Source organism: Crocuta crocuta, unplaced genomic scaffold (genome assembly GCF_008692635.1).
Source record: "Crocuta crocuta isolate KB4526 unplaced genomic scaffold, BGI_CrCroc_1.0 scaffold128, whole genome shotgun sequence".
NCBI lineage: Eukaryota > Metazoa > Chordata > Mammalia > Carnivora > Hyaenidae > Crocuta > Crocuta crocuta.
This window is the reverse complement of record NW_027532232.1, coordinates 4,704,726-4,776,152: the sequence shown is the minus strand read 5'-3', so window position 1 is coordinate 4,776,152 and position 71,427 is coordinate 4,704,726. Positions and strand designations below refer to the sequence as shown.

Here is a 71,427-nt window from a genome sequence, read left to right as displayed (position 1 = left end):
GAGGGGTGGCCTCCAGCCCTGTCTGGCTCCCTGGTTTACCTGAGAGCTTGGCCAGGCTCTGGTGTAATCGGTAGTCATGGGCGTGGTTTCTCGAGGTAGGACTCGAAGCCCAGTAAGGGCCTCCCTCCCTTCACCTCTGTAAAATGCCCCCAGTGGGGCTACAGTGCGGGTCGGATGATGGGAAGATAGATCGTTCTGCTCTGTTCAGCCGTGGGAACAGCCATTTCCCTGTAGCAGTTTCTTTTCCTTCCCTTTAAATTTTTTTAATGAGTTTATTTTGAGAGAGAGCAGGAGTTGGGGAGGGGCAGAGAGAGAGAGGGAGAGAGAGAATTCCAAGCAGGCTCTGTGCTATCAGCTATTAGCAGGGCTCAAACCGTCAAATTGTGAGATCATGACCTGAACCGAAGTCGAATGCTGAACCCACTGAGCCAGCCAGGCGCCCCCTGCGGCGGCTTCTAATTAACACTGACAGGGAGCCCAGACCCAGAGGAAAGCGCACATGGTGTCTGCTGTAGCTAGAGAAGCTGTCTTAGGGGTCACTGGAGGAAAGGGGTCCTGAAAGACAACAGGGTGTTACTGGGTGTGCTCCCCCAGCAGCTCCCCCTCACGCGGCTCCACTCCCGGGCTCATCCAGAAGGTGGGTGAGATGAGCCCCGCCTCCCTGAGGCTGTTCCTCACCTGCCCCTCCCTCCCCTTTCTGCAGAGCTCCACGGAGGGGTCGGCCATCAAGGACCACGTCTTGAAGCACACCTTGCCCCTGGTGGGTCATCGCAAGACCTCCAATGACGCCAAGCGGTACACACGACGCCCCCTGGTGGTCGTCTACTACAGCGTGGACTTCAGCTTTGATTACAGGGCCGGTGAGACCACAGGGCTGGTCCAGCTGGGGGGTGGGAGGGCTCTTGGCTCTCACATTTAGGAATCCTGCCCCCAGGACCTTGGGGGTTCACGAGGGTGAATTTTTTATTTATTTATGGTTCCAAGGTAATTTTCCTTCCTTGCTGCATAGAGCTACCCTTCCTTTCTTTTTTAGCACGGGGTGAGCTTAGTGCAGAGTCCGGAGGCCTCTTGGAGACGAGGCCGCAGAACTGGGACTAGACCAGCCCTTGACCCTCAGGCAGGCAGGGGCTTATGTCACCGGGCACAGGCCACTTGGGCTCATTGGGATTTGAACAAGGTTCACCTGCCCACGGAGGGGATTTTTCAGAAACGCTCAAAGCCTCACTCTCCAAGTGAGGTTTGCGCCTGGTCAGAGCGTCTGAGCCACAGAATCTTAAACTTGATCTCTGCGGCTCAGCTCACAGTGCTCATTCCCATTTCAGCCACTCAGTTTTGGCGGAACAAGGTCCTGGAGGTGGCCAAGGACTTTCCCGAGTACACCTTTGCCGTGGCTGACGAGGATGACTTTGCCACGGAGGTGAAGGACCTGGGGCTCAGTGAGAGCGGCGAGGACGTCAACGCGGCCATTCTGGACGAGGGCGGGCGGAAGTTCGCCATGGAGCCCGACGACTTTGACTCTGACACCCTCCGTGAGTTCGTCAGAGCTTTCAAAAAAGGTGAGCCTTGGCCACACGCTTCCCCACAGGGAGCGCCAACCCGGCATTCCCCCCCATATTTGGTGAGCCTGGCCCTGGGCGTGCCCTCCTGTGCCGGGGGGGTGGGGTGGGAGAATGGGCACGGAGGCCCCCATTCCTTTTCTTTTTTGTAATAAAAGGCTGGTATCTTGGAAATTTTGAGAAGCCGATTTTAAAAGTGTTAGAGGTGTAAGACAGGCTTTTGGATCTAGAAATAAGTTTTGTATCCATGGAAAACTTGGTCTGAGGCATTAGATTAGAGTCTCTCTGTAGACAGGGGCCCAGTTTTCTGGCCCGGGGTGGAGTCTTCTGCAGACCTCGCTCCACCACGTGCCGGTGAGCATGTGCCGGTGCCCACAGGCCTTCCCGGCCCCGGCTGCCGGCTCCTTCAGGAGCCCCTCCGCGCCGGGTGGTACCCCTCCTGTGGCAGCCTCCCTGGATGGGGCCCAGCGTCCCGTCAGGCCTGGGGGGCGACCATCAGCAGGCTCTCTGGCCTTTACAGGAACTGGGAGAGTAGAGGGGGTGAGGAGGCCAGAGAGCTAAGGGGCCCACTCGGGGCGGCGGGCCCTACCCGGCCTGCACTCGCCGCCTGGTGTTGGCGGCCCGCCGGAGCCCGGGGCGTTTGCGGCACTCACGTGGCTCCCCTGCTTGCCTCCCTCGGCAGGAAAACTGAAGCCGGTTGTCAAGTCCCAGCCGGTGCCCAAGAACAACAAGGGGCCGGTCAAGGTCGTGGTGGGGAAGACGTTCGACTCCATCGTGATGGACCCCAAGAAGGACGTCCTCATCGAGTTCTATGCGCCCTGGTGCGGGCACTGCAAGCAGCTGGAGCCCGAGTACACCGCCCTGGGCAAGAAGTACAAAGGCCACAAGGGTCTGGTCATCGCCAAGATGGACGCCACCGCCAACGATATCCCCAGCGACCGCTACAAAGTCGAGGGGTTCCCGACCATCTACTTTGCCCCCAGTGGGGACAAAAAGAACCCAATTAAGTTTGAGGACGGAAACCGAGATCTGGAACATTTGAGCAAGTTTGTAGAAGAACACGCCACAAAACTGAGCAGGACCAGGGAGGAGCTCTGAAGGCCTCGAGGGCGGCCTGTGGCGGGCGGGAGGGACCAGACACTGTCGCCACCAGCGGCCGGTGGCCAGCGGCCCCGTGAGCTGTGCGGCCGGCGGCCTAGCGCAAGGGCAGTATCTCTTTTTTGGTTTTTAATTTTTTTATACTCCGGTGTTCCACCTCATGCTCTGAATACTAAATAGATATGAATGACTCAGTAGATTAGCCCAGATTTTTACAGAGGATACATCTATTTTTACCATTATTTGGGGTTTGATTTTTTTTTTTAAACCTTCCATTTTCTTTAATATATTTCTTCAAAGCAGATACGTTGACTCTCTTATGTGTGAATGCTTTTTTCTTTTAATTTAAAATTTAAGAAAACAGTCGCCAAATCATGTTGATTTTTTTCTTTTTTTTTTCTTTTTTTTTTTGCCTTTTATTTTACCATTGTTTGAGGAATTACTGGTTGAAGAAGATCTGACAGTCCGTGTGCTTTCATTTTCATTTCTTCCCGTACGGCACCAAGAACGGTCACCGAGCCCCCTGCCGAGGATGACATGTCAGCCGTCCCCGTCTCTGTGCGGGACTGGGTGTCATCGTGCCTTCTGCTCTCACGCCCAGGACTGCGGGGCGAGGAGCATCTCCCGGGTCCCTCAGACCCTGGGTGCCGGCTTCCAGGGCTCAGCCTCAGGGTGGGGGGCAGGGGGACGGAGGCCAGCTCCTCCTGTTGGGCACCTGTACTCCCAGAGGAGAGGTGACCTAGGGCATGGGTGATGGAAAAGTTAGGGTAGGCTCTCAATGGAATAAAACAATTACTGAAAATCACCCGTAACTGTGTCAGAGAACATCCGCTCCATCCTGGAGCCTGGGTTGAGTTGAGGATGGGGAGGGCGGGCCATCCTACAGGTGCCCATTGCCGCAGACCCCCCCCCCAGCATTTGGGGAGTGGGGTGTCCTGATGGAGGTGGGGGGCATCGGCGGTCTGTGCTCCTGGTTGTGTGGAGGACAGGGCTGGAGGCTGAGGAGACTGTCCCCAGCACTGGGGGGGCCTGGGTGGGGGGGACGGGGCAGGCGCTGGCGCAGCCCCGACATGGAGGTCTGGGGGATGTGTGCGTGAGGGGAGCCTCATTCCTCCACTCGCCTGCTCCTGACGTGACTAACACAGAAGTGAGGAGGTCGACAGTTCTGGAGTGACACGTGATTGCGGGGCAGGGGTGGGGTGCCGGGAGGGCGCCAGGAAGCGGGTCTTGGGCAGGGGTGGGCCTTGACCGCTTTCCAGCCCAGTGGCCCTGGCGGTGGGAGCCGTGGGAGGGCGGTGGTGCTCTGGTAAGTTCTGAGTGGCCAGTGCAGCAGCAGGTGCACTGCACCCACCTCTGTGTCCTCTTCCACTAGGAGAAGGAGCGGGCCTCCCCGCTCAGGGACCTGATACCAGAACATTCCGGTTCAGAGGTGGTGGGTGTGGGGCTTGAAGAAGCAAACCCCTCCGGCTAAAGAACCAAGTGCTGCTTTTCCGGGGGCTTCCGGTCTAGTGGGTGCACACAGGGCCGTGTGGATTTGCTCATCACCCACCTAAAACAAGTCACCAGGCTTTTGCCGTATCTTCTTTATCCTTCCGTCCCCCTTCCTTTCTGTTTCACCGCTGCAGACCTGAGAATGCCCTTCGCACAGAACCACCCTGCACCTCAGCACAGCCACCAAAGCCCATGATCCCATCCAGTACCCAGCACACAATCACAGGTGCCCGAGCGTCTCAAAAATGGCTCTTTACAGCCGGTCTGCTGTAGACTCAGCGTCTGCTCCGGGCATGTCTCCTGTGCCCGTCACCTGTTGGCTTTTCCCTGCAGCTCTCACTTGGCAGAAACAGGGACGGGATCGGTTGAACCTGTTGTTTGTGTGGTGTGCACAACTTTGAGGAACGTTCAGTACCTCAGTCTCTCCCAGAGGCACATAAAACCTGGGGAGAGCGGAGCAGAGAACCCAGCACCGAGCCCGGAGGGCCGAAGACGCGGGCCGTTGACCGCGGGGCTGCCAGGCGTCCAGGGCCTGGCACGTGCTGTTACCAAAGCCTTAATGCAAGCGGACTCGGCCCCGCAGCCGTGTGAGTCTGGGCGAGTGCCCTAACTCCGTGGCTACTATGACTGCCGGGGACCCCGGGCAGTGGTGTGGCCATTGCGGGTGGGGCGGGCGCTGCAAGGCCCAAGCTTGGAGTTCTCATTGGCAAAGGCGCACCCCTGTCGTCGGTGACTGTCTCTCACCCAGCCGTGTGCGAACTGAAGGATGCGATTCCCAGTACGTAAGAGGACAGACCGTGGGACACCAGACCAAAGCTCTGCTGGGCTCTGAAATGCTAAGCTCGACGCCTTCTCCACGTACATGGGAAGAGCTTATGCTTTTGCCTCTCACACCTGTTGTGATGGGCCAGGATGGGGCCCCTGACCCTGCCTTGTGCGGATGAGATAGACCCCAAATGTAGGGTTTGGGTCTGTATAAAATGCAGATTTTTGGTGGACCCCCGTGCTGGCGTACTGAATCAGATCCAGCCGGAGTGGGGCCTAGTATCAGTTTTCAGAAGTCCCCAAATAACAATCACATTTCACCCCTGAAATGAAGACAGGGCAGATATTATGACCTGTATCACGTAATGAAGAATATGGAGGCCAGAGAGATTAAATAATTGGCCCAGGTACGCTGGGGTGGTTCAAGTCAGTTAAGCATCCGACTCTTGATTTCAACTCTGGTCACGATCTGCTTCGTGGGCTAGAGCCCCACGTCAGGCTCTGTGCTGATAGGCTGGTGCCTGCTTTGGATTCTCCGTCTCCCTCTCTCTGCCCCTCCCCCCACTCATGTGCTCACTTGCTCGTGTGCACGCGCACTCTCTCTCAAAAATAAACGTTAAAAAAAATTAAATTTGCCCAAAGGCATAGGGCCATAAAATTGGCAAGTTGAAACAAACTCAGAACTAGTGTTCTAAGGCCCCAGCATTTCCCAAGATGTGTTCAAAGAATATTTCTAAAGATTAATAAATGCTCCATTAAAGTTGAATTCTGTTACGGGCACCTTGGTGGCTCGGTCGGTTAAGCGTCTGACTTCAGCTCAGGTCATGATCTCACCGTTTCATGAGTTTGAGCCCCGTGTTGGGCTCTGTGCTGACAGCTCAGAGCCTGGAGCCTGCTCCGGATTCTGTGTCTCCCTCCCTCTCTGCCCCTCCCCCACTCAGGTTCTGTCTCTCAAAAATAAATGTTAAAAAATTTTTAACAAAATATAGTTGAATTCTGTTGATAATTTGACTTGGGAAATACTAGAACTTAAAAAAAAAAAAATTAAATGGGGATCTTGTTAAAGAAGCTCACAGAACGTTCCAGGGACTCCACGGGAGAAGAATGGGCTTCACCTGGCTTCTTTAGCACAAACCACGCGGGTCCCCGGAGCTGCGCGGTGACCTCTCCCCATGCCTGTGTCCCAGTGTCCTGGCCCTGAGGAAGCACAGATGCCTTCCCCTCCCCCTCCCTCTTCTTTTGATGTGGATGGGCCCTGGGGTGAAGGGTATGGGCCTCAACCAGCCCGCCCCTGAGCCCATCACAGCACAAAATGTCAGCAACTAGTTACAAGTGTTCTCACAGGTGTTCCCAAGATCCTATCCACTGGGGCGAAGGGATTTATCCCTGAGAGCTCACATTACTGTAGCTCCTTGATTCCTAGGAGTGTGAATCCTGAGGTATTTATTTATTTTTTTTCCTAATCTTTATTTTTGAGAGAAAGACAGACAGACAGAAGGTGAGTAGGGAGGAGGGGCAGAGAGAGAGGGAGACACAGAATCCAAAGCAGGCTCCGGGCTCCAGGCTCCGAGCCGACAGCACAGAACCTGATGCGGGGTTTGAACTCAAACTGTGAGATCATGACCTGAAGTCGGACGCTCAACTGACTGAGCCACCCAGGCGCCCCGAATCCCAGGTATTTAAAATGCATCCTGTGGCACCTTGACGAAGGTAAGGCGGCTCTCCTTTAAATCCATGTAGTTTCCACATGACGGTTGGCTGGCTGTGCCTGGCCCGGGGCTTGGGAATGCTAACGTGAGCTGGGGGGGGAGGGGTGGGGGAGGCCAGGGCCAAGCACACAGTGACAAGTTAGAATGAATTACTGAAGAACCAGATCCCTGGGTCGACCAGGCTCCGCCGTCCCCTCCTCCCCACTGGCTTCCTTCGCTCACCTTGCACTTGAGACTTCCTAGTTCCGTGTGTTCCCACCTTAGATTACGGGGATCCTGTGGCCGAGAGGAGGACAAAGGACCACTTGTTAGTAAACTGGAGAAGGGGGCCTTTCTGGAAATTGCCTGCAGAAGGAATCTTCTGGGAAAGGAGCGCTCTGTATTCTTTCTGGCTTTTCTTCTATATAAAAAGGAAGTGTGAGCTCAGCCCAGGTTGGATCAAAAACTGAAGCCTCGGTCACGAGTGTATAGGAACCCTGAATCCTCCCTCTCCCTGGCTGTTACGAGGGCATCCTACCTGGAAATCGCAGGTTGGCTGGAGACTTGAAGGACCTTCAAGGTCAGAGGTTGCAAACAGGTGTTCAAGGGGCTGGTGGGCACTAGGGAGCGGTGGGGACCGGGGCACACTTGAGATTGTGTCCCGCTTGGACGGGCACTTGTGGCCTGGAGGGATCCGGACCTGCTGCTGCTGTTCGGTATTTTAAGAAAAGCCAGAATTTTAATGTGAACTCGCCCGGTTTTAAAATGTTGGATCTGATTCAGACTGTGGTAACCATCCTCCGTGGGCCAAAGACCAGGCTCCCGAGGGCTGGCTTCAGTTAGAACCGCAGACCTCAGTAAAACCCCTCTTTGTTCTTCCCGACTTTCACAATCACAGAGGATGCCCTGAGTAAAAAGCCCAAAGAATCGAGTTCCTTCGGGGTAGCTGGGGACTGCAGTCTGGTGGCGGGATGGGGGCTGCTGGGTACGTGGAACGGCCTGTGCTTCAACCACATTTGAGCGCCGGTGACCGCCTGGCCGGGCAGACGCGCTCCATTTCAAGGGTGGGCTGGGTGCAGACTGGTCAGCCTTCCTGTTACTTCTCTGACCCCAGGGGAGCACCCCCAACAGGGACACCTACTAAGCCACGTTTCTAATCACTGCCCTTCACTCACCCCTACACTAGTGGGGCCCTTGGAAGCAACAGTTCCCTGGGGCGGGGCTAGCTGGGCTCCAAGCCCCCCCCAATCTGCTGTTCTTGCCAAAGCCTTGATGGTTTTTTTTTTTTTTCCTAGGAGAAAGAGAGACAGCGCGAGCAGGGGAGGGTCAGAGAGAGAGGGAGATACAGACTGAAACAGGCTCCAGGCTCTGAGCTGGCAGTCAGCACAGAGCCCGACGCGGGGCTCGAACCCACGAACCGCGAGATCATGACCTAAGCGAAAGTCGGACGCTTAACCGACTAAGCCACCCAGGCGCCCCGAAAGCCTTGATGTTTTTAAAGAGCTTTTACAGGGCTCTTTAGTGAGCCAGGCTGAACCAACTCTCTGCATGGCTTCACATTTAATCCCCTCAACCTGCTACAAAAACGGATACTCGGGTTATGCCCATTTTACCTGAGAAACTGAGGCTCAAGCACTGTAAGCAACTTGTCTCCAAAGATACATAGTAGACAGTGAAATCGAGGACCCGGGTGAGGCGAGATGAGCCCATGCTGTAAATCTCTAGCGCCTTCCTGATTCTCACAACGTATTACCTCGCATGTCATCCGTCTAGGGCCATCGTCATTCATGTGGTTGATGACAACAGGTTAGACAGGGGCTGGCCAAGGAACAACGCCATGGCACGGCACCAGCGCCTGGGTGGCATCGGTCCCCAACGGCAGGCTCTGAACCTGGTTGTTGAATCCCTTCCAGCCCACTGGACCCAACCCACACACAGGCAGAAGAAGAGCTGTAATCAACGGAGTCAAACACCAGTGCAATTGAACAAAACAGAAATTAACTATTTCGGTGTTTGATTTTTTCCCCCCCTGTTAATTTTAAGTTGGCTCCCACTGTCTTCTAGAATTTCACTAGAGACAGTAATTTAGAGGTGGTAATTTATGAAACTCTTACTCTCATTTTTCCCCTCTTGAAAATTGAGACATTTCCCTATGTCTAGTTTTCTGGAATTGTTCATTCTCCTTAATCTCATGTGTTTATTCACTCAACATGTTTACTGAGCACCTGCTACGGCCAGGCATTGTGCTAGGCACCAAAAAGAATCAGCGATTCTCCTTTCACGTCAGCTTGGGGTACCCTGGGGCACATTTTCTCTGGTCAAGGTGGGAGGAGGGAGGGGCGGCTTCCGGCCTTCCTGTCTCTCCTGCTCCCCCTCTTCCCCCCTGCAGTCTTATAGTTGGGTCTGCTCTTCCTGTGGAGCTGCGAGCTCTGCTGGTCTCTACGTCCTGCTCCAGAATATTCCCATCCTTGTTTCTCCAGATTCATCCCTACTGTCCTCTCGCTGATCTTTGCCCCGAGGGCGAACTCTAGGTCTTCCTGAGGTTTGCCTCTCTGACACTTTAAAGAAATCTGTTCCACTTGCCTTCACCTAGGCATCTTGGCTTCCGAGGTCCTAAGCAGCATCCAAGGTTTTGGGGGGGGGTCTCAGGTGCCCCTCCTCCTCCTGTTACTGTAGTGGTTTCTGTTTTCTATCAGTTGGGGTTTAGGGAGGAGGACGGGATCTGGGGCAGTCGGAGGAGGCATCTCTGCCCCTCCGAAGGGGGCGGACCCCGCCCAGAGGGAGGGCGGCCTCCTCCAGGGTGTGGCGCTCCGCTGGGGTTGCGGATGCTGGGAAGCAGGGCTTCGCGCCGCCTCGGTTTTCTCCCGACCTCCCAGGGCTGCGCACGGGTCACACGCCGTAAACAAAGGAGGTCGGCGCTGATTGGGCAGCTCGCCCCGACCCTGCGCCTGGGGACCCACTCCAGACAAGCAGGACACGAAAAGAACCGCCCTAGGGACGAGATGCTAATTTTGCATTCTCTTTCCCAGGATGCTCAGCGGCGCGCCTGAGTCTGGTCGTTAAATACGTTTACGCTATCTGCTGATAAACGGATGCGCTGAGGGGTTCTTGGAGGATGCGTGCAATTGTGTCCTGTGAACAGGTTCTTTATAAACAATGACTGAAATCTCACTACAACCTAAAAGTGAAGATATATATGAACTTTAAATAGCCGAAATAGGAGCTGGGTTTCTTGGCTGGTCCGAAGGTAGTGAGTTATCTCAATTGATTGTTCACAGTCAGTTACAGATCGAACTCCTTGTTCTACTCTTTCCCCCCTTCTCACTACTGCACTTGACTAGTCTTTTGCAGAACAGCCCCCCTCTACATATGAGGTACGTTGTCCTTATTTTTATTTTAAAGTCAACACTACCAAGTACTGCTGCTGTGCCTGTATCATTGAGAAAAGAAGAGCTGGGAATACAAAAAAAAATGTTTTTTAATATAATACATTACCTTCAACCTTCAGGAGCTAATGATGAATTTGGGGAAGCCAACACAGACCACCTCTCTGCTCCCCAAATCATATAGAGATGATAAAGATAGTCCATATTCTGACTGGTCTTTTGTAGAGCAGTCCCTCCCCCCATATTAAAGACATCGTCCTTGTTTCTACTTAAAAAGTTTTAAAGTCAACACTACCAAGTAGCGCTACTATGTTGGTATCATTGAAATAAAAGCTGGGAACACAAAACAAAACAAAACAAAAAATTTTAAACTACAAAAGACAAAAACCCACCAACACATTTTAAAATCTAATCCATTGCCTTCAAACTTCAGGAGCTAATGAGGATTTAGGGAAGGCAACACAGACGACCTCCTTGACCCANGGTGGGGGAGGGGAGAGGGGGAGAGAGAATCCCAAGCAGGCTCTGTGCTGTCAGTGCAGAGTGGAATATGGGGCTCAATCCCAGGAACCGTGAGATCATGACCTGAGCCCATGACCTGAGCCAAAATCAAGAGTCTGAGGCTTAACCCACTGAGGCACCCAGACAGCCCTTCCCCACTTTTTAATAGAGTGGAGTTTTATTTAATTTATATAATTTCTTTTTTTTTTCTTTAAGTTTATGTATTTATTTTGAAAGAGAGAGAACAGGGGAGGAGGAAAGAGAGGGACAGAGCATCTGAAGCTGCCTCTGTGCTTAGTAAACCAATGTGGGGCTTGAACTCATGAACCATGGTATCACGACTTGACTTAAAGTCAGACACTTAACCAACTGAGCCACCCAGGTGTTCCTTACTTATTTAATTTCTATATTCTTTTATGTCATTTGCAAAACAAAACAAAAGGAAATGTCTTCGAAGATATGTAAGGATTTTACATGTTTTGAATATCAACAGAACGGGAGACTAATCTTTGATGACATAACACTTCGTAGACAACATTGGAGAATTGGAGACATTTCAAAGTTGACAATCCTGTTAAGTTTTGAAGACAGAGATGTGAACATTCTCAAGGAGAAAACATTTGGGAAGAAGGAAAACCAAGTCCAAGAGTCTGAAAACAGAAGAAGGTGGAGGAGCGCAGAGTACACTGTGGGACATCCAGGTGGGGCCTCAGAGCCACTTCCTCATCCTCCTTCTGCCCCTTCGTTCTTGTGCGACCTTGAGAAAGCCATTCAGCTGCCTCCTCACCTGACAGTAGGGGTCAGGTAGAGGCGATCCAAGGTAGTGTGCTCTCGGTACCTTGAGAGCACACCGGATTCCCATAGTACTTCCGTGAGTACCATCTTGTTTAGTCTCAAGGTGGCTCCATGGGGAGGTAAAGCCGTGTTAAGAGCCGCACCCTAGGACTTAGACCAAGGGCTCCCTGTGGGTGTTCTCAATCTAGATCTCACGCCCTTTCCTGCACACCTCATTGCTTTCTCGGTAACAGATATACACTTAGGAGGCGAACCGCCTTAGTTACAGTGGATGCTTCAAGCCAATTGATGATGCTATGATCATACATCAGCAGTGAACACAGGATTATCGTATCTGAAGAATAGTGATAATAAGTGATACTGTAAGAGAACAACAGTCTGTTGGCCACCGCCAATGATCTGTATTGGCTAAAGAAAGCCCCTGTGTTTGCACTGTATTTTATAAGGTGCAAATATTTTTCATATTGTTTATTTCACAATATTCTCTACAACCCAGTTAGGTTAGTATGGGAGACATTACCATTTCACAAATGAAGCAACTGAGGTTCTGAGAGAAAACCGTGAGTAGCTCAAGGCCAACCATAGAGTTCATTACTTGCAGGGGCCAGAATTACCCTTCTTTTTCAAGAAATCTCTCTGCTACCCCACAATGAAAAACTGACAAAGAAACAAGGACAACAAAAGCCATGAAACCAATTGCTGTGGTGTCCCAATCAATGGAAACATTGCATTCAAATGCAAAGATAGGTGGATAATGAGACAGACTTCAGGGGAAGAAAGCAATTGGTGGTGGAAAAAGTGTGAAAATGGAAACTAAGAAACTAGAGAACAGAGTCAATTACTCTGACCCTAGGAAAATCTCATTCCACAGGTTAGGGGACTGCACAATTGCATCAGTCTTTTTTTTTTTTTTTTTTAAGTTTATTTTTGAGACAGAGAGTTTGAGCAGGGGAGGGGCAGAGAGAGAGAGGGAGACAGAATCCCATGCAGGTTCCTCACTGTCATCGCATAGCCCCATGTGGGGCTGGAACTCATAAACTGTGAGATCGTGAAGGTGAGATCATGAGCAGAAACCAAGAGTCAGAGTCTTGACTGACTGAGTCACCCAGGCGCCCTCCATCAGTCTTGATGATATATATATCTCATCTCCAGAGGATTCCTAACCAGATAGTAATACTTGCAAAGCAATAATGAATGGCCAATGCAGCAACGAATAATATAATAACCCAGAATAATATAATAACTCTAGAAAGAAAAGGGTTTGGGGTTACTTCTTTCCTAAGACTCGGGTGACTAAGATAGGGTTGCCAGATAAAATACAAGATGCTTAGATAACAAGTCATTGTTTAGTATAAGTATATCCCAAATATTGCAAGGTATATCCTGCTACTATTGCATACACTGTAGTTTGAAGCCCAAATCATCTTTTTGGATGGCATTTGAAAAGAGAAAGGGGATTTATTTTCAATACCAAAATCTCTCCCTTTTACTAGAAAAGCAAAACTTGGTGGGCCCAAGGCTTAGAGCTAATACCGTGAACCACAGAGACTGAGGAATGCATAAGGGTGCCTGGACAGTTTACCGAGGACTCAGAACAGAGTAAAGCCTCATTTCTGCCATGGCATAAGAGCCTTGAGATTTCCTTTGTCCTCCTTTCTGTGAACACAGACAAACTCACACACAAATATGACCTTTGTTTTGCTTTATAGAGTGAAATGGAAGCATTCTATGCAAATTATTTTGCAACTTGTGTTCTTTCCAGGGCACATGCTGCACACCTCTCTCCTGCACAACTGACACTGGGGATAAGGAGGTGCAAGAGGCATAGTTTATTCCCCGGGTCACCTAAACCTTTGGTTCTCCCTGTTCTTAAGAAACACTCGGGAGACAAGATGACTTTCCTTTTCAGCATGATCCATGCAGACCGATAAACCCTCAAATATGCTGCCGTCCAGTAGTCATCTTCACCAGCAGGTCTTCGTCGTGCACAATGCGTTTTCTGGTGTGTTTAAGAAACCGTCTGGCCCATGGGGCCCCTGGGTGGCTTAGTCAGATAAGCGTCTGACTTTCGCTTAGGTCATGATCTCACGGTTCGTGGGTTCGAGCCCTGCCTCGGGCTCTGTGCTGACTGCCAGCTCAGACCCTGGAGCCTGTTTCAGATTCTGTATCTCCCTCTCTCTCTGACCCTCCCCTGCTCGCGCTGTCTCTCTTTCTCCTAGAAATAAATAAAACATTTAAAAAAAAATTAAAAAAAAGAAAGAAACCGTCTGGCCCTGTAGGGGGAAAATTGTTTTTCCTTTTCTCCCCGCCCCTGCAGCAAAAGGCTAGTCAAGTGAAGCAGTGGGAGTGGAGAAGGAACAAAGAAATCTGTAACTGGCTGTGATCAATTAATTGTAAACACCACTGCACTCGGACCAGCCAAGACACGGTGTTGCACTGCCACTTATATAAGTCTCCAAAGTTCCATCTTCTCTACAGTTACGGTGATTGCAGTAAGGTTTATTTTTAAATGTTTTAACTATACACTTCAAATATAAACCATACATTTTAAAGGCAAGATCAGTAAACAACTTTGTCATGAAAAAAAGCCTTTTCCTTTTCAATGGAATCGAAGGAGCTCCAGGCAACGCTGCTCAGAGCATTGTGGGTGATGTGCATGCAAACGAGCGGCAGCCACATCCACCAGAATCCAAAAGGTGCGTCCTGGCGGTTCTGTTCAGTGCGCTGAAATCGCCCGATTTGTCTTAAATCTGAATCCGTCTCATCAGGGAGTCTTCCGAGGCAGGACGCATGTTGAGACGTTGAGACGGCACCTGAACGCGGGTCGCTTCCGCCTTTTGGGACGGTCCCTGCCAGGACACAGGTGTATGGATGCTCGGCGGCCGGGCGCCCCCAGCCAGGGTCCCGACCACCGGGACCTGATCTCCTCCACTGGTCCTGGGGGCCTTGCTTGAGCTCTACCCGCCGGTCTCCGTGGCAGTGCTCTCAAGAGGTTTTGTTTCTAGAAGAACTGGGTGCTGTCAGCTCTCTGGGGGTCCCCTGTGCAAACAGAAGGGGACGCCCACGGAGGCTGAGACAACGTATCATCAGAAGTCAGTTCTAGGAAGCTACGATGCAGAAAGGAAGCGCGCAGTAGCCGCAGGCAGAAGTCGGGGACAGGCACCTTCCCTGGTTTCCCGCAGCACCTGCCTCAGCGTCCTGCCCTTCCCGGCCCGGGATGCGCTGTTCTCTCCTGGGACGCGCCCCGGATCTCGGAGCCTGCTGGGGCCACGGCACCATTTGCCCCACCTGGGCGCAAAGCCAGAGGTGGGCACCACGCTGCTCGGCGGCAGTTTCCGTCCTCAGGTGGAGCCGTGGAGACCACTGCCTGACCCTGGAGGGGACAACTTGGAACTTTGCTCTGTACCACAGTTATTTTCAGTCATACTCCTTGCAATCATCAGGAGTAATTGCTGTTTCCTTCATTCGTTTCAAAACAAGCCACCAACAATTTGAAAAGGAAGAAATGTACAGTTTAAAGATTTTCTTTACATTCAGTGAATTATTTCGTATATGAATGAAAATTTGCTTTTACTAAAAAAAAAAAAGAAAAATCACACCTTGCAGTTCCCTCTGTACTTCCTTGTTGAAAATAGTGTGTTTTAAACTTTAAATTAAAAAAATTAATTTTAATTTATGACCTATTTAAATAAACTTATTTTAAAGTTAAACTTTAAAATTCCTCTAAATTAATGTCATTTTAAATTAAACTTTAACAAATAAAATTCCAAGTGGTGACAGACAGTGATAGAAATTAAGTAACTCAATTTCTGTTTCTTGTCTGAACAATCGCTGTCCTACAATTCTTTTGGTGTTGTCGTTGGTAATAGTGTTCATTTTTAGGGCAGTTTTAGGATTACAACAAAATCCAGTAGATTATACAGAGACTTCCCATGTACTCCCTGCTCTAACACACCCACAGCCTCCCACACTATCTGTGTTCTGAACTAGCTAGGTTTGCTTATTATAATGGACAAATTGATATATCCTTATCACCCAAAGTGCACAATTTACAATGGGTTCACTCTTAGTGTTGTGTGCTAAGTGCACATGGATATCTACCATTACACTATCATACAGAGTAGATTTACAAAATCCTCTGTGCTCTGCCTTTTCATCCCTCTCTTGCCCCAGCTCTTGGCAACCACCTATCCCTTTACTGTCTCCATAGTTTTTAATTTTCCAGAATGTCATACAGTTGGAATCATATAATATGTAGCTTTTCAGGTTGATTTTTTTCACTTTGTAATACACCTTTAAGTTTTCTCCATGGCTTACCCAGACTGTCCATTTCTTCGTGTATGAGTTTTAGCAGATATATGTGTCTTTGAAGGAATTGGTCTGTTTCATCTAGGTTATCAAAGTTGTGGGAATAGAGTTGTTCACAATATTTGCTTCTTATCCTTTGAATGTCTATAGGATCTGTAGTGATGTCCCTCTTTTATTTCTGGTATTAATAACTTAGATATTCTTTTTTCTTAGCCTGGCTAAAGTTTAGTGACTTTAATGATCTTTTCAAAGAATCAGCTTTTGTTCTTGTTTTTGTTATTTTCCTGTATTGATTTCTTGTTTACAGTTTCATTGATTTCTGCTCTGATTTTTATTATTTATTTTCTTCTGCAGACGTTGAATTTAATTTGCTCTTCTTTTTTAGTTTCTTTAGATGGAAGCTTAGATGATTGATTTTATATCTTTCTTCTTTGCAATATATATGCATTCAATGCTATAAATATCTCTCTACTTCTTTCACTGCATCTCACAAATTTTGACAAATTTTATTTTCAACCTCATTTAGTTCAAATATTTTAAAATTTTTCTTGAGCTTTCTTCTTTGGCTCATGGATTATTTACAAGTGTGCTGTCTGATTACTAAGCATTTTGGGATTTCCCAGCTGTTTTTCTGTTTCTGGTTTGTAGTTTAATTCTATTGTGGTCTGGAGCAGACAGTTTATGATTTCTAGTTTGTTAAATTGGTTAGAGTGTATTTTATGACCCAGAATGTGGTCTATCTTGGTGAGTGTCCCATGTGAGTTTGAGAAAAATGTGAATCCTGCTGTTGAATGAAGTGGTCTATAGATGTCAACTGGTGATTTACTTTTAATAATTTGGGGAGCCAGAGAAACTCCTTCCTCAAACAAATGCTTGAGCTGAGTCCACATGTGTTGGTTGACTCTATGCCTGAGAATTCTCCAAATTAACTCCCATGTGGAATGTGTATATATACATATACATATATATTTTTTTTTTTTGAGAGAAAGAGGGAGAGCGGGCACAGATGAGCAAAAGGCAGAGAGAGAAAGAGAAGTGGGGCTCACCCAAAGCAGGCTCATGTTTGTATTTTTACCCAAAGACTCTTGCTCACCAGAAGAGGCCTCAAGCTCACCCAAAGTGGAGTTTGAACTTATAAACTGTGAGATCATGACTTGAGCCGAAGTCAGATGCTTAATCCACTGAGCCACCCAGGTGCCCTGGAATATGATGTGTATTAAAGGAAACATTTAAAAGATGCTAATTCCAGGGGTGCCTGTGTAGCTCAATCAGCTAAGCTTCTGACTTCAGCTCAGGTCATTATCTCCCGGTGAGTTTGAGCCCTACGTGGGGCTCTGGGGTGACAGCTCAGAGTCTAGAGCCTGCTTCACATTCTGTGTCTCCCTCATTCTCTCTGCCCCTTCCCCACTTGTGCTCTCTCTCTCTCTCTCTTTCTGTCTCATAAATAAATAAAAACATTTTTAAAATGTATTAATTTAATATATATTAAGTCCAAAAGTAACTGCAGCAATATTTTAGAACTTGGATGAGCAATAGATTTTGGGTAAGGAGCACTTTGTCTCTGGCATTGTTTAAAATTACCAGCACACGGTGATAATAAAAGCAGACCAGGGTGACTCAGTTGGTTAAGCATCCAACTCTTGATTTCCACCCAGGTCAGGATCTTGTGGTTCGTGGAATTGAGCCCTACATCTGGCTGTCATGCTGACAGCTTGGAGCCTGCTTGGGATTCTCTCTTTCCCTCTTTCTCTGCCTCTCCCCACCCCTCTCTTTCTCTCTCTCAAAATAAATAAACTTAAAAAAAAAAAAGCAGGCCACCTTCTGGTTGGCTTTATGATTGTTTCTTGGTCCCCTTGGACCTGTGGTGTGCCCCCCATCCTGGCACACCCCCCTCCTGGTGCATGCTCTCCTTAGATCCCCAGTCCCAAGGACAAGTTATTTCTTCTATTGTTTTTCAATCTGGGCATTGGGTCTAAAGGATTCTGTTCACAGCCACCTGGGTCCTGACAGGCTGATTCCCTTCTGTAGGCAGCTGGTCATGGGGTACTTTATCTTGTGCCCTTTCTGCCATCAGGTCCCAGCATTTCCCTAAAAGCCCAAAGCTCTTCGCAATTCTATGCCATCCCAGGCTGCTGATCCCCTGACTTTCCTCCAAATATCCCAGAGAGAAAACCATCCTCACTCCTCACTTTGGGGGACTTAGTTCCTTCCTCTGGCCTGTCTGCATGGAGTTGGCTCCTGAATTGGCCCAGAGTTTGTGTGCATGTGGGGAGGGGCAGTAGGGGATCTTGGACATTTCTTCCCACCTTCATCATCAATAACCTATGTTTTATGTCCCCTCCTCATCCTATCCAAGAGTGAGGGTGGATTTGCCAATAGCAAGGCTAGTGATAACCTTTACGTCTAAGTGGTAAAAGGTGAACTTTAATTAATGTCATGTATATGCCAATAATAACACCAGCAAAAAATATAAAATCATTCCATGTAGGTGCCTGGGTGGCTGGGTGCATTGGGTGTTGGACTCTTGACTTCAGCTCAGATCATGATCTCGGGTTTCTTGGGACTGAACCCTGCCTCGGGCTCTGTGCTGATGGCATGGAGCCTGCTTGGGATTCTCTTTCACCTTCTCTCTCTGCCCCTCCCCTGCTTGCTCTCTCTCTCTCTCTCTCTCAAAATAAATAAATTAATTAATTTAAGAAACTAATTTAAAAAATCATTCCATGCTATGTATTAACCGTATATAAATGTCAAAATATTGGGATGCCTAGGTGGCTCAGTCGGTTAAGCATCTGACTTTGCTCAGGTCATGATTTCCCAGTTTATGAGTTTGAGCCCTGCATCAGACTCCGTGCTGACAGGTCAGAGCCTGGAGCCCGTTTCAGGTTCTATGTTTTCCTCTCTGTATGCCCCTCCCCCATTCATGCTCTGTCTCTCTCTCTTTCTCTATAAAATAAATAAACATGAAAAAATGTCACAATATTAAACCAAACTAATAGAAATATGAATTTGAAATCACTGTAAAAACTGAAAGTCACCAAGATACAATAATTTGCTACACAGGAGTCTTACATACAGACCCTGCTTTTGTAAAAAGGAAATGACAGTTTTTATGCTTACTTGTATTACGTTAGAGCACTGAGTTTTTGTACTGATGAAATTCTCTCAACAACAAATAAATGATTTTGATAACAGTAAACCAGTGCGAAGTAATTTCTAATTTCTGCCAAGTAATGTTTGACTTTTGGATAATGGAAATAAATGTATACATGTTATTACATAATGAAAGTACTACATATTATTTGGGAATACAGCAATACAGGTCTGACATGGTAAAGAAAGAGCTAAAGACAGGAACCACAATGCAAAGTGTCAAATTAGACATGTACTAGCTAGTGCCAAGAGAGGATGTGTTTAATTTGAAAATAATCACCAATCAGTGCAGAAAAAGAGCTCCTTGTTTGGAAACATAGACTACTCAGATACATATCAATAAGATTTTTCTCTTGTCAAACTTTTTCCTTTGTAATTCCATGTGGGATGATCGATTTCAATCCTGTTAGAATAACTTCTTCCATCTTTCAGGAAATGTGATACACTAATTTTGTAAAAAAAAAACAACCCTTTATTATAAAAAATAAATATATATATCATCCATCATTGGAGTCAATAAAATTATTATAAAAATTTTAATATTTTGGGGTGCCTGGGCGGCTCAGTCAGTTAAGCATCTGACTCTTCATTTTGACTCAGGTCACGTGATCAGAGCCCTGAGTCGGGCTCTATGCTGGGTGTGGAGCCTGCTTAAGACTCTCTCTCTGCCCCCTTCCCTGATCATGCTCTCTCTCTTAAAAAAAATTAATATTTTGCAAAACAATGAAGATATCTGCAGTTGGAGTGGTATCCATGTATATGTGGTACCTTTGAGCAGGGTACACCCTGAACAACTGTACACGGAACCCAGGCTTTGGAGCACTGGTAATCTCTCAGGCTCCCTCCTTGTAGGTACGTACACACATTCCAACAGGGGCAGCCCTTCCAGTGAGGTGAGTGAAATGTGCATAAGTAACTAAATCTGTGTCTGGAGACCAAGCTAAGCTGCCACTTCCATAGTGGAACTTATATTGGTATTATAATGTGGGATATTTTATTCTCCTTAGAAAACAGGTAACCTTCTCATTGGATGTTGAAATGAATATATTGTTTCAACTTTTCTCTGGTATGCACAGGTGTTTCACAACTCTCACCGTTATAACTCAGAGCCAAGCCTATGATATGAATAGTGTTCTTCTTTTTTTAATGTTTATTTATTTTTGAGAGAGAGAGAGAGAGACAGAATCCAAAGCAGGCTCCAGGCTCTGAGCTGTCAGCACAGAGCCCGACACAGGGCTCAAACCCATGAACTGTAAGATCATGACCTGAGCCGAAGTCGGAAGTCTAACCCACTGAGCCACCGAGGCACCCGTCCCTTGTCTTTCTAATTGCTGCTGGTCCCATAGGCCTAGCAATTGTAACCTCTTGCACGGTTGGATCTTTGCTTTTCAAAACATTTCCCGCGGGCATATGCAACCTCACCATTTGCTCCCCACCTTCACCTTGTTTTCTACTGCAGGAAAATATGTGCGACATAACATTCACCATTTAACCTTTTTTTTTTTTTTTTTTTTCTAGGAAAGAGAGAGAGAGACAGCGTGAGCAGGGGAGGGTCAGAGAGAGAGGGAGTCACAGACTGAAACAGGCTCCAGGCTCTGAGCTGGCAGTCAGCACAGAGCCCGACGCGGGGCTCGAACCCACGAACCGCGAGATCATGACCTAAGCGAAAGTCGGACGCTTAACCGACTAAGCCACCCAGGCGCCCCACCATTTAACCATTTTTAAGCGTGCAGCTCAGTAGCATTAAGTACATGCACAGTGTTGTGTGATCATGACCACCATTTATCTGCAGACCTGTTTTCATCTTATAAAACTGCAGCGCTATATCTACGGAACAGCTCCCCAGTTCCCCTCCCCTAGCAACTCTACTCTCTATTTCTGTGAACCTGACTATTGTAAGGGTCTCATATAAGTAGAATCATATAATGCTTGTCTTTCTGTGCCTGGCTTAGCTTACATCCTCCACGTCTATCCGGCTTGATGGCGTGTGTCAGAATTTCCTTTTTTTTTTTTTTTAACATTTATTTTTCTTTAAGTTTATTTATTTATTTTCTTTTTTTTAAATGTTTTTATTTATTTCTAGGAGAGAGAGAGAGAGACAGCGTGAGCAGGGGAGGGTCAGAGAGAGAGGGAGTCACAGACTGAAACAGGCTCCAGGCTCTGAGCTGGCAGTCAGCACAGAGCCCGACGCGGGGCTCGAACCCACGAACCGCGAGATCATGACCTAAGCGAAAGTCAGACGCTTAACCGACTAAGCCACCCAGGCGCCCCTATTTATTTATTTTCAGAGAGAGCGAGAGAGAGAGCACGTGCACACACGCGGGAGGGGCAGAGAGAGGAGAGAGAGAATTCCAAGTAGGCTCTGCACTGTCAGCACCGGGCCTGATGAAGGGCTCAAACTCACAGACCTCGAGATCATGACCTGAGCCGAAACCAAGAGTCGGTTGCTCAACCAGTTGACTGAACCACCCAGGTGCCTCTTCTTTCTTTTTCAAGCTGAATATTACTCCATTGTACCCATACACCACATTTTGTTTATCCAGTCATCTGTTGGTGGCCACTCGGCGACTTCCACTTTTGGCTGTTGTGAATAATGCTACTCTGAACATAGATATTCGAATACCTGTTGGTGTCCCTGTTTTCATTTCTTTTGGGTGTGTACCCAGAAGTGAAATTGCCAGATCATCTGGTAATTCGAGCTGCAATTATTTGAGGAACGGCCCTGTTTCCTCAGCGGCTGCATCACCTGGCATTCCCACCGGCAGTGCACAGGGTTCCAATTTCTCTGCATTGATCAATTACTTTTCATCATCTCTTCCGTTCTCCTCTTAGCCACACCCCATTTCTAAGCGTTTCTTACCTTTCAATACTTGCCTTGCTTTTGCAAGTCAGACACGATGGGATAGGCAGCCTTCCTAAAATACTTCGAAACAAGCACAATGGCAGCAGAGGTAGCCTAGAATGAGATGGAATGACCATCGGACCTTCCGTGCCATCTGTTGGAAGTGGACAGAACAACAAGCTGTGGCTCTAAAATAAGCCTGCAGGAGCCAATTCAGCCCACACAAACTCTGGGCTGGGCTGGTTTTGCCAATATCTTCCTTTCCCAGAGGCTTTGGGAAAGTCCTAGGAGAGGGGCCGGATACCTGGAGGCTTTAGATGGAGGACTGAAGAGAGTTCCACACGCCTGATGTCCAGGGACATAGTGTCAGGGTAAGGTGGAAGGTGGTGGACAGAGGCAGGGGTGTGTTTATTTGGGGCATTTCCAAAGAAATAGGGATGCAAGATATTTACTAGAGATCAGTACCCGTGAAAGGAAAAGGGGAGAATAGGATTGGCCAGAGGAAGAAGTTGAACTACCATACAGATCCAACCACCAGCAATCCAGCAGTGGGCCCTGGAGCAAACTGCGCTCATCAGAGTCACACTAGCTTTCAGTGTTTATTTTTATTTTTTTAAATGTTTATTTCTGAGAGAGAGAGAGAGAGCCAGCATGAGCAGGGGAGGGTCAGAGAGAGAGGGAGACACAGAATCCAAAGCAGGCTCCAGGCTCCAGATGTCAGCACAGAGCCCGATNTTTATTTCTGAGAGAGAGAGAGAGAGAGCCAGCATGAGCAGGGGAGGGTCAGAGAGAGAGGGAGACACAGAATCCAAAGCAGGCTCCAGGCTCCAGATGTCAGCACAGAGCCCGGCGCGGGACTCGAACCCACAACCGTGAAATCATGACCTGAGCTGAAGTTGGACGGTTAACCGACTGAGCCCCCCAGGCACCCCAAGCTTTCAGTGTTTAGATGTAAAGAAATACTCAAACAGATATCTGCACACCATGTTCAGAGAGACATTAATCCCAACAGCTAGGGCGGAAACCCCCATGTGTCTGTCAACAGATGGATAGGTCAACAAAATGGAGCACATCTATACAATGGAATCTTCTTCAGCCTTAAAAAGGAAGGGCATTCAGACACCTGTTACAATGCTGATGAACTCTGAGGACAGTACACTGAGTGAAATAAGCCACTCGCAAAAGGACAAATACTGCATGATCCCACTAATGTGACTTGTCAGACAGACGGAAAGACAGACCGTAGAATGTTGACTACAAAGGGCTGAGGGAGGGAAGCAGGAAGGTGCTGTGTGACTGGGCGCAGAGCTTCCGTTTTGTCAGATGAAGAATTCCAAACATGGATAACACAGCTGGGTGAGTGTGCTTGAGGCTACCCAACTGTACACTTAAAAACGGTTAACATGGTCAATTTTAAGTTACGTATATTATATCATGATTTAAAAAAATACAACAGGGGGTGCCTGGGTGGCTCAGTCGATTGAACATCCAAATTTGGCTCAGGTCCCGATCTCACAGTTTGTGGGTGAGAGCTCTGCATTCGGCTCACTGCTGTCAGTGGGGAGCCTGCTTCACATCCTCTGACTCCCCCCTCTCTGCCCCTCCTCCATTTGTGCTCTGTCAAAAATAAACATTAAGGGGCGCCTGGGTGGCTTAGTCGGTTAAGCAGCCGACTTCAGCTCAGGTCATGATCTCATGGTTCGTGGGTTCAAGCCCCGCATCGGGCTCTGTGCTGACAGCTCAGAGCCTGGAGGCTGCTTCGGATTCTGTGTCTCCCTGTCTCTCTGACTCTCCCCTGCTCACGCTGTCTCTCTGTCTCTCAGAAATAAAAAAATTTATATAAATAATAAACATTTAAAAAAATCTTTAAAAAGACAACAGAAGAAGTAAAGAAATGTAGGATGCCCATGACAGGAGGTCCAGAGTACATATGAGGTGCCAGGTCTGGTCCCCGCAGGGCTCTGGCTCAGTTTCCCTGGAATTCCTAGTTCTGCTTCTCGCGTCCGTCCCTCTTGTCCTCACAGGGGCTTCCCTCTTCAGTGGGGACAACAGGCTCACTTGTTCACAGCCAGCGGGAGAGAGGCAACTCCCCCAGCCGTGGAACAAAGTCTTTTCTGTCCCTAGGATGGGATCACGTGCCGAGCTCACAATCAATACTGGACGCAGGTCAAGGTCATGCACTGATGGGTGAGATTCTGCCAGGGAGTTGGAATTACCATACGGGGTGGCCTCAACAAGGCCGTCCCTAAAGTAGGGTGAGGGGTCCTGTCCGGGGTGGGGGGTCAGCCAGTGAGAACCAGAAGTCCTGACGGCGACATGCCCCCTCCGGCTCCTGGACCCTTCCTCTAGCCTTTCGCTTACTGCGTATTTGAAGTCAGTATAAGTAATCGAACTTATACTTGACCCACAGCAGGTGCCCAATACAGACTCCTTGATTATTTGACTCAAATCCCACGCCCTTGAGGGGATAACATTTAGAATTTATCCAGTCTGGTTGTTGATGTGTTTGCAATAGAGAAGGGCCAAACCTCCACTTCAGAAAAATGCAGTTTTAGTCTTTTTAAAAACTGTTTAATAAATCAGCGCAGTCAACACTGACAAAGTATAAGCCTAAATCTACAGCTTTACAGCCAGGCACATTCTCTGTCAGTCTCAGGTCGGTCAAATGGCAAATCAAGATAGTGGCTGCAGGCGACAGGCCAAAGCTATCGCAGGAGGACCTGCCCAGCAGAGTTTTATTAAAATCCACTCACTGTTCTCCATACAAGTGGCCCCACAATGGTTGCCTAACAGCTTTGTCATAGTAAATTCCATTCGTTTTTATTAATTTTTTAAGTTAACTTATTTACTTTTTGGAAAGAGAGAGACGGAGATTGGGGGAGAGGCAGAGAGAGAGAGAGAGAGAGAATTCCAAGCAGGCTCCACGCTGGCAGCACAGAGCCCCACAGAGGGCTCGAACTGACAAACCATGAGATCATGGCCTGAGCTGAGACCAAGAGTTGGTGGCTTAACGGAATGAGCTACCCCGGTGCCCGTAAGTTTTAATTCTGAGGAGACAGGGCTTTGCATTCGTCCCCGATCAGGACTAACGGTGGCGCATGCGCGCGGCTGCTCTGTCCGCTCCAGCTGCCCTGAGGAAGCCTCCAAGTTTTATCTGACCAGTGGCAAGTGTTCTGCCCTGAGGTGTTGATCTGCTCCTTCTTTCTACTCTCAAGATCCTGGATGAAAGGAGTTTTAGAACTGGGGAGGCCTTCGGGAATGTCGCCTCCAAGGTTAACAAAGGCAGTGCCATTTTTTCTGGAATAGAATCCTCTCAATGAGTCTCCCTTCCCAGTGTGCTCAGTGCTCTCTGCTCCCAGCAGCAGGAGAGAAATCACCAAAGGTATAGGTCCTGGGCTTGGGAGTGGTGTTTGGTCAAGATGGTCTTGGGCCAGACCTCCGGGGGTGGTGGGGAGACTGGAGGGTCAGTGTAGGGGATTCTGAGCTATTGTTCCTTTGGTGACAGCAGAAGGGGAAGGTGACAGAGTGGAGGAGACGCCCGGCTTCACCCTTGTCTCTGGAATTCTTTCTTGTGTCCTCAGTTCTCTTCTTCAGTCTCTCCTTTTTCTGAAATTTTGTCCTTACTGGCCTAGGAGTGGGATAAAAGTATTCTTCATTTTACAAAAAAAAAAAAAAAATAGGGTTTTTTAATTTTTTTTGAGAGAAAGAGAGTGAGCAGGGGAGGGGCAGAGAGAGCATGCATGGGAGAGGCAGGGGGAGAGAGAGAAGGAATCCCAAGAAGGCTCTGTACCTGGGGCTTGAACTCATGGATCGTGAGATAATGAACCATGAGATCATGACCTGAGATGAAGTTGGACGTGTAACTGACTGAGCCAACCAGGCGCCCCTGAAAGTATCCTTAAACTGTTCATTGTATAAATTAATTCATTACAGTTCTGTGCTTCTGATTGTTTATTCTTTTTAAAGGAGCTGAAGGTATTGCATTCCTCTCTAACCGGGGAGATGGGCTCACCGGAGAGAAGATCAGAAGGGAGCAGGTATAAGTACCACCCCCCCACCCCACATACATCAACAACCTCTACCTGTGATTTGTACCTCCGCAAAAATACCTTCCTCCTCACAGTTGAATCATACTGGTGCAATTAACAGACTATTGTGACTACGGACAATCAAACAACTGCTTAGAGGGTGTAAAAGGAGGAATGTGTCTAAAGATTGCTGAAATACATCTCTAAAGCTCTGTGATTCTGATAGGATTTTAAAAACTTTTTATAGCTTTATTGACATGTATGCCATAAAATCCATCCTTTTAAAGTGTATAATTCAGTGGTTTTAGTATATTCACACCATCACTACTATCTAATTTTAGAACATTTTCATTACCCCGAAAAGAAACCCTGTATCCACTTCCCAATCTCCTACCCCGATCCCTGGCAGCTACCGCTCTACTGTCCCTGTAGACTTGCCTGTACTGAACATTTGTATACACGGAATGATACAACAAGTGGCTATTGTGTCTGTCTTCTTTCACATAGCGTAATGTGTTCAAGGTTCTGCCATGTGGTAGCAGGTGTCAGTAATCTGTTCATTTAATGGCAGGATCATGTTTTACTATACGGATATACCACATTTTGTTTGTGCATTGAGCATCTGATGGACATGTGAGTCAGGACATTATGACTAACGCCGCCAAGAACATCTAGTACAAGTTTCCTATGCGATTTTAAGTAGTTCTTATTTTAGCAGGTTTTGGTATGCTTTTTACCACTGGGGGGCATGGGATTGCAAGGAAAAAGAAAAGACACTCCATGCCTGCCCTTCAAATTAAGAGAAGGAAAGTCAACTGGGAGGCATAGACTAAAATACTGATACCTATTTGTTGAGTGATTGAAAACCAAGACATAGTGCAAAAGAATCAAATGATGATAAGTGGTCAGACTCCCCTGCCCAGGTGTTGATGATAGAGCCAAATGGATTACATACAAGATGAGCAAATCATTAAGTAGTAGTATCCAAAAGCACTATGGATAGTGCTTTCTCTTTTTTAAAAAGAGAAAGAGAAGTGTGGCAAGTATTCAGAAAACCTCTCTGCCACATACATAATTTACTGGAGATTCAGAGTCACAGGGAAGACCCCCAGGAGCCTCTCAGGGTGGCCATACTACAGACCCTGAATGAATGGTGCCCTCTGGAGTTGTGCAGTGTACAGCCTGCCCGGACAGACACAGTGGCAGTGAGCAAGGCACCTTTGGGTAGGGGCTGAAGGCTTACATTCTCACTTGGCTCACATCCTCATTAGCCAGGGCTAGTGTGTCCTCGAGCAGGAGCCTAAAAAAAATCATAAGGTCAATAGTGAGGAGTATATTTTCTGTTTTTTATTTAATGTTGATTTATTTATTTTTGAGAGAGAGAAAGAGAAAGAGAGAGGGGGACAGAGAATTCCAAGCAGGCTCTATGCTGTCAGCGTGAAGCCAGACATGGGGCTTGAACTAACAAACTGTGAGAGCATGACCTGAGCCAAAGTCAAGAGTTGGATGCTTAACTGACTGAGCCACACAGCTACCCCTATTTTCTATTTTAATTAAAACATAACTTCCCTGTATCCCAATTTCTTTCATACTCTATGTGCCTTTGCTACTTGGCATGGTGTAATTAACCTTGCTCTGAAATGGCATCTTGCCATTCCCCACTTTCAAATTTTTAACCATGATATTTTATAAACATGTATATATATATCCTAATAAGAATATAGAGGGTGCCTGGCTGGCTTAGTCAGTAGGGCATGTGACTCTTGATCATGGGGTCATGAGTTTGAGCCCCACGTTGGGTGAATAGCTCACTAAAAACAGCAACAGTGACAGCAGAATATAGAATATAATAATAGATTATATATAATATAACATACAATAGAATGTAGAATATATATGATATAACAGAATATTACATTCCTTNGTCGGACGCTTAACCGACTAAGCCACCCAGGCGCCCCTAGAATCTAATATACTTTAATAAGAAGTGAAATGTAATTACTTTGATGAATCATACACATAAGCCCACCTTAGTGCTACAAGGAAAAAATGATCATTTACTTCAAAAATACATTCTAAAAAAAATACATTGTGCATTTTTCTGTCCAAGGAGAAAATCACTAATTACAGTATGAAATTAATCTTTCTATGAGTTCATTTTAAAAAATTCAAATATTGTAATTAGGACATTGCCCAGGGATCCAATTTAAACTTAATGATACTTCCTAGCAGGCACTGATGTTTTAACGGAGACGATAATTACGCGGCAGATGAGTGATGTGGTGATTAGCTGACAAATGAGTGAGAGCTGACAGCGTTAAACAAACAAACAAGGCTTCTCTGCAACTAACAGCCTCATCACTGCAGGCCACAGGAGCTGTCTCCTTGCTCTAGCGACACCCGTTTGCCAAGTTCTTGCTTCATGAGAATATTTATTCAAAGTACAGTTCAGCCCAAAACCAGCAGAAGAAGGGAAATAATAAAGATTAGAGCAGAAATCAATGATATTGAAATTTTAAAAAACCCGGTAGAACAGATCAGTGAAACCAGGAGCTGGTTCTTTGAAAGAATTAACAAAATTGATAAACCCCTGGCCAGAATGATCAAAAAGAAAAAAGAAAGAACCCAAATAAATAAAGCCAAGAATGAGATCACAACCAACATTGCAGAAATACACAATAATAAGAGAATATTATGAGCAACTGTAGGCCAACAAATTAGACAATCTGGAAGAAATGGACAAATTCCTAGAAACATATAAACTACCAAAACTGAAATAAGAAGAAATAGAAAATTTGAACAGACCCATAACCAGTAAAGAAATTGGATCAGTAATCAAACAAGAGTCCAGGGCCAGAGGGCTCTCCAGGGGAATTCTACCAAACTTTTAAAGAAGAGGTAACACTTACTCTTTTGAAGCTGTTCCAAAAAGTAGAAATGGAAGGAACACTTTCAAACTCATTCTACAAGCCTAGCATTACCTTGATTCCAAAACCAGACAAAGACCCACTATAAAGAACTACAGACCAATTTTCCTAATGAACATGAATGCAGAAATTCTCCATAAGATACTAGCCAACCAATCCAACAATACATTAAAAGAATTATTCACCACAATCCAGTGGGACTTATACCTGGACTGCAGGGCTGGTTCAATATCTGCAAATCAATCAACATGACACATCACATTAATAGTAGAAAGGATAAGAATTATATGATCCTCTCAATAGATGCAGAAAAAAAAAACATTTGACAAATTACAGCATCCTTTCTTGATAAAAACCCTCAAAACAGTAGGGATATAAAGATCATATCTCAAGATCATAAAGGCCATATATGAAAGACCCACTGCTAATATCATCCTCAATGAAGAAAAACTGAGAGCTTCCCCCCTAAGGTCAGGAACACGACAAGAATGTCCACTCATACTACTGTTATTTAACATAGTGTTGGAAGTCTTAGCCTCAGCAATCAGAAAACACAAGGAAATAAAAGGCATCCAAATTGACAACAAGGAAGTCAAACTTCCGCTCTTTGCATAAGACATGATACTGTGGGGAAACCCAAAAGACTCCACCAAAAGACTGCTAGAACTGATACATGAGTTCAGCGAAGTTGCAGGATTTCTATACAGTGATAATGAAGCAACAGAAAGATAAATCAAAAGCTTGTTCTTTTTAATTGCACCAAAACCTACAAAATACCTAGGAAGAAACCTAACCAAAGAGGTGAAAAAATCTATGCACTGAAAAGTATAGAAAGCTTATGAAAGAAATTGAAGAAGACATAAGAAAATGGAAAAACATTCCATGCTCATGGACTGGAAGAACAAGTATTGTTAAAATGTCGATACTACGCAAAGCAGTCTACACATTCAATGCAATCCCTATAGAAATAACACCAGCATTATTCACAGAGCTAGACCAAATAATCCTAAAATTTGTATGGAACCAGAAAAGACCCCGAATAGACAAAACAGTCTTGAAAAAGAAAGTCAAAGCTGGAGGTATTACAATTCTGGACTGTAAGCTGTATTACAAAGCTGTATCATCAAGATAGTATGGTACTGGCACAAAAACAGACACATAGGTCAATGGAACAGAATAGAGAGCTGAGAAATGGACCTACAAATGTATGGCCAACTAATCTTTGACAAAGCAGGAAAGAATATCCAACGGAATAAAGACAGTCTCTTCAGCAAATGGTGTTGGGAAAATTTGACAGCGACACACAGAAAAATGAACCTGGACCACTTTCTTACACCATACACAAAAATAAACTCAAAATTGATGGACCTAAACATAAGACAGGAAGCCATCAAAACCCTAGAGGAGAAAACAGACAGCAATGTCTTTGACCTCGGCCACAGCAACTTCTTACTTGACATGTTTCCAGAGGCAAGGGAAACAAAAGCAAAAATGAACAATTGGAACCTCTTCTAGAGAAAAAGCTTCCGCTCAGCAAGGGAAACAATTAGCAAAGCTAAAAGGAAACTGACAGAATGGGAGAAGATATTTGCAAATGACATATCAGAAAAGGATTAGTATCCAAAATCTATAAAGAACTTATCAAGCTCAACACCGAAAACCCAAATAATCCAGTGAAGAAGTGGGCTAAAGACATGAACAGACACTTCTCTAAAGAAGACATCCAGATGGCCAACAGACACATGAAAATATGTTCAACATCACCCATCATCAGGGAAACACAAGTCAAACCACAATGAGATACCACCTCACTGACCTCACACCCGTCAGAATGGCTAACATGAACAACTCAGGCAACAACAGATGTTGGTGAGGATGCAGAGAAATAGGATCTTTCTTGCATGGCTGGTGGGGATGCAAACTGGTGCAACCACTCTGGAAAACAGTATGGAGGTTCCGCAAAAGATTAAAAATAGAACTACCGTACCTCCCAGCAATTGCACTACTGGGTATTAATGCAAAGGATACAAAAATACTGATTCAAAGGGGCACATGAACCCCAATGTTCTATCAACAGCTCTATCAGCAATAGCCAAAGTATGGAAAGAACTAAAATGTCTATCGACTGATGAATGGATAAAAGAGATGTGTATACACACACACACACACACACACACACTGGAATATTAATGATCAAAAAGAATGAAATCTTGCCATTTGCAACAATGTGGGTGGAACTAAAGTATATTATGCTAAGCAAAATAAGTCAGTCAGAGAAAGACAAATATATGATTTCACTCCTATGTGGAATTTAAGAAAATAGATTAAAGGAAGGGAAGGGAAGGAAAAATAAGATGGAAAGAGAGGGAGACAAACCATAAGAGACTCTTAAGTACAGAGAACAAACAGAGTTGCTGGAAGGGTGTTAGGTGGGGGGATGGGCTGAATGGGTGATGAGCATTAAGGAGGGCACTTTTTGGGATGAGCACTGGGTGTTATATGTAAGTGATGAATCACTAAATTCCATTCCTGACATCATTATTAAACTATATGTCAACTAACTTAGATTTAAATTTAAAAGAGTTTAAAAACAAACAAACAAAAACCCTACAAAGTACAGTTCAGATTCACTGGCAAGTCTCAAAAATAAACTATGCACAAGGAAGGGAAAGAACTGTCTGGAAAAGGTGTCTGTGGCAGCTAAGAAATGTGTGTATGTGTGTGTGTGTGTGTGTGTGTGTGTGTGTGTGTGTGTGTATGCACAGACGTGGATGTCATTATGATCAAGGGAAGTCAGGCCACCAGATGAATGTGAAGATGTAATGTTGATAGCATTGAAACCTGGCCCACTCAACTTTCCACCAAAGAGGATAGTATGGAAAGAGAGAGAAAAAAAGAGTAACTTTCCAATGGAGAAAACTTGCAAACCCTCAACCAGTGATCAAGGTTAAATCAACAGTGATAAGTCATAGTGATAGTAGGTAACCTTGATACAAAATGATGACAATGGTACTTCATCTCTGAGGTCTTCCTCCCTAAAACCCATAACCTTGATCTAATCATGAGGGAAAACATCAGAGGAATCCCAACTAAGGGGCATTCTATGAAGTACCTGATCAGCGATCCCACAGCTGTTAAAGCCATCAAAAACATGAAAACCCAGAGAAACTGTTACAGCCAAGAGAAGTCTAAGGAGACCTTATGACTAAATGTAATATGGTATCCTGGGTGGGTTCCTGGGACAGAGAATGGATGTTAGGGGAAAGCAGGAAGTGTGAATCAAGTATGCACCTTACTTAATAATAAAGTGCCAAAAGAATAATAAAGTACCAACATTGATTTACTAATTGTAACCAATGTATCCTACTAATGTTAAGATGCTCATGATAGAGGAAACTGGGTGCAGGGTATATAGAAACTCTCTGTATTATCTTCTCAATAATTCTGTAAATCTAAAGCAAAAAGCTCATCTTTTTATGAAAAACAAACAGGGGCACCTGGGTGACTCAGTTGATCAAGCATCTGACTTCGGCTCAGGTCATGATTTCATGATTCATGAGTTCAAGCCCTACTTCAGGCTCTGCTGTCATCTTGAAGCCCACCTGGGAACCTCTATCTCCCTCTTTTGGCCCCTCCCCCTGCTCTCTCTCTCTCAAAAATAAATAAACATTAAAAATTTTAAAAAATTAAACAGAGGCCCATTCAAAAAAATTTTTTTTTATGTTTTATTTATTTCTAGGAGAGAGAGAGACAGCATGAGCAGGGGAGGGTCAGAGAGAGAGGGAGTCACAGACTCTGAAACAGGCTCCAGGCTCTGAGCTGGCAGTCAGCACAGAGCCCGACGCGGGGCTCGAACCCACGAACCGCGAGATCATGACCTAAGCGAAAGTCGGGCGCTTAACTGACTAAGCCACCCAGGCGCCCCTAAACAGGCCCATTCAAAGTTGACCCACATTTAGCTATTTCCTTGTAAAGTGATTTATCCCTTGCAATTGAGAAACTGAGGCACCTCAAAGAAGGAATTGACTCAGAGTTTCAACCAGAGGCAAAGAATGTAAAGCACGCTCTCTGTGGGATCCTGGCTGGGAAACAGGTAACCTCATAAAGCCAGCAATTCACCATGCTCGTGACATTGATGCTAACATCTTCCATCTTTCACCTTGAATTCTTGAATTAAGGATGTCAGAGATACATAAGGGTAACAGTGAGGCATCTTCTAAACTCTTGGAAGGAGGGCAATACGAATAAAGTTCTTCACTTTGGAATTAATTCCTCAATTAACATAAACTATGGAACTGTCTTATAGTTTGATAGAAAAATTTGAGGGACAACTTAGGACAGTGGAAATAGGTTGTGGTTATAATGAACTGTGTGGAATCTTATGCCTCTGTCCTCTGCCTTGTTTGGGGAAAACATACGCTTTTATTTACAATAACCAAGACAGGGAAATTTTCTTGACTAATTGCTCTAACTAGGACTTCTAGTTAGTGTTAAATAGCAGTAGTGAATACGGACGTCCTTGTCTTGTTCCTGATCTTAAGAGAAAAGCTTTCTGTTTTTCACCAACGATCAGGATGTTAGTTGCGGAATTTTCATAAATGTCCTTTTATCATGTTAAGGAAGTTCCTCTCCAGTCCGTTTGCTGAGTGTTTTTATCATGAAAGTGTTGCATTTTGTCAAATGCTTTTCTTTTTTGCATCTTGAGATGATCATGTGGATTTTTTCCTTTGTTCTATGAATGTAGTTTATTGCATTGACTGATTTTCTTGTGTTGAACCATCCTTGCATTCCTAACACAAATGCTTCTTGGCCATGGATGTAATCCTTTTGACATGCCGTTGGATTTAGTTAGCCATTATTTAGTTGAGGATTTGGGGTTATATATCCATAATTGATATTAGTAGTTTTATTTCCTTGTGGTATCTTTGTTTGGCTATGGTATCAGGGTAATGCTGGCCTCATTGAATGACTTAGATAGTGTCCCCTCTTACTCTATTTTTTGGAAGAGTTTGAGTAGGATTGATATTAATTCTTCTTTAAATGTTTGGTGAAATTCACCAATAAAGTCATCTGGTCCTGGATTTTCTTTGTTAGGAATCTTTTAAACTACTAATTCAGGAGCACCTGGGTGGCTCAGTTGGTTAAGCATCTGACTCTTGGTTTTGGCTCAGGTCATGATCTCACAGTTTCCTGAGTTTGAGCCCCATGTTGGGCTCTGTGCTGATAGCTGACAGAGATTCTCTGTCTCCACCTCTCTCTGCCCCTCCCTCAATCTCTCAAAATGAATAAATAAACAAACATTTAAAAAGTACTGATTCAATTTCTTTACTTGTTATAGGCATGTTGCAATTTATTTATTATTAGGTATAATTGAGATAACATGTTAGTCTCAGGTGTACAACATAATTATTCAATATTTGTATGTATTTCAAAATGGTCACCACAATAAGTCCAGGAAACATCTGTCATTATATGTAGTTACAGAAAATTTGTTTCTTGTGATGAGAACTTTCAAGATCCAGTTTTCTAGCTAGTTTCCAATCTGCAGTACAGTATTATTAACTACAGTCACCATGCTGTACATTACATCCTCATGACTTACTCATTTTATAACCCCAAATTTGTACCTTTTGACCATATTCACACATTTTCTGCAACACCCCCCTGCCCCACCCCTTGCTCCAAGNTCCCTTTCCCCCACCATTTCCGCCCTTCTTCTCCCCCTTGTTCCTCCGTCAAGTTCCTCCTAATTGTGATTTTTTAGACTCCTAATGTAAGTGAGATAACACAGTGTTTATCTTTTTCCGTCTGACTTATTTCACTTAGTATAATGCCTTCTGGCTTCATTCATGTTGTTGCAAATGGCAAGATTTCATTTTTAATGGTTGAATACCCAGAAGTGGAATTGGTGAGTCATATGGTAGCTCTATTTTAAATTTTTTGAGGGTCCTTCATACTGTTTTCCATAGCTGCTGCACCAGTCTACATTCCCACCTATAGTGCACACCCAGGTGCTCCTCATACTTCAGACTCATGATTTCTTTTAGCTCTTTGTCCATGGCTTTGTCCTTTGTCCTTTGTCCTTTGGTTCTTGGGGCACATTTAACACAGTTCATTTAAAGTATTTGTCTCATGGAGTGCTCGCTTCGGCAGCACATATACTAAAGTATTTGTCTCATGGAGCACCTGGGTGGCTCAGTTGGCTAAGCGTCTGATTTCAGCCCAGGTCATGATTTTGTGGTTTATGAGTTTGAGCTTCACTTTAGGCTCTGTGCTGACAGCTCAGAGCCTGAAGCCTACTTCAGATTCTGCATCTCCCCCTCTCTCTGCCCCTCCTCAGCTCATGCTCTCTCTCTAACAAAAATAAAAAATAAAAACTTAAAAAAAATTTTTAATTAAGTATTTGTCTCATAAGTCTAATGTCTAGGCTTCCTCAGGGATGGTTTCTGATAATTTCTTTCTTTCCTGTGAATAAGCCATCCTGTTTCTTTGTATGCTTCATAAAGTTTGGTTGAAAACTGGACAGTTTGGATATTGTTTGGGTATTTGGTAACTCTGGAAATCAGATTTTTCTCCCTCTCTGGGGACTGATGCTGGTGCTTGGTAAGGCCTGTAGTCATCTGTTTGTTTAGGGACTTTTCCAAACCGCTTTTGCTAAGACTCTATTCTTTGTTATGTGTGGTCGTGGAAGTCTCTGTTCCATCATCTCCACAGTCTGTGATCTGAATGCCTGACTCCAATAAGAAAAGAAAGGAAGAAAAGATGTTCTATCTCTTTAGACTCTTTTGACAGAAGTTGCTTCGGCCCGAGCCATTGAAACACGGCTAGATCTGTGCTGGTCTTTCCATGATTCACCAGACACACTGAAACACAACCCTGATTTTTGGAGGACAGTCTTTCTTGCCCACCCCAGCACCATCACACCACACCAGGAATGTGGGCCGCCTTCTCTGAGGCTCCCTGCTGGGGGCTGGGGGCCAGGGGCTAGTAGCTGCTCTATGAACAAAATCGAATGTTCTTCAAGCTACTGTCTCAGGATCTATTTTACAACAGTAGGGACAGCAATGACTAAGGAGCTGGGGGTGTCCTCTGGCCCCCGGGGCTGCTAAGTGTGCCACATGAGGCGGCAGTGCTCAGAAACCCACCCAGACGTTCTTCGGAATCATCCGTCACCAGCAGCAAGGAGATACTGCCACCAAGGAGGTGGGCTGCCACCCAAGAATCCAGCTTCCTGTAGCCGATTTTGTCCCTTCCCACTACAAGCTCTCTTGTTAGTTACCTCCTTGGTGCATTAGGAAGCTCCCACCTCCATTCAGTGCAGACGGAAGCAAGGAAGGAGAAAGAATTGTTTCTGAAACAGTGCTGATGAGAGCTTCACTGAGACGCTTATTGGAGCGTCCGTGGAATTGCAGAGCTGAAACTAACACACACACGTGAGCCCGCGCACACTTCCTATTCATGAGCGGTTTTATTCTGGAGATAAAGTGCAGTGGGAGTCATGTATAAACATGAGAGCTTGGGGACACAGGGCTGCCAAATCAATGCTTCTGTGGAGAGGTGCAGCTTCCAAAGAGGAGAGCAGGGGACCTGCTGGATTTCTGGGAATGGCCCCTGATGGAGGCTCTGGGCTGATGGGAGACAGTATCCGGGCCTGCCTTTCACTTCCATAAGTTGGGAAGAAGTGAAGGTGCTTCTGAGCTGCTTCTGGGTAGAGCAGGGGCAGGAGGGCCTTATCAGCATACATATGACCACTGTGGCCTCAAGCCAGCAGAGGGCTCAAGGCATGACCAGCGTGTGCTGAGAGAACCATCTTCAGCCATGTTCATTTCCATTCTGTCCTTCTTGCCTCCCCATCCCCTTAATCCCATTATTCACCAATGCCCTTTACCACCTGCAGCAGCTCCCAGAGGGCCCACTGGCTTAGCCCATTCATTAGGGCTAAACTATTAAGGGGCAGCTGGGTGGCTCAGTTGGTTAAGCATCTGACTTCAGCTCTGGTCATGATCTCACTGTTCTTGAGTTCAAGCCCCACATCGGGCTCTGTGCTGATAGCTTAGTGTCTTGACTCTTCTTCGGATGCTGTGTCTCCCTGTCTCTCTGCCCCTACATTGCTCATGCTCTGTCTCTCAAAAATAATAGACTTTTTTTTTAAAAAAAAGGAGTAAAGTATTAAACCAACGCTTTGAAAATTTTACATCTTATGCTCAGTGAATGTTATGAAATATTTATTGACTCAATCGTTCATCCACTCCAGAAACACTTTTTTTAATTTAATGAGAGTTTCCTTTCCTTTCTTTCTTTTTTAATGTTTATTTATTTGTTTGGAGAGAGATTTATTTGTTTTGAGATCTCACAAACCGTGAGATCATGACCTGAGCTGAAATCAAGAACGGGATGCTTAACCGACTGAGCCCCCAAAAGCCCCCAGAAATACTGAGTACCTGGGGAGTTTGGGTATCAGGTACCAGGGATGCTCAGGGGGGAAAGAACTTGGGAAATACTCTCCAGCCAGAAAAGTGGGTGGAGAATGAGAAAATGAAGCCATAGGTAACAGGATAAAGGCCACACAGGGGACTCTGCCTGGAGGGGATGGAGGGTGTTTTATTTGCCAAAGGCAGAGGCTGGGGGTTCAGAGATGGGGTGGGGGGTGGTGATCAGAGAGCTGGGCTCTGGGATCCAGGAGTCTCTCCAAGAGATCAATTTCCATTCTGGCCCCTGGAAAACAAGACATCTGATACCTGGATCAAAACAATGATTGGTCCTTAAGGGACCACGCAGAGGAGGCGCCACGGGGCTGCTACGAACCCACTTTGCCACATGACGTGAGTGTGCACACTGTTCTTGCTGTGCTGGTCTCTGGGACTCTCTCTATCTCACACACACACACACATGAGCAGAGGCCATAATTCAAGCAACCAAGGAAACACTATTCGGATATAAAAGGCAAATGGTTTGATATTTGCTCTAATTCTTCATTTCCTGTAACCAGTTGAAATCACGATGAGGTTTGGACTAGGGATCATCTCAAGTGGTGTTTCCAGGGATTCAGCCTCTTTGTATTTCTGTCACTCAGCCACCAACCATTGCCCCTCTTCCCCCCTGTGGAAAAAGGAAAAAGAAATCAGGAGCTTTGGGGAGTGGTGTTACCCTCGTTATTTTCTCTGCTTGGTTCTAATGGCCCATCTTATTTTCTAGGAAGGAAAGACTATGCTGGTTTTCTTATTGTTTTTCATCATCATTATTATTTTAAATTAAAGCAAATATAGTAGAACAGCGTAGGGGGAAAACTAGTGGAGTTCTCCCTCTTTGCCCCGCACCTTGGTTCTCATCCCTAAGCTCCTCTGAACGGAGTGGGGAGGCCTGAGCTACCGCGAGGCGCTCACAGACACAGATAATGGACAGGCGTGTGCAGCTCAAGCAATAAGGGACCAGGGCAGCCAGGAGAGCCTTGATCCTCAAAAGAGACAAGCAGGGGAGATTGTCCTTAGTCCCCTGAAAAGCGCTCCTCCCTCCCCAGCAAACAGGCACCCTGGAGAACCCTCCTTTTTCCTGAGCTGCCATCTGAGGCTTAACCCTGGGCTCCATTCCAGAGGCTTCTGCAGAAGAGATGGGCTTCAATCCCTGAAGCCATAGGAAGTTGTCTGGCATTTACGCTAAGTACAAATGAAAGAATCAAACCTGGAAAGGACCATTTCAGGTTAAAAAAAGAACAGAAAAGGAAAAAGGACAAAAAAGAGGAGAGAGAGAGAGAGAGAGAGAGAGATTACAAACCATTGTAAATTAAACCTAGAGGGACACCTGGGTGCCTTAGTTGGTTCAGCTCAGGTCATGATCTCACCATTTGTGGGTTCGAGCCCCGCATTGGGCTCTGTGCTGACAGCTCAAAGCCTGGAGCCTGCTTTGGATTCTGTGTCTCCCTCTCTCTCTGCCCTTCCCCTGCTTGCACTGTTTCTCTCTCTCTGAAAAATCAGATAAACATTAAAGAAATTACAAAAAATAACAAATGTAGAAAAAACATAGTGTCATTCCTGGTTGTTATATGTGTACTCATTTAAGAATGTTTTCCCTCAAAGTAAAAGCTTGAAAAGTTATCTTTGTAATTGGCTACATGAAAAGCTATCTTTGTTAAATTGGCTACAAAATCAAACATAAAAAGCCAGTCAAATTTAGCAGTGGGGGGTTGTATACCAACTTTAGTGACACTAATGTTAATAAGTTCTGATAATCCACTACCATCGGACCAGCCAAAAGCCACACTTTCACTTTCATTATATAAATCTCTTAAGTAGCTACTCCAAATAACTTAGGATGACAAGTTTTTTATAAGTTTTAAAAAGGTTTAATGTTACAAGAACCATATAGTTTGTTGTTACAAAAGTGTGTATGTTTCCCAATTATTTTCCTTGAATTTTAGACAGTTTGACACAAACTGATATTCAAAATGAATGTAGTTGCATGATGGGAAATAGAAACAAATGACCAGGTGGGAAGACTTTTGCCCTCCGCAAATATCTTAGGACATTCAGGGCTCACAGAAAACAATAATGAACATACTGGTGCCAGATATTTAGCAATAAAGAAAAAAACGTTTAATGTCAGCAAAGTGAGCTTTGATTTTTTTTTTTTTTTAAATCGTTCTCCTGTCTATAATCTGCAAAATGTCTTTCTGATTCAAGGCAGCAGCAGATGGCAGTAAACACACAGAAGATACACTTTCCGTCCACTTGGTACTAGAGTTTTGGCTAGAGAACTTCGTAGCCAAGAACACATTATTGTTCACACTCGTTATTTCCCAAATGTTTTCTTCTTTTCCTGATGATCCCTAATAGAGTACAGCAAATAGTTATGCCACGTTGAATATGACCATGTCTTTCATCTTTAAGACTGCTGTTGCTATTTACAAGTTGCCATGAAGTGCCAAAAATAGTCTGCTACCAAAGGTTTACTTAGTGGAGTCCCGCTCACTGGTTAGCTAGGAAAACTCTGACAAGAAATCTCACATCAACCAGGAAAAAGGGGATGAAAATCTTAGTTATTTTTATCTTTGCCTGCCAAACCTTAATTTTCCTATTTTTAAATATTTTAAAATACTAAATGTTAAAGTGATTTGAAGGTTTCAGGGACAGGAGAAAATGTGTGATCAAGAGTGTAATTAACTTGCATGCTTAAGAGATGTCACTTTCTAAGGAATAACGTTTGCCAATTTCGTATGCATTGAGCTCCACAGGTAACCGGAAGTTTTTTAAGTAACCGGAAGGAGAATTAGTATAGTTCCCTGGGAACCCAGGCTCAGAGAAGGGAAGGGCTGAGACTTCCGGCGAGTGTAGATGGAGGATTGGTCTCTTCTCATCCTGATAATCTCTCACGCAGTGATGAGAACTGATTGCCAAAGCAGGTTAGCTGGGGTGTGCTGGAAGCCTGCCCAGTCCAAAATGACTTTCCCCTTTCCCACACTTGAGAAGTGTTCTCATTCATTTGTATGGAAGGCCATTCTGGTCTCTGACATCTCTTATCAAAATGTAAGTAATCAACCTCTGTTTAACATGGTAGCCTGAACACTTCTCGAATCCCACTGAGTGAAATGATAAAAACACAGGGCAAAGAGAAGAGAAAGATTATGACACACCTGCACACCTTCCTCCGGCCTGGAAAGGGGGTCGGTGCCAGAGTCCGTGCCAGACACCCGGGCCATTGCTCCAGCCCTGGACACTGCCTCGCGACGTACTTCTTGGGACGTGAAGACACTAAGTACGCATGGGCTCAAGCCACTGTGTTTGGGTTTCCTGTTACATGCAGCTCAACACATTCCTTTTTTTTTTTTTTCAAAGATTTATTTATTTTTGAGACAGAGCACAAGCTGGGAAGGGGCAGAGAGAGAGGGGGACAGAAGATCTGAAGCAGGATCTGCGCTGTCGGCGGTGAGTCTGATGCGGGGCTGGAACTCACTAACCCTGAGATCATGACCTGAGCCGAAGTCAGATGCTTAACCAACTGAGCCACCCAGGCGCTCCAGTTCAGCTTCTTTTGAAGCAAAGGAAGAGTACCTTTTGCAACAACAGTATCTCACTAGAATTATTTTGTTTTCGTAGTATCCATATTTATGGGTTTGTTAATGGCAATTTATACATATTTTTTTAATTTTAGTAGAGATATAAACTTTTCTTGAAAAAATAAATATAGGGGGGCCTGGGTAGTGCAGTCGGTTGAGCATCTGACTCTTGATTTCAACTCAGGTCATGATCTCCTGGTTTGTGGGATTGAGCCCTAAGTGCACAAAGCCATCTTGGGATTCTTTCTCTCCTTCTCTCTGCCCCTCCCTCCCCCTCACGCTGGCACCCACACTCTCTCTCCCTATTCTCTCTCAAATAAATTAAAGAAAAAATAAATATATATTCTAAAAATTATTTGGGAAGACAGGGAACAAATTAGCAATAGATGCAACACCGTGTCAAGAACACTATTGTCAAGAACAATAGTGAACAACAGAAGTCAGAGCCAATGACAACATTTTTAAAGTTTATTTATTTATTTTTAAGAGNTTTTTTTTTTTTAAAGTTTTTTTTTTGTGAGGGGAGGGGGGGGGGGGAAGGGAGAGAATCTTAAGCAAACTCCAAGCTCAGCTCAGAGCCTGACTTGGGGTTTGATCTTATGACCATGAGATTGTGACCTGAGCCAAAATTAGGAGCCAGACACTCAACTGACTGACCCATCCAGGTGACCCTAATGACAGTATGTATATATGCATGTATTTATTTAAAANCAGTCAGCACAGAGCCCGACGTGGGGCTCGAACCCACGAACTGCGAGATCATGACCTAAGCGAAAGTCTGACGCTTAACCGACTAAGCCACCCAGGCGCCCCTAAATTTATTTATTTTTGAGAGAGAGAGAGTGGAGCCCAAAGCAGGGCTCGAGCTCACAAACCCTGAGATCGTGACCTGAGCCAAAGTTGGATGAGCCGCCCAGGTGCCCCTAAGGACAACATTTATATGAAATTCTAGAAAGGGGAAAACTAAGCTGTGGTAAGAGAAGTAGATCTGTGGTTGTCTGGGGTGGGATGAGGACAGGAAAGGGCCCCGAGGGAACTGATTTGAGGTGATGAAAATATTCTACATCTTGATTGCGATTTCGTGTATGTATACCTTTGTCAAAACTCACTGAACTGTACAATGAAAATGGGTGCGTCTTACTGTATACAGATTATTCTTCACCAAGGGCAAAAGACTAAAAACAAAGGCTAAAGAAAACTTTCTCCTAGGTGCTTGACTGGACCCCTGACCCACGGACCCTGGCGTGTGCGACTCCTCAGGACTTACTGGCAGGTGAATAACCACTTCATCCCTGAGAGCTGTGTTGTCAGAAAGGACGACCCCCTCCCCCAGCTCCAAACGTGGGAGGCCAGCCCTGGGGGGGTCCCCGGAGGGGGTGCCACGAGCCTGGCCGCTGGAAAGGGGGTCAAGCTGCATCGGGGTTGGGGCACGTGGGCAGGACACCTGAGGCCCTCACAGCACTGGCTGAACCAGGGAAACAGGAACTCAAGTCAGGTGACAGAGCTACAGGTCAACCCATGGAGATAGCAGTTTTGTTCACTGGGTTTTCTTTTTATTTCNACCAGGGAAACAGGAACTCAAGTCAGGTGACAGAGCTACAGGTCAACCCATGGGATAGCAGTTTTGTTCACTGGGTTTTCTTTTTATTTTTTATTATTTTTTTAATGTTTATTTTTGAGAGAAAGAGAGAGAGAGAGAGCATGCAGGTGAACAGGGGAGGAGCAGAGAGGGAGGGAGAGAACCCCAAGCAGGCTCCAAGCTGACAGCAGAGAGCTCGATGCGGGGCTTGAACTCATGAACCATGAGCTGACGCTGGATGCTTAACCAGCTCAGCCACCCAGGCACCCCGTGGGGTTAAAAACATTTTTTTTTAATTAATTTATTTTTAGAGAGAGCGAGCTCACACACAAGTGGGGAAAGGGCAGAGACAGAGGGAGGGAGAAAATCTCAAGAGGGATCCATACTGTCAGCTAGCAGCCCGACTTGGGGCTCGAACCCACGAACCATAAGATCATCACCTGAGCCCTCTGTATTCCACACTCTACTCCGGCCTCAGTGAGTCACACCACACCCCGCAGGTCCTCTAAGGGCATCTTTGGCAGTCTTCTTTCCCAGCAAGACTTCCTCCCTTGTTTCTCGCTCCCCCTCAACCTGAAGGAGATTTTTTTCCTCTGAACTCTAATATAATCATGTCCGTGTTATAGCGCTTTCCAGTTTCTGAGACGTGTCACAGCCATGGAGGTATGTCACTGCAAGGTGCTTGTGATTGTCATCATGCGTGGCCCCCAGGGCACACACTGGTGTGTCAGCCCCAGATACTCTCCTTCAAGCACATCTATGTGCATGGTGGAAGCTTACCGACTGTGGGGGCTTGGCCCTTTGGAGTTTTTCTCTCAAAATGAGTAGTTCTTAAAACCTTAAAAACATTTTTAAAAAAATATTTATTGAGAGAGAGAGAGAGAGTGCACAAGCAGGGAAGGGGTNGACGTGTCACAGCTATGGAGGTATGTCACTGCAAGGTGCTTGTGATTGTCATCATGCGTGGCCCCCAGGGCACACACTGGTGTGTCAGCCCCAGATACTCTCCTTCAAGCACATCTATGTGCATGGTGGAAGCTTACCGACTGTGGGGGCTTGGCCCTTTGGAGTTTTTCTCTCAAAATGAGTAGTTCTTAAAACCTTAAAAACATTTTTAAAAAAATATTTATTGAGAGAGAGAGAGAGAGAGAGTGCACAAGCAGGGAAGGGGCAGGGAGAGAGAGAATCCCAAGCAGGTTCTGCAATGTCAGCGCCGAACCCAACTTGCGGCTCGATCTGACAAACTGTGAGATCATGACCTGAGCTGAGATCAAGAGTCAGATGCTTAGCTGACTGAGCCTCCCAGGCGCCCCAAAACCTTTTACAAATTATTACACTCGTTGGGTCTCTGATGAAAGTTATACATCTACGCTCACAAAAGTGCGTACTTTCTATATACGATGTCAGTGTTCACCAACCCCTAGCCTGACCATGAACTCAACTTAAGCTCTCAGTCTGAGGAATACAGATGGCCAGCTGCGAAAGTCGTTCAGGTGTGTCACGTCTTCCCTTCTTTTCTTCACTTGCTTCTCTGTCCCTCTGTCCCCTCCAGAGCTGCCTGGGGCGGCGTGCCCAGCCTTCAAAATGATCACATCCCCCCAGTAATAAACACCTTTATTCCCTAGATCACACGCAACAATAATAAATGTGTTAATATATACTATACATCTAGTTGTGAGGCGGAAAACTACTCAGATTTAAAACTGAGAATTGTGCAGACGCGTGGGTGACTCAGTCGGTTGAGCATCTGACTCTTGATTTCGGCTCAGGTCCTGTTCCCAGGGTTGTGGGATCGAGGCCCGCATCCCGCTAGGCGTTGAGCACGGAGCCTGCTTAAGAATCTCCCTCTGGGGCGCCTGGGTGGTTCAGTCGGTTGAGCGTCGGACTTCCGCTCAGGTCATGATCTCACTGTTGGTGGGTTCAAGCCCCACATCGGGTTCTGTGCTGGCAGCTTGGAACCTGGAGCCTGCTTCAGATTCTGTGTCTCCCTCTCTCTCTGCTCTCCCCCACTCATGCTCTGCCTCTGTCTCAAAAATAAATAAACTGGGGCCCCTGGGTGGCTTAGTCGGTTAAGCGTCCTACTTTCGCTTGGGTCATGATCTCGCGGTTCGTGGGTTCGAGCCCTGCGTCGGGCTCTGTGCTGACTGCCAGTTCAGAGCCTGGAGCCTGTTCCAGAGTCTGTGTCTCCCTCTCTCTCTGACCCTCCCCTGCTCACGCTGTCTCTCTCTCTCCTAGAAATAAATAAACTATAAAAAATTAAAAAAAAAATTTCCCTCTGCCCCTCTCCCTGTCTGACCCTCCCCTGCTCACGCTGTCTCTCTCTCTCTACTAGAAATAAATAAATAAACTATAAAAAATTAAAAAAAAAATTTCCCTCTGCCCCTCTCCCTGTTCGTGCTCCCTCTCTCTCAAAAAAAAAAATTAATTGAAAATTACTGAGCTGTGTAGTATAAAAGGTCTTCCACATAAAGTTCAGTGGGAAAACAGAAAGCAAAACAAAGTCAGGCCAGACTTACAACACAGAATAACGACACATAAGAGCGTAGAGAATAAGAGCCAAGAAAACTGAACATCCGAAGTTTGATATATGGGGACGGCGTCAATTTTTCCTTTGCGTTAGGTATACTTAACCTCCGATTGTTTGGGTAATAATCCGAAATCTCATCCTTCATTGCTCCCAGCTCGGCTGGTCAGAATAACAAAAAGCAGAGGAAACCAACTCCTTTATGGTGTAAATAACACCACATCCACATCTATATCTGATTTAAACGGAATTCCCCCAGCCCAGAATGAACCTGGAGAGGGGCTTTAAGCCACCAGAACGTCATGCGCCCTCTGGAAACCCGACCTGCGGGCTTCTTGGCCCAGCTTTCCCACCTGGAGAAGGAAAAAAGCAGAAGGAAACCTTTCCCGGTGTTTCTTCCAAGCCAATCGGGCCTCCTCCGGGGGAGGCTTGGGTGTTGAAGGCGGCCCTCGTTATTCGCAGGCTGGGGGCCTGAGAGATGTGGGCCCCAGGACGGCAGCCGGGGCCTCCAGACGCCGCCTGCGGCCCGGTGGGCTGTGGGACAGGAGGCGTCAGGGTCCGCGGCGCTGAGAGCCCCTCCCCGGGGCAGAGCCGCGGTTCCAGGTGCTTCCAGGGCTCTCCTTCAACAGGCTCCACCTGGCACTTGCGGCCTGGAGAGCAGGCACCGGGCTGGGCCCGGGCAGAGGAGGAGGCGTGGGGAGCACGGCGCCACCAACCACGGGGGCCAGCCGGCCTTCGTGCCGACTCTCAGCTCACCCTTGTCCTGGGAGGTGACGGGTCCGCGGCGTCCTGGGTGTCAGGTGAGGCGGCAGGGCCACCGCAGACTACAACAGGCCTTTGTGTGTTCTGGTTTGGACACGTTGACCCCCCCCACCCCCACCCCACTCCCCGCCCGGGGAGCTTTTTTCCGATTTGAACTCTTACTGCTTGCTGCTCTGTACTTGGCTTTCTTTCTGCGCATGTCTCAGGACCTGCGCCGTTCCCAGGACCAGCGCCCCTGACAGACGAACATTCTAGAAGGCCACGCTGGGGTGTGGAGGAGGCTGGGGGAGAGCGAGGGTGTGGGGGGAGGGTTTTGTAAGATTTTTTGAGTGAGTAAAAAAGACTCCAAGGCAAAATGTTCCGCAGGAGCAGTTTTATTGCATGCACCCCCGGCGAGGCCCCGCGACTCAGGAGAAGGGAGTCGGGGAAGTCGCGCCCGGGTTCCGTGGTGGGGGGTTTTATAACCTGTTGGTGGGGGTGGGCAATTCCAGGTAACAGGGGCCGTCTCTTGACTGGAAAGTCCCGGGCGGGAGGTTTTGGTTTCTTGCCTAAGTTTCTGTTTCCCGCCGAAGTCGGAACGGTCACTGATGTATTGGCGGGAAGGTCAGCCATCTTAAGAAGTCTGCCATTCTGTGGCGTCTCTGCCCTACCTCTCACCCGCCCAACAGGCTTGAGCATCTGGCGTTTGCCCCCACTCTGCCACTCCCTTGCTGTGTGCAAGCCGTTCTGTCTCTGGTCTCTTCCCTCCCTTGTAAAATGGGAGCGAGAATAGCTTAGGGGCCCAACAAGCCGAAGTGTGAACCCGTGAGGGGCCCTCAGTGCCACCATTTGCGGTGTTCCGCGTCTGGTCTCACCATGGCCACCTTACTCCCTCATCTTTCTCCTTTATGATTGAAACCAGCTCAAAAATTGCCTTGCTCAAAGTCTGCCTGTCAGCGAGGACTGCATTATTAAGGGTCACTTCTAGAAGTTTTATTGCCATGTTTTTGCATCTCCGTTGAAACTGCGGTCAAAGACAATCCTTTATTGCGCCCCCTGGTGCTGGGGGGGAGGCTTTTACTCACTGGGAATATACACCAGGCAAGGGCCTCACAACTGGTCGGTGGAACCGTGAGATCACTGGGTCCTTGTCCGGGTTCCAGGACTGGGTGCAGCAAAATCTGGCTGAGGTGGAGATTGGCTGCGATGGGTGGCAGAATGGACCCCCGATTCTTGAGGAATCAGGAACAGATCAGCCGGGAGTCATATGGAGGTACAAGGCCGGCCCCACCTGGTGCTTGGGCTCTTAGATTGGGTACAAATGCCTCATCTGTCCCTAGAAGCATCAACGCAGAATCAAATAATGTCAAAAGCATTTAGTTTACAGCAAAACAGTGTTCATCTGTGCAATATAGGAAATATCATACCTATGAAACAGAACAGGTAGTAATGATTATTACAGTAGAGAGCATTAATTAAGCACTGGCTGATGGGACTATGCTAAGAGCAATCATTTACCCTCCAGACCCTTCTGTGAGGTAGTACTATTGTTATTCCTGTTTTTAAAGAAATTGAGATACACTTGACACGTAACATTATATTAGCATCAGGTATATGCATAATGACTTGGTATTTCTGTATATTGTGAGATGATCTATACATGTGAAATAACATCTGTCAACACACACAGTTACACAGTTATAATTTTTTTTTGTTTATTTATCTTTGAGAGAGAAAGAGTGTGAATGGGGGAGGGGCAGAGAGAGAGGGAGACGCTGAATCCCAAGCAGGCTCCAGGCTCTGAGCTGTCAGCACAGAGCCCGATGTGGGGCTCGAACTCATGATTGTAAGATCATGACCTGAGTCAAAGTCAGCGGCTTAACCAACTGAACCACCCAGGCACCCCTACAATTTTTTTTCCCTATGAGAACTTTTAAGATTTACTCTCATAGGTGCACTGGGGTGGCTCAGTAGGTTAAGCACCTGACTCTTGATTTTGGCTCCGGTCATGATTTCACAGTTCATGAGTTCAAGTCCCGTCTTGGGCTCTGAACTGATGGCTTAAAGCCTGCTGCTTGAGATTCTGTCTTTCTTTCTCTCTGCCCCTCCCCCACTCCATCTCTCTCAAATATATAAATAAACTTTAAAATATAATAAAATTTAAAAAGGCTCTCTTAGTAACTTTCAAATATGTAATACAATATTATTATGTTTAAAATTAATTTTTAAAAATGTTTTATTTCTGAGAGGGAGAGAGACAGTGTGAGCAGGGGAAGGTCAGAGAGAGGGAGATACAGAATCGGAAGCAGGCTCCAGGCTCTGAGCTAGCTGTCAGCACAGAGCCCGACATGGGGCTCAAACCCATGAACCGCGAGATCATGACCTGAGCCGAAGTTGGACGCTTAACTGACTAAGCCACCCAGGCGCCCCACAATATTTAACTCTAGTTCCATACTGTTCATCATATCCCCATGGCTTATTTATTTCATAACTGAAGGTTTGTACCTTTTGACCACTTTTACTCATTTTGCCTAACCCCTCCCCCTCCTAACTCCTCCCTACCTCCCCACCTCCCCCCTGGCAACCACCAATCTGTTTTCTGTATCTATAATTTCAGTTTTTATTTTTTGTCTTTTGTTTTAGATTCCACATATAAGTGAGATCATATAGGTATTTGGCTTTTTCTATATATTTCATTTGGCATAATGCCCTCAAGGTGCATCCACGTTGTTGCAAATGGCAAGGTTTCCTTCTTTTTTATGGCTGAGTAATACTCCATCATACATACTGCAATTTCTTTATCTGTTCATCACCACATGGACACTTAATTTGTTTCCATGTCTTGGCTATTGTAAATAACATTGCTGTGAACATGGGGGTGCAAAGATCTTTCCAAGTTAGTGTTTTCATTTCCTTCTTTTTTTAAATTTTTTTTAATTTTAAAAAATGTTTGTTTATTTTTTTACAAATAGTTTATTGTCAAGTTGGTAGATTTCCTTCTGATAAATACTCAGTAATGCAATTACTGGATCATAGGGTAGTTCTGTTTTTTAAATTTTTTGAGGAATGTTCACACTGTTTTCCACAGTGGCTGCACCAGTTTGCATTCCTACCAAACAGTGCACGAGGGCTGCCTTTCTCCACAGCCTCACCAGCACATGTTGTTTCTTGTCTTTTTTAAAAAAATAACCACGGTAACCGACGTGAGGTGATGCCTCACTGTGTTTTCGATTCGTATTTTCCTGACGAAGAGTGATGCTGAGCACCTCTTCATGGCCCTGGTGGCCATCTTTGTGTCTTCTTTGGAGAAATGTCTATTCAGATTCTCTACCCATTTTTAATTGGATTGTTCGTTTGTTCGCTGTTGTGTGAGTTCCTTATATACTTTGCGTATTAATCCCTTATCAGGTGTATAACTTGCAAATATTTTCTCCCATCCACAAGCTGCCTTTTCATCTTATTGAAAGTTTCTTTTGCTGTTCAGAATCTTTTTAGTTTGATGTAGTCCCACTGTTTATTTTTAATTTAATTAACTTGTTTTAACGATTTTAGTTTTTTTAACGTAATCTCTACACTCAGTGTGGGGCTTGAATTTACAACCCTGAGATCAAGAGTCACATGCTCTACAGACTGAGCCATCCAGGCGCCCCACACTGTTTATTTTTGCTTTTGTTACCTTTTATTTTTTTTGGTGTCAAATTAAAACAAATCATCACCAAGGCCGATAGTGAGGAGCTTACACCTGTTTTCTTATACTCGTTTTATTTTTAAAAAGTTTATTTTTATTTGAGAGATAGCAACAGAGCACAAGCAAGGGAGGGACAGAGGGAGAGAATTCCAAGCAGGCTGCATGCTCAGTGTGGAGCCTGATGCGGGGCTCGATCCCACCACCCTGGGATCCTGACCTGAGCCAAAATCTAGAGTCATGCACGCAACTGACTGAACCAGCCAGGCGCCCCTATTATTATACCCATTTTAATATTGAGAAAACTGAGCCTAACTTGTGCATGAGTGCGCTGCTAGTAGCAGAAATGGAATCTAATGAGTTATGTCTCGGTCACCTCAGGCTGCAAAAACAAGTGACCATAGCCTGAGGGGCTTGGACAGCAAACATTGGTTTCTTAGAGTTCTGAAGGTTGCGAGTTCAAGAGCAGGGCGCCGGCAGATTTGATTTCTGGTGAGGGCTCTTCTCTTGGTTTGCAGAAGTCTGTCTTCTCACTGGCCTCGCATGGTGGAGAGAGATCATCTCTCTTGTCTCTTTTTAGAAAGACACTCATCCCATTTGTGGGAGCTCCACCCAAAGACACTCCACCAAATAACATTGTACTGATGACTGTGGATTCAAAATATGGATCAAGAGGGACATAAACATCAGTCCCCAGCAAGGTGGCAACAGCCATTTGCTTTTAGTATAGCATCCTGCTCTAGGCACTCAGGACCTTTCTCAGTGTGTGATATTTAGACCAACCCACCTGCCATTAAGTCATTGGATCCTGACAGCACCTATGCTATAGAAAGTGGTATTCATTTAGTCATGAACATCTGCTGAGTGTGTACTGAATACAGGAAGTTATAGATGTGCAATCCACTTGTGCTGAGCAGCCTTGCTTGTTTCCTCCTAGAGGAGGCAAATGAAAATGACAAGCTATTTCACGGAAAGCAACACTATAGCAGAGACTGTTGCCTTTTGCTCCAGCTATTTTCTCCCCATGAAGTGACCCTGTGTGGCCTCTGAGAAATCACTGTCTCCTGTTGTAGGAGTCCCTTTACCTTCCCCATGCCTCTAGCAGTTTCCTCCCTTTTTTTTCTTTCTGTAAAGGTAATTGATTTATTTTGAGTGAGAGGGTGGAGGAGGCAGAGAAAGAGGGAGACAGAATCCCAAGTTGGCTCTGCTGCCAGTGAAGAGCCAGATGTGGGGCTCGAACCCACAAACCATGATATCATGACCTGAACCAAAACCAAGAATCAGACGGTTAACAACTGAGGCACCGAGGCGCCCCCTAGCGCTTTCCTCCTGACCAAGCTCTTAGCCATGAGCACATCCTGCAGTGCCTGATGGCATCACATGACCGTGGATTTCCCATCAGTAACTGTGAGTCAAAAATTACATGTGCTCTTTTCTTGGAAATACATTTTTTTGCTATTAACATTCCACACTACGTGTATTATTATAATTTTAAGGAAGCTTTTTTCTTTAGCAATTTTCACAAACTGAATAACCTACCCTATAAATTGCATTGTGCTTATAATTTTCTTTAAAATGCATTAAAGTCTCTTTATTTTATTTTTATTTTATTTTTAAGTAATCTGCCTAGCCAACGTGGGGCTCGAACTCACCACTCCAAGAATCACATGGTCCTCCGACCGGGCCTGCCAGGCTCCCCTAAAATGCAGTAAAAGCTCTTTCAGTCATAAATAGTCTCTATCCTTGGAAATTCCTCAGGCTCAGTGTATATTTCTACACATCCATGAGGATTTGGGGACAGGGGCATCACACTTTGCATCAGAAAAGTGGAGTTGAGTTCTGGCTGGGTCACTTCCCAGCTGTGCCTTTGGGTGAGGCGTCCAGCTTCTCCAGTTTGAAGTCCCTCATCTGTAAACTGTGCTTTGGGGACTTTACATCATACTTTGGTGTTTTCTTATACTTTGGACCAAAACGTAGTGGCAGGTAAATCATTTTGTTTACTTGGCTGCTTGAGGACAGAGGGTATTTCTCTTATGCGTTCGTTGCCACAGTGCTTGCTAAAAGCGGGTGCCAGTAAATATTAACCTCCTTATTAAAATGATGATGTTCATGACTTCAAGTAAAAGATGGAAAAGAGAGGAAAACTCAAGTGTTAGCTATTGCGCAGAATCCATTTTGAATTTAGGTGCTTAGGGGTTAAAAGAAGTCCCCGAGGGCAATTATTTAAATTGAGCTGAACAGTGCTCAAATGAATACAAATCAAGTAATCATTTAAAAATAACACTGTCCAGGGGCACCTGGGTGGCTTAGTCGGTTAAGCTTCCGACTTTCGCTTGAGTCATGATCTCACGGTTCATGGGTTCGAGCCCCACGTCAGGCTCTGTGCTGACTGCCAGCTCAGAGCCTGGAGCCTACTTCGGAAGTCTGTGTCTTCCTCTCTCTCTGACCCTCCCCTGCTCACGCTGTCTCTCTCTCTCCTAGAAATAAATAATAACACTGTCCAGGGGCACCTGGGTGCCTTAGTTAAGCATCTGACTTCAGCTCAGGTCATGATCTCGTGGTTCGTGAGTTCAAGCCCCGCTCTGGGCTCTGTGCTGACAGCTCAGAACCTGGAGCCTGCTTCAGATTCGGTGTCTCCCTCTCTCTGCCCCTCCCCTACTTGTGCTCTGTCTCTCAAAAATAAATAAACATTAAAAAAATAAATAAATAAAAATAACACTGTCCAACAATAGGAGTCTGACAACTCATCAAAATGGTCAAGTTCAGGGTGAATCCTGTCCTGCTCAACTTCATCAATATTCTTAGCAGTTTGGAATCTCAACAAGTTTGGCTGAAGCAGATTGAAGATTAGAAATTGAGCATCTTTGGATGCTTGCCTGACTTCTGAAGCCACCTAGATCCTGTCTATAGTTGATAACAGGATCCTTGGAGATGAAAACTGAAAGCTGTTTATCCACTTAAAAGTATTCTTGGGGCGCCTGGGTGGCTCAGTCAGTTAAGCGTCTAACTCTTGGTTTCAGCTCAGGTAATGATCCCAGGGTTGTGGGATGGAGCCTGCTTAAGATTCATTCTCTCTCTCTTTCTCTCCCTCTTCCCCTCCCCCATGTGTGCGTCTGCATGCATGGGCACACAAGCCCATGCGCGCGCTCTCTCTTTAGAATAAGCAACGCCTGTGTACAAAATATTGCCAGGCTAATGAAATGGATACAACTGCATTCCCAGCACTAAAGAGGTTCTAATTTGCCTGGGGACCTGAGACACATTTACAAATTATTACAGAACAACAATGGATATGTTAAGTAGTAACATGCAATAAAGGTCTAAAGAGAGTCTTCCATGGTTCCCAGGAGGAAGAATAGACTGAAGGGAGAGAATTGCCCAGGAAATGGAATCAGCAAAGACCTTCCTCTTGGTTATAGCCAGAGGGAACACACCTAGCCAGGTACCCTCACCGACAAAAAAAAAAGGAAAATGAAAAAGGCTTCTCAATAAAGGAACCCTCTGGAGTAACTAGTCCTCTGGGGTCTCCCACAGGGTAGTGGCTGTAAAGCCGTCTCCCAAAAGCCAGACTCCAAATCTGGAATGAGCTTGGCTAGCAGTCTGGTTAGATACATAAGATCCCGGTTAGCCCAATGAGTAGAAAGTTTTACTCAAAGCCTGATGTTACTTTAAACAAAAAAATTGTCAGGTTTTACATAAAGATCCAAATCCGAATTTGCTATTGTGAGTTTGTACCTTCCTAAATTTGCCCAAACAGAGATGCCTTGATTTCTTTTCCCTTCTCTTTTTTTATTTGTGTAATGTTTATTTTTGAGACAGAGACAGGGCACGAGTCCGGGAGGGGCTGAGAGAGAGAGGGAGACACAGAATCCGAAGCAGGCTCCAGGCTCTGAGCTGTCAGCACACAGCTCAACGCAGGGCTCGAACCCACAAACCACGAGATCATGTCCTGAGTTGAAGTCAGATGCTCAACCGAGTGAGCCACCCAGGCACCCCTCTTTTCCCTTCTCTTACAGGAGAATGTGTGAAGGAACACTCATTTGACATTTTGCATATTTTCTAAACCCATCAAATCGAAATATTATCTGAGTAGAGGTGAAGTCTTACCACAATGAATAAGAAACTATACTTTGTTATTGGGTTGATGTTATTGTATGAGAAACAACTAGAAGTCAAAGCAAACAAGCCAGATAGTTTTGTAATAAAGAGCAGAGCCAAACAGGACGGCCTGGTTTAGATTTCCCCTCTGGCACTGGCTCTTTGGGCGCCCCACCCTCCAGCAAGTCCTCTCTGTCTCACTTTTCTGTCTATAAATCAGAGACAGTAGCACCTAACTCAGAGAGTAATCATCAGTAGGACATGTCATACATTTGCCAGATACTAAATAAACACAGGACAACTCATTCACAGAGTATTAAATCTAAAGTAAGCATTAGCCCTTTCAAAATAATCACCTTGGAAGAATCATTCCAGGGATGTGGTCCTTGGTGAAAAGAGATCAGAAACGAAGTGACATTGTCTTCGGAAGCTGTGGCATATTCTTTTTTAGTATTCCTTGTATTCCTTGTGGTGGTGAATCTTCCTCTTTGGAAGGTAGGGGTTTTTTGTCTGTTGGTTTGTTTTTGTTTTGTTTTTCCAACAGCCTGAAGTCTGTCCAACAAAGTCAAGAATGGTTACTAGAAGGAGACCACACTGGGAAGTACTTCTTGGCAAAAATGAGGATTGATTAAGCAGTCCACTTTCCCGTGTGGATCACCCTTTGAGACTTTGGAAATAGAAGGCTTTTTGGTAAAGTGCAGGGATGTATTAGTTATCTGTTGCTGCCCAGGATTAAGCCCAAATTTAGCAACTTAAGACAAAACGATCGTTGGCCTTCTCACTGTCTCTGGGTCAGGAATCTGGCCGCAGTTAGCTGGATGCTCAGGATCGGGGTCTGTCACCCTGCAATGGGCTGAAATACAGACACTGGCTGGGACTGTGGTCATCTCCAGGCTCCCCTGGCGAGAGATCTGTTTCCAAGCTTGCTCATGGGGCCTTGCCCCCAGGAAAGAGGAAAGGAGCAAGAGAAAGAGAGAGCACGAGAGCAAGCAAGAGCGTTCCAGTGCCCTCATAAAATCTACAGACTTTTTCCAATCTCATCTTGGAGGTGACCCCCATTATTTTCGCCTTATTCTTTTTCTTGGACATGTGTCAATACGTTCAGGCCTCCCTCACGGAGCTGCAGGTACACAAGGGAATGGAAATGAAAAGGCAGGATCATTGAATCATTCTAGAAGTGACAAGGTTGAATGATCGCACTCATTTCAACAAGATCTCTAATTGATTTTTTTTAATGTTTTATTTATTTCTAGGAGAGAGAGAGAGACAGCGTGAGCAGGGGAGGGTCAGAGAGAGAGGGAGTCACAGACTGAAACAGGCTCCAGGCTTTGAGCTGTCAGCACAGAGCCCGACGCGGGGCTCGAACCCACGAACCGCGAGATCATGACCTAAGCGAAAGTCGGACGCTTAACTGACTAAGCCACCCAGGCGCCCCAGTCTCTAATTGATTTTTAAAATTTTATTATTTTATAAGGATGCTATGCATTTTTTTCCCTATGGTATATCGTCGTGGGAAGATTACCCGACACTAACAACATGATCTGAGGGAATCGTCATCGGAGGCCTGACTCATGGGTTGGAATTACATAAGCAAAAGCTTACTTCTTAGCCCATCTCCTGCAGACAGACCTCACCTGACGCATTTTGAGTCCTCCGAAGCAGAGAACGAAGTGCCTATCATGTTTACAACATTGACCAAGATTCTGGTATGCCAACATTTCCAGACAACTCGTCGCCTAGAATTTGGGGACTTTGTATCTTAATGCTTTTTATTTTTTCAGGATTTAATTAAGTATTAAGTTTCACAAGCCTGACAGGAAGCACCCGTTTTCAACCAGCCCCCATCAGTCTGTGAATGTGGCCTACGGGTGCTCTGCAGCTAAGTACTGTCCTCGTTAACAAATGATGCCCTTTTTGTCTGTCAAGATTTAGTAGACCTAGAACCTTTCCTTCCGGTTTTTCAAGTGGGTTTTTTTTTTTTTAATTTTTTCAAAGCACATTTACAATTCAGGGTGCAGATTCTCAACAAAGCTGTCATGTTTATTTCCTAATGAAGTCATCCAATGTGTTGCAATCTGTTGCTTAAATCTTAGTGTCAGTTCTCACAGATCACAGCAAAGAACCACAAGATGACAGCTGCTGGCTGACGACTGAACCGATGGATGAATGTGGATGGAGCAGGAAGCCTTGACACAGAGTGGAAACTTACTACACGTCCTTTTGGACCTGGTTTTAAATTGGGTATTGATCCCGGTCTGTGAAACTATGCACTTAAATGTGAAATAAGCAAGCCTTTGCAAAAAGCGTACATTCTCTGCTTAGTCATGGACACCTGCAAAATAATTAAATTTATAGCAACAAACTTTCTATACATATTTTTATTTCTTAAAGGTTCTTTTAATGCCCTCCTGCAGAGTTCCGTAAAGAGTGCTAATAATTTGATGTATATCTTCCAGATGTTTTCTATCCATCTACAAACATGCATATATTTATATACACAGATACATGAGATGATACTATATATATTCTTGAAAGGAAGGTTTTTTTCAATAGACTTTTTCTTCTTCCCTCCTGATTTATAAGGGGACATACATTGCTGTTTAGCCACAAGTTAACAGTCTTCCTTATAGGATTTCTAAAAACACCTCTTGAATAGGTTTAAAGGTAATTAAAAGTAAGTCATTCTTATAGGTTTTTGGTTTTTTCATTTTTGTTTTTACAGCACGTTGAAGGTTAATGTATAAATGTTGCTCGTTGAAGGTTAATGTATAAATGTTGCTCGTAAGCTATTTTTCCTTAAAAAATTATAAACAAGTAGATAGCTTTGAAAGTCTTTTCCTTTTCAGGTCATAAGCTAAGGTTACTTTTGTATGCACTTTGGCTAATTTATGTAAACATTGCCTTAATATGACCATTTTGGACTGGGACAAAACTCTTAGCCAGTCAAGGGTGGTTGTGGGGGGAGACATTGTTAATCAGCTTAACGATAACCCACAACACTCGGACCAACTGTGAGGCAACTTGAATCTCTGATTATTTATAGTTCCTTTCCAGACTATTTTCTAAGTAAGGGGACTTTTCATGGCCTACGTCATCAGCATGAAAAATAAGAGGTGTACAACTTTCCTATTAAAATAAGAGGGAAGCCAAACAAAATCGCTATTTTTAAAGTAGCATTTGTAGGAATTACTTTACCTACTGACCTTTTTTGCATTTTATTTTTACAAATGCATTGTGGGTAGCGCCTAGCTGAATATGAAAGTAAACCCGGAGGGTGGCGCCTGGGTCTGGGCAGGACAGCTGGCCCGGGCTGGGCGGGGCGGCGCTAAACTGCCGGGGAAGCCGAGCCACGTGCTCGCCTGGCCCCTGCCGGCGGGGCCTCGGGGCTGTCCCGCTGACCCGGTGGGTTTCGCGTCAGTGTCGCCAGCGCGTGGCCNTATCTCTAGGAGCCCCTTCCCCCCAAATCCTGGCCGCCTACACCCTCGTCTCCAGTGGTTAGGGATTAAGGCGAGTTAGGGAGTGAAACCGGTGGCTCCAACAAGGCTTCTTCTCCCCTCCCCCACCCCCCACCTCGTGTGTACTAAAAACCCTATTCTGGGAGTTCTTCGGAAGCTTAAATTACCCACAAATTACTAACTTTTTCGTGACCCACCGCAGAGGACCGGGGGATTCCATTTCAAGAAGTGATTGGGAAAATGCAAACCCACTGGTGACCTTTCAAAACTTTAAATATTCATAGTGAAAGTTAAGGACAAACTGAGAAGAGATTGCCCACGAAGTATTTTTGCACTTAAAAAACATTGCCGAGGAAAACTTGAAGTTCTTTTTCTTAAGGGAGGCTTGGGCTGAGGATGTGGGGTTGAACCTTGGCTTTACACGTCAGATATGAATTACGCCCCAGAAACCAAAATATGAAATAAATAGATTTAATAAATGAGCCCTTCGGAATACCGGCGTCATAACTTTTTTTTGTAAGGATAGTTTATATTTTTTTCTTTTTTTTTTTTTAATATTTTTTATTTATTTCTAGGAGAGAGAGAGAGACAGCGTGAGCAGGGGAGGGTCAGAGAGAGGGGGAGACACAGACTGTGAAACAGGCTCCAGGCTCTGAGCTGGCAGTCAGCACAGAGCCCGATGCGGGGCCCGAACCCACGAACCGCCAGATCATGACCCAAGAGAAAGTCGGACGTCCAACCGACTAAGCCACCCAGGCGCCCCTCAATTTTTTTCTTTTAATTAAAAAACTTCCTTTTGGGGAAACTGACAGATTTCCTGCACTTCGTCAAACGAAAGCTCTTAATCAACATATTTCTTAGGGTTTTCCTACTAATGTCTGTTCTTTCTTCCTGTAAGGACAAAACCAGGAAACTATTCAGAAAAAGGCTGAGCTGACTTCCTAATTACCTATTGTGATTAGTGAGAAAAACTTTGGAAATAGGGAATATTGGGCCTGGGTTGAGAATTTTGGGAAAATGGAGAAAACCTCAAATTTAAGGTGGTAAGAGTTTTAAATTGTACTGCTAAAAATGTTCATACAAAAAACTTAGCAGATTCTGAGGTCTGAAGTAGCTGATTCAGTGATTTAAAAAAATACATATAATTTAAGAAAGGCAGTAGATTAAGAAAAGTATTAGATTGTCAAATGCTGTATTTTAAAGGCGGATAATTACTCTAGTGGCATTCTTATAAATTTTAAGTTTCTTTTGACAAAGGTAGGAATTTCTATAGCAGTAATCATTAGTTTGTACCACAACTTCCACTTTTCTTTATATATCTTATTAGATTATGTTACTGCCATCTTTAGAAGCCGGTGGAACAAATCAGCTTTTTCTCCCCTTCGTAATGCTTACTGGACTTAAAGGGAATCTGGATATGTCACCCCCAAATATGCCACTTTGACACAAATTTATTTTGAGTTGAGGGCAGTTGAGAATCCACAGATGAATAAAGGCTTCTTGGAGTTTCCCTTATCTGACCAGAAGCAGTAACTTCAGGGAAATAGGGCTGCCATAAATTCCTTCTTTGGGGAGAGTCTACTTACTCATAAATGCCTCCCTGAGAGAGTTTTGTGGCTCTCCAGAAGACACAAAGACACAAAACAGGTAGAGACAAATATTATCACAAACTTCCTCCTTATCGCCCATTTGTTCTCCTGAAAACTTACTTGTCTTTCCTAAAGAATCTTGTTTGTTCTTCCCACAGAGCCTTCCCCCCACTTCCTCTTCCCTACTAAGTATATAAATCCCAAATTCTAGCCCCGACTTTTGAGTTACTCATCACTGAGCGTTCCCTACGGAATGAGTGCTGCACAAGCAAATCTACTCTGTTTTCTTCTCTTACTACTGTCTTTAGTCAGTGCAATTCATGGCCCGAGAGGGTCCAGGAAAAGTTTTTTCCTCCTCTACTGGCCTGAAGGAATTAACATGAAATATCAGAACAAGTACTGATCAAAGAGGTTAATGGGGTGTGGGAGTGGGGGAGACGAGTTTCATCCGTGGTCTTTATAGAAACGGTCTTAGTCCTAGATCTGCAATGTCCAAGGTAAGTCAGCTCTCTTTTAATGTTTTTGTTTTGTTTTGTTTTGTTTCGTTGAGATTTACTTCCCTGCCAAGCACTGTGCTGAGAGCTTTGCTAGTATTATCTCATTTCACCCTCAAAACAGCTCCGTTGGGTCGGTAAATCACAGAAAATAAATAGCATCCTCTGTTCTTTATTTTGTCGTGGTTTGCTGGAGTTTCGGCTTTTTTCGCTCTTTCTGGACTATATCGTTCTTTCCAGGCTACTTTGTAGCAAGCTTGAGTCGTGTGCACCAACTTCCCCTGGAATCCAAAGATCTAGAAGGAGCTTCTGTCTGTGATGAGGCTTTCAATGGATTCGCCTACAAAGCTTTACTCAGCCTGGACCCTGGAACCTTCTCAGACGGCCAGTGAAGAGAATTCCCAGGAAGGCTCAGCTGCCTCTCACACTATGTCCAGAGTATTAATGCAGAACCCTAGCAAATGAACCTCGACCCTAGTACCGAACTCCCTTCCCCTCTACCAGAATATCCACCCCAATGGCGGGACAGTGAGAAAAGACCACAGGGGCCCATGGACAGAATACTCAGCAACAGGAGGAGAGGTGGAGTAAGGACTTTGTTAACTGCTCGGAAAGAAAGGATGGAAAGGTTGATGTGATTGATTGAAAACCATCGCCATCTCAACCAGCGCTCCCTGACTGAATCAACAGTGGAAAGATGTAGAAGGAGAGGTCATTATTGCCTGTATCACAGAGATCTTTCAGAGGATACAGCATGGGGGATAATGACGACATGGAGATGATATAAACATAAACCTTCTTAGACTGTTTTTTTCTTGATAGTAATTTTAGGATCAGTATGCAGCAGCTTGGGAAAGCTGTTCTGTTAGGACAAACTGTATAATATTTTGAGATCTATGATATAAGCCCTCTCTTGTCTTTTCTACCTTGATACCGTAATTTGTGAGGAATCCTGTAATTTGCATTTGAGTGACTTCCATATATTTAGTTATACTTTTTGATTTGACCCAAGGAAGCACTAGTAGGTTTTGGGTGTTGCCTGTGTGTTTGAGGAGCCTGAGGTCATTAAGATAAAACCTAACCTAGGGAGCCTGGGTGGCTCAGTGGGTTAAGGATCCGACTAGAGCTCTGTAGAGTAGGGCTCTGTGCTGGCAGCTTGGAGCCTGGAGCCTGCTTCGGATTCACTGTGTATGTCTCTCTCTCTCTCTCTCTCTCTCTCTCTGCCCTTTTCCCCACTCATGCTCTCTTGCTCTCAAAAATAAATAAAAACTGGGGCGCCTGGGTGGCTTAGTCGGTTAAGCGTCCGACTTTCGCTTAGGTCATGATCTCGCGGTTCTGGGTTCGAGCCCCGCGTCGGGCTCTGTGCTGACTGCCAGCTCAGAGCCTGGAGCCTGTTTCAGTCTGTGACTCCCTCTCTCTCTGACCCTCCCCTGCTCACGCTCTCTCTCTCTCTCGAAATAAATTAAAAAAACCTTAAAAAAACCTTAAAAAAAAATAAATAAAAACTTCTTAAATGTAAAAAAAAAAGATAAAGCCTAATATCAAATTGGAAGCCAAGTAACTTGTGCAGGAGGCCCATATGAAAATACTGGGGTGCTTTGGCTAGACCATAATTATAATTAGGGTAGGGTGCAAAGACTAGATTTTCTGGTTTTCAAAAATTGGAATTGTAATAAATTTTTTTTTTGATGTGCTAGTTTAATTTTCAGTAGCAAATGTGTATGTACAGGATCTTATTAAGATTGAAACTTACTTGAAAAAAAAAAATCTCCTGGGGCCGCTTACTGTAGAAAATGGAGTAGAGGGGGTGCTTGGGTGGTTCATTTGGTTGAACATCTGACTCTTGATTTCTGCTCAGGTCATGATCTCAAGGGTTTGGGAGATTGAACCCCGAGTGGGGCTTTGTGCTGATGGGGAGACTGCTTGCGATTCTTTCTCTCCTCTCTCTCTGCTTCTCACCCACTCGTGGTCTCTCTCTCCCTCTCTCAAAATAAATAAACATTTAAAAAAATGGAGTAGTTACTTTCTCTGAGCTGCAGGGCTCAAAGGCACACAATCTAATGCCTGGCATAGTCATACACACTCAATAAAGATTTTTTTGAATTTGTTCATTAATGGCTACTGACTTTGGTTCTCCAGAGTTCTAATTTTAATAACTGGCTGACATGGCATCAGTGTCTTCTTCTCCTTTCCTGTTATGTGTTTCTATTGTCCTGGATTTATGCTAATCATACCTCCTTTTCTTTTTACAAAACTTTTTTAATGTTTATTTCGGAGAAGAGAGACAGAGCACAAGAAGGGGAGGGGCAGAGAGAGAGGGAGACACAGAACTCGAAGCAGGCTCCAGGCTCTGAGCCATCAGCAAAGAGCCTGACATGGGGCTCGAACTTATGAACTGTGAGATCATGACCTGAGCATAAGTCGGAAGCTCAACTGACTGAGCCACCTAGTGCCCCTCCTTTTCTCCTTAAAGTTATCTAGTCAAATACAGTTGATTCTTGAACAACGTGGGATTGAAGCTTTTGGGTCCCCTATAGGTAGATTTTTCTTATAATACAGTTCTGAAAATGTATTTTCTTTTCCTGATGTTTTTGCTAATATTTTCTCCCTGTAGCTTATTTCATTGCACAAATACGATATGCAATATATATAACAAAATAAGTGTAAATCAACTGTTATCAGTAAGGCTTCTGGCCAACAGTAGGCTATTAGTAGTTAGGTTTTGGGGGAGTCAAAAGTGATATGTGGATTTTGGATTGTGGCAGGTGGGGGGGATTCACGCTCCTACCTCATGAATTGTTCGAGGGTCAACTGTATAGCGAGCCATGTTCGTACAGCTAGAGAAAGAAGTATTGTATCCACCAAGTGGGCCACACATGGGAATGAGACAGCTCAGGTTTTTGTTTTGTTTTAATAAGAGAGAGCATGAGCAGGGGAGGGGCAGAGAGAGAGAGGGATAGAGAGAGTCTTAAGAAGGCTCTCCCCGGTCAGTACAGAGCCCACCACAGGGCTTGAACTCACGAACCCTGAGATCATGACCTGAGCTGAATGAAGTTGGACACTCAACCAGCTGAGCCACCCAGGCGCCCCTCATTTAACTCTTTAATAAATCAGTTTTATTTCAGTGTGAGTGATGAAAAACCAGCTTCACCTCCTCTGCCTGGTTGTTCCCTCTTACTTGGGATTTATAATTTCTGTGGGGGTTCTTAGCTTTAAAGCATCTTCAGGTAGCATAAAAATAGTTAAATTTTACTATGCTGTAGGTTATTTTCTGAGAGCAACTGTGCTCTTTCAAGAGCTAACATGCTGCATGACCCTGGGTAGCTTTTTCCGCCAACCTGGACCTCAGAATCGTCGGTAAAATGAGAGGCTTGGGCTGGATCTGCTTGTCCCCTGTTGTATATATATACTGAGAAGCAGGAGTTTGGGAGGGCTAATGAGAGAGGAATTCCACGGGCACATTTGTTTATGAGATTCCGAGCTACATCGGGCGTAAAAGAGCCTTTACATTTTATTTTACCTCTTACATTATCAGTTTTTCGGAAGCAGTTAGTGAAGCCCCCTAAGCCGGGCATCACCGGAGGCAGACCCCGCCCAGCGGAGACCCCGCCCAGCGGAGACCCCGCCCAGCGGAGACCCCGCCCAGCGGAGACCCCGCCCAGCGGAGTTCATGGGCGTGCCCATGCCGTGGTCAATTCCGAGGGGGCTGTGAAGGGGAGTCAGGAGTGCTGCGCAGGGGGAGCCCCCAGGAGCTGTGAGCCCTGGCAGCGGTAGGTGAAGGGAGGGAGTGGCAGAGAAAAGAGCAAATGCTCCTCAAGTGAGAGGGCACAGAGTGCTGGAGAAATCGGAGAAAGTCAGGCCTGGAGCCGGATCATTGTGGAACTTTAAAACGCCTTTGGGGGGATTTTGGACTTTATCCTGGGGGAGAGACAAAAAGCTATTGAAAACTTTAAGCGGGAGAGTGATGTTTGTGTGTTTTGCAGAGACTGTCCCTGCTGCTTTGTAGGGAAGAGGCAGACCGATGGGAGGCTGTAATATTTTGGAGGAGAGATGGCCGTGGCGCTGGGTGATGGGTGTGAAAATGGGGCAGAAGCGGCCAGATCTGAGAACAGTTCTGGAGATGTAATTGCAAGAAGGCAAAGGGCATAGTTGGTGTCTGGTCTCTGGCTCTGCCGTTGGGTGAATCCGGGTACCTGTTCCCGTAGGGCGCCGCGAGCGATACTGACATGAATGTTTAAGAGGTGCGGAGGCCAGTGAACTTGGTTTTGGAGCCGACATTGTGAACCCATTTTTTCTTGGCAGAACAGCCCTCTGGGCCAGGGTTCCACGGAACACACTTTGGTAAATGCTGAACTAGTTGCTCTCAGAGGTCTGTCCCAGGTCAGATAGTACCTTTTCTCATAATGCTAACAATAACCAGAAAGTAAACCGCACCTCCTGATGTCTTAAACTTTTAAATTCAAGTGTAAGAGAGACATAAGGTGCACAACTGAATTCTTACAGGGAGCAGGCCTGCGGCATTGTCTGATTTTCACGTCTGTAAATCAAACACCGGGTGGCCCCAGGGAGGCTGGGGGGTGGGGGTGGGGTAGGTCCCTCCCAAAATTCCGTGGCGGAGAGGGGCGTAGAGTCACCCGGGGCCATCACTGTATGCTGAGTGCGTCAAGAGTCGGGGCACTTGGCTTCTTTCCTTGAAGAGTCTTAGGAACCAGCACCTCAGGTGAAGGAGGGCCTTCATCTGGGGATGGCCGTGCCTGCCAAGTGGCGATCGAACCATCTCAGGAAGAGAGGGACGTGTCCTCATCCACTTGCCCAACAACCTCCAGCAGCTCTTGATTCCCTGGGTTACCGATGGCCCTGCACGGACTCAGCATTTATAGGGTTAACAAGTGCTTGACCGTCACCCTCTGCCTCTGGCCTAGGGAGTGGGCTGCCAATGCCAATGTTTCCGAGGAAGAGGAAGTTGGTGGCAGTTCAGCGTCATACCACGAATGAATGAATGAATGAATGAATGATTGATTTCCTGGGCCGAAACATGCCTCCCTACCTCTGTCCATGGTTGACTCTCCAATCTGCTGGCCCCAATTTCAGTCTCACTCTTAGAGAAGTGTCAGGCTCTCTCCGTATGTAGATCGCACCACCTTCTCCCTCCTCCTAACACTGAGCACCTTGCCGTCAGCGCCAGGAGGCCTGAGAGGAGGCTGAACAGGGTAGCCTAAGAGCATGGCCGCTGACGTTGGACCCCTCGGGTCAAGTCTCTTGCTCCATCTACTACTTACTGGCTGTGTGACCTTGGGCAAGTTACTGAACTTCTTTGTGCCTCAGATCCTTTGCCAGCTGAACGAGGATGCAGCAGAGGATGCACGTCAGAGTCCTGTTGTGCAGCACAGAGGAGAATGTCCGTGTAGAGTGTGTGGCACACTGCTCAGAGAACACGCGCTGGACGAATGAACGCCGAATGCGTCTGGCTATTCCAGCGGAAGGGAGGTGGACCTTCTAGAAGGTCTGAACATCCGAGGAGAGAGGCGGAAGGGGACTGGGACTGCTGATACACGTTTCGTTTTAGGAGAGGGCCTGACTTGCTTTTGCTGTAAAAAACATGCTTCTGAGCATTTGTCCAGGTTCGAATGAGTCCAGCCAGTGCTTTGGTATAAATGTCACTGAGCCTGTCCTTTCTGCCAGCTACTGTCATGGGAACGCGGGTGGGGGGGTCAACTCTGTTGATGACATTTGGCTCCTGCTGGCACTGAGTGTGATAACCTAGTGACAATGTAGGTGTGGAAAGGGTGGGGCTGGCTTCAGATGTGCACGTGATTCCTGCGGATGTGCGTAGCAAGGGGGACAGTCATGGGTCCGAGCACTGGAAAAGTCTTCCTGAATTCTTTTTTCTTTTTTTAAATTTAAATGCTTATAGGGGTGCCTGGGAGGCTCAGTCAATTGAGCCTCCATCTTTGGCTCAGGTCATGATCTCATGGTTCATGAGTTCAAACCTTGCGTTGGGCTCTGTGCTGACAGCTCAGAACCTGGAGCCTGCTTTGAATTCTGTGTCTCTGTCTCTCTCTGCTTTTCCCCCACTCATGTGCGCACTGTGTCTCTCTCTCTCAAATATAAATAATAAAAACATTAAGAAAATAACATACATGCTTATGGATTTGGTCTCACTCTACCCAAAAATATTTTTATGGCTTGGGGAGGTGGAAGCGGCAGGAAATTTTGGAAGAAGCACATTTGGCCCTTTAGTTTCTGGACTCATTAATATGTGGTTTTAAAGACTGTGGGGATCTGTCAGTTTTCTAGATCACTTCCAGCCCTGTAATTCTATGATCTAATAGTTTATAACAATATGTATTCCAGTAGTGACTTGCTAAGATTGCTTTGAAGGGATTGCAGATGGTTCTGTAAGTATACTTCTAGAAGAACATAATGCAATTTGCTTTCTAGCCCAAAGCCCTAAAAATAATTAGGTAGGAGTTCAGATGAGTGTTAAAAGGCAGTTGTTTCTAGTGAATCCAAATGGATTTAAAAAATCAATTCCATTTATCCGCAGAGGAGGGCTTGCATTTTAGATTTCTTATGGTTTATTGAGTGGTAAAGCGCGGTGACCGTACTAGCATTAAAAAAGTAAGCAATGAGAAAAATCAGTACAATGCTCCAAGTTCAAATTACGTATAATGAACCGAGAAGAAGGACTCTCAGACTGATGGAGCAAGTGATGTAACCAAGGTCTCAAGTGTTTGCTTTTGGGGCTTCTTACTTGGTCAGATGTGTGACTTCGACATATGGCTTCCATCTGATGACGTCTGTAGTCCCCTCGTGCCTAGGAATCGCCCCGACCCATCTGGTTTCCTTTCATGAGATCTGAGGCAGACTCTGTCACTGGAGTTCAGGGCAGAGTTCAGCCCCGTCTGTGTGTAGAAGGGTGGAGACCGTTCAGAGGGGGTAGGCAGGGCGATTGAGGGCATCCGGAGCAGTGGTGGCCACATGGTGGAGAGTCTTTGTGTAAGCACGAGGGAACCTTTTGGGGGTTTTATCTTCCATAACCTTTTATGGTAAAAGGAGACTACCTTTAATGTGGAAAAACTAGAAAAAACAGAGAAGTGTAAAGAGGAAGTTATAATCTTGTTTTTTAGAGGCCATTGTGATTGTTTCCCCTTTTTTGGGTGGGGGTAGGAAGAGACATTATCCAAGTGATATTTTTAGGAGTTAATATGACATGGCAATTTAGGGTGTACCGAGGGAAGAGCTCAGCCAGGGAGACTGTTTAGGAAGCTGATTCAGGGGTCACTGGGCAAAATGGCAGTGGTAGCAGTGGCAAAAAGGAGAAGATTTGAGGCAATTGGGAATGAGGGATAAGAGTCCAGAATTTAGATGTGGACAGAGAGACTGAGATGGAGTAAAGGTGACATAGAGAATTCCACTGGATGGTGGGAGAATACACCATTCATTCATTCATTCATTCATTCAACAGAAATGGATTGGGTTCCTACTACCCTCATGAAATGTACAGCCTAATAAAGACAATAAGGAAAAATAAACAACTAGAAGACATAGCATGTTAGATGGTAGTAAGTGTTGTGGGGAAAATTAAGCAAATTGAAAACAACCTGATAATAAAAAGCCAAGATCATAGCTGGGAACCATAGGTCAACCTTAGCATTTCCCAAGAAGCCTTGGCTTCACGGGTGTATTCTCATCTTGTGATTTACCTTGACAAAGGATTGATCCTGCTGAGGGCAATTTATGGCCCTGTCACCTTTATTTAAAATTTACTTTTAAAAGATTTAATTTTTAAGTAATCTTTATATCCACATGGGGCTCACATTTACAACCCTGAGGTCAAGAGGTGCCTGCCCTACCAACTGGGGCTGCCGGGCACCCTCCTCTCCTGCCTTTATTTTAATGGGTGAAGGAATGAGTAGCCAATTTAAATCTGCCTTCTGGCCAATGTTGAAATTCAGAAGAGATTCTCATATTTAAAGGTTCTTAAGCTTTTTTTTTTTGTGGCATCAAGAAAGTCCTTGAGAATATAGTGAAAATTGTGGATCTCCTTCCCCGTAAAGCTGGACTTAATCTCATTACATACAATACCCAAGAATTCTTAGACGGAGAGTCCAGCCAGCCCATGAGGAGGTAGGCTACTGAGAACCTGAAGGCGTGGCCACTTTTTTCTTATGAGAACTAACTAGAACTTCAAATCTTTACCCCAGAAAAGCACCCAGCCCACTTCATCTCCTATAGCATGACAAAAAGGGTTTGGGCCTGGAAGTTTTCAAGGGCACCAGGGCGCCAGAGTGTCTGGTCAGGAGATAACAGGCACGATTCAGGGGAGAGGCCGTGAAGGCCCCACTGTGGCTCCAGGGAAGGTCAAGGTCAACATACATTCTGGAAGGGTATAGGTGGACAGGCTGAGTGCGGAGTGAAGGAAAAAGAATATAAACAGGATCTTGGGGGGGGTGGGGGCGGTGCCTGGGTGGCTCAGCTGATAGCACAGCTGCCTCTTAATCTCAGGGTTGTGAGTTCAAGCCCCACGTTGGGAATGGAGCCTACTCAAAAGAAGAAAAAGAAAAGGACTCTGGGCTTGCAAGCCTAGAGATGGGCAAGAGAGACCTTGTCCCCTAAGAAGGGAACAATTTTGATGGCAGTTTCCATAGAATCTTTGTAAAGCCCATCTTCAGTTTGGAACCTTTTAACCCTAATCACTGACCTCCTAGACATGACAAATGATAAACCACATTCCCGAGCATTCTGAACATGGACTCTAATCGCTGTTAGCTTCACAGGTGCAGCTTGCCTTTTTCTCTACGACATCCATTTTCATTTGCCATCAGACATGTATTATTCTATTGTACATAGCTGTGTAACAACAGTGCCCTAACAGTAAATGTAAATTGCTTTCAAGGGTACTTATGGGGCACCTGGGTGGCTCAGTCAGCTAAGCTTCCAACTTCAGCTCAGGTCATGATCTTAGGGTTTGTGAGTTCGAGTCTGGTCTGGGGCTCTGTGCTGACAGCTCAGAGCCTGGAGCCTGCTTCGGAGTCTGTGTCTCCCTCTCTCTGCCCCTTCCCTGCTTGCACTCTGTCTCTCTCTCTCTCAAAAATAAACATGAAAAAAAGTTTTTAAGGGTACTTATAAATAGTTTCTATTGAATCCCCAACCTAAATCATAAAAGCTCAAAATTCTAAGAGCACAATGTGAGGATATTACACTGTAACGAAATTCAGATTGAATATACAGGCCGTGTCTAAGGGGGAAAGGACAACCTTACTGGCTTATGGAGGCTTAGGTTTTAAAAGAGAGTGACGTTTATTTCTTTACGTGTGCTTCCGCATGTGCAGAAACGCACCAGAAAAACAGTCAACAGGTTGGACCCGCTGCTAACAGGGCCACCTCTGAGAGGAAGGTGGGAATGGGTGAGTTGAGGGGATCATTTGAATCTTTTAGTTTTAATGTTTTTAAGTAGGCTCTGCCCCCAACGTGGAGACTTGAACTCATGACCCATTGAGCCCTAGACCAAGAATCACATGCTCCACAGACTGAGCCAGCCAGGCACGCCTCATTTGAATCTTTTATTTTTTTATTTGATTTTTAAAGTGTTTACTTATTTTTGAGAGAGAGAGGGGAATGGGCAGAGAGAGAGAGATACAGAGGATCCAAAGCCGGCTCCGTGCTGATATATGCATGGGGCTCAAACTCATGAATGGAGAGATTGTCAGCTGAAGTCAGATGCTCAACAGACTGAGTCACCCAGGGGCCCCTCATTTGAATCTTTAAAATGGAGAGTGTAATTTAAAAATTACTTGTGAAATTTAAAACAATCAAAGAAAAATGGAGGCAAAAAAACCCTCAAGGCCGCACAGCTGGTGCAAATCGATACCTTAGACCTTCTAGAAAGTGGTAAAGGTCAGCTCATCCTCAGAACACTGTAGATAGACTTGCTTTTCTTGTTGTCTTCAGTAAAACTTGTCCTCATTTGGTTTGCCACTTTGAGGAGTAAAATCAGTGCTGCTTTCAGAATTTCTTCCCGAGGGCACTTGAGTGGCTCAGTCGGTTAAGCATCCGACTTCAGCTCAGGTCATGGTCTCACGGTTCGTGGGTTCCAGCCCCGTGTGACAGCTCAGAGCCTGGAGCCTGCTTCAGATTCTGTGTCTCCCTCTCTCTCTGACCCTCCCCCGCTCACGCTGTCTCTCTCTCTCAGAAAGAAATTAAAAAAAAAATAAAAAAGACAGAATTTCTTCCTGAAGACGTAGCCCGGCCCTACGGCAGTGCCCAGGACACGCTGTGGGCCGGGTGGCCGGACCCCCTCCCGGATCGGGATTTGTTCCACATCCACGCAAGGAACTGACACTCTCGATGTGTTCTGCTCTCAGAGTGTGGCCAACTTGTCCTGGGTGTGAAACACCAAAAGCCAGTTAATCATCGCCCCACTCTTTCTGAGCTTGTTTTATAAAAGAGTTGAACCGACACAAATTATAACCAGAGTTTTCTAGTTTATTTTACACAAAAGGCTCCCCACAGTCCTATGGAACCTGCCTCACAGGCTGTTTTATTTTTATTTTAAGATTATTTATTATTTATTTTTTGTTTTGTTTTTTGTTTTTTTTTTTGGATATACAAAAAGCTATATGTATTTAATGTGCACAACTTGGTGAGCTTAAGATGCAGCCTTTTTTTTTTTTTAATTTACATCCAAGTTAGTATATAGTACAACAATGATTTCAGAAGTAGAAATATTTATTTATTTTTGAGAGAGAGAGAAAGAGAGAGAGAGGGAGAGAGAGAAGATCATGGGGGAGGGGCGGAGAAAGAGGAAGACAGAAGCCGAGGAAGGATCCAGGCTCCCAGCTGTCACCACAAAGCTCAATGCAGGGCTCGAACTCATGAACCATAAGATCATGACATGAGCCAAAGTCAGAGCTTAACCGACAGCCACCCAGGCGCCCCCAGCCTGTTTTATACAGTGACAAAAACTCTTGGGAAGATGAGGGGTCTCGTCCAATATCACCTGGCGTCTACACGTGGGTCAGTCTCCTCTGGGTGTTTTAACAGAGTACCACCAGCTGTGGTGCTGAGAACCACAGAACTAGAACATTCCGAGGCTGAAGTACAAAATCAAGGTGTCACCAGGGTCAAGTTCTCTTTGAGACTCTGGGTAGAATCCTTCCTTGCATCTTCCCATTTCAGGGGGGCTGCACACCCTCGGTGTCCTTGGCTTGCAGACCCCTCTCTCCAACCTCTGCCTCCTCCAGTCCCTGCCTCTACAGTCACATGACAGTCCCTTGTGTGTTGCATGGCGGTCTTCCTGCTTCTTGTAAGGACACCAGTCATATTGGGTTAAGGTCTACAGTTAAGGTCTGAGTCCCATCTTCACTAATTACATCTGCAAAAACCCTATTTCCAAATCAATGCCCGTTCTGGGGCAACAGGGGTTAGGACTTCAGTATATCTTTTTCCAACCCATAATAACAAAGCAAAGCTGAATATAGGGCTCCCTTCCTTCCTTCCCACCAAACCAGCCCTATAATGATTCACTTTCTATCGCTTCTCCCTTTAAAATATCATTATCTGTAGACCTTGGTGACTGAGAGTATCATGTGCATCAGGAAAGCTCTGGATGGAGGATCTAGCACCTGCTGGGGGAACTAATCCTGGACAATTACAGAGGAGGATTTACCTGTGGGGTGGCAACCGACAGGAAATTGTGGTGCCGAACTCCTGGCTACTGTTAAAACACCGGACTCTTCATCTTGAGGTTTTGCCAGCTCAGGAAATTGTAGTAATGGTGGCTGACGTCATTTGAAATTCTGTAGGCTTGACATCTCATAAGTTCTCATAAGTTGAGCAAGTGTGTGTGTGTATGTGTGTGTTTGTGTGTGTTCGGGGTTTTGATGTGATGGTGATGTCAGTACATAGTCTCAGGATTTCTACAGAGATCTCTTGTTAAGGGAAGCTTGTAATCTAGAGCCTGTAAATTTAAATGTTATGGCAAATTATATGGAGTAGTTTAAGTGATTTTTGTCTTTTAGTGACTAGTGGAAGTCAGGATTATTATTTTTTTTAATGTTTATTTATTTTTGAGAGAGAGCATGAGTGGGGGAGGGGCAGAGAGAGAGGGAGACACAGAACCTGAAGCAGGCTCCAGGCTCTGAGCTGTCAGCACAGAGCCCGACGCTGGGCTCGAACCCACAAACCACGAGATCATGACCTGACCCAGAGTCGGACGCTTAACCGACTGAGCCACCCAGGTGCCCCAAGGATTATTTTTTCCCACAGACTCTGATGTGTCCACTGGACACAGGCTTTTCGCTCTGAAATGTGAGTGGAGAAAGAAAAACATAAAGCCGGAGAAATGGTGGGTCACCACTGCCCTCTGGAGCTGGCTGCAGAAAGGCATGTCTTCTTACAGGAGGGAGAAGACATGGAGGAGAGAGACAGACACCCAACACCAACCTGAATTAGAAAGAAAATAGGCCAGTGTTGCTCACAAAGAATTGACATTGCAAGTTGAGTGTGGGGGAGTTATAAAGGTGACCTTTTTTCCCCTCTAAGTTTATATGTTTATTTGGGGAGGGGGGAAGGAAACAGTGGAGGAGGGGCAGAGAGAGAGAGGGAACAGAGGATCCAAAGCAGGCTCTGTTCTGAGAGTAGAGAGCTCAGTGTGGGGCTTGAACTCACAAAATG

The 71,427-nt window shown here is 45.6% G+C and overlaps 1 protein-coding gene and 2 long non-coding RNA genes across 3 annotated transcripts in view; 1 reads left to right on the top strand and 2 right to left on the bottom strand.

The window, feature by feature from the left end:
* The window catches only part of PDIA4 (protein disulfide isomerase family A member 4), a 14,533-nt gene extending 11,074 nt beyond the window's left edge, over window positions 1-3,459 (top strand). Inside the window, exons 8-10 of the mRNA XM_077778042.1 lie at window positions 570-860; window positions 1,323-1,556; window positions 2,239-3,459. Of these exons, the coding sequence (XP_077634168.1) occupies window positions 570-860; window positions 1,323-1,556; window positions 2,239-2,654 (941 nt within the window). The 3' untranslated portion in view covers window positions 2,655-3,459. The remainder of the gene's footprint in view (window positions 1-569; window positions 861-1,322; window positions 1,557-2,238) is intronic.
* A 2,946-nt stretch (window positions 3,460-6,405) lies between these two features.
* Window positions 6,406-8,686, bottom strand: LOC144242974 (uncharacterized). The gene is made up of 4 exons (XR_013338507.1): window positions 8,212-8,686; window positions 7,137-7,307; window positions 6,842-6,895; window positions 6,406-6,709 (listed from the first exon to the last, which is right to left on the bottom strand). It is a non-coding gene; the product is annotated as an uncharacterized LOC144242974 (long non-coding RNA).
* A 28,797-nt stretch (window positions 8,687-37,483) lies between these two features.
* Window positions 37,484-45,201, bottom strand: LOC144243020 (uncharacterized). Its single transcript, XR_013338517.1, has 3 exons — window positions 45,041-45,201; window positions 38,374-38,494; window positions 37,484-37,634 (listed from the first exon to the last, which is right to left on the bottom strand). It is a non-coding gene; the product is annotated as an uncharacterized LOC144243020 (long non-coding RNA).
* Between the last annotated feature and the right edge of the window lie 26,226 nt (window positions 45,202-71,427).